At 35.4% G+C, this 72089-nt stretch overlaps 10 protein-coding genes across 10 annotated transcripts in view; 6 read left to right on the forward strand and 4 right to left on the reverse strand.

The window, feature by feature from the left end:
• Positions 1–237: 237 nt before the first annotated feature.
• Positions 238–6251, forward strand: GCK72_011494 (uncharacterized protein; the record flags this gene model as incomplete). The annotated part of the gene is made up of 6 exons (XM_003103883.2): positions 238–321; positions 509–838; positions 2904–3195; positions 3771–4111; positions 5139–5278; positions 5900–6251. The coding sequence occupies 6 exons, from the start codon at positions 238–240 to the stop codon at positions 6249–6251; spliced, it is 1539 nt and encodes a 512-aa protein (XP_003103931.2).
• A 4009-nt stretch (positions 6252–10260) lies between these two features.
• Positions 10261–11464, forward strand: GCK72_011495 (uncharacterized protein; the record flags this gene model as incomplete). Its single annotated transcript, XM_053728493.1, has 2 exons — positions 10261–10409; positions 11374–11464. 2 exons carry the CDS (start codon positions 10261–10263, stop codon positions 11462–11464), a joined length of 240 nt encoding a protein of 79 aa, XP_053588070.1.
• A 7784-nt stretch (positions 11465–19248) lies between these two features.
• Positions 19249–20938, reverse strand: GCK72_011496 (uncharacterized protein; the record flags this gene model as incomplete). The annotated part of the gene is made up of 6 exons (XM_053728494.1): positions 19249–19318; positions 19365–19448; positions 19492–19585; positions 19770–19855; positions 20185–20238; positions 20910–20938. 6 exons carry the CDS (start codon positions 20936–20938, stop codon positions 19249–19251), a joined length of 417 nt encoding a protein of 138 aa, XP_053588071.1.
• A 13449-nt stretch (positions 20939–34387) lies between these two features.
• On the forward strand, positions 34388–37235 carry GCK72_011497 (uncharacterized protein; the record flags this gene model as incomplete). The annotated part of the gene is made up of 4 exons (XM_053728495.1): positions 34388–34668; positions 34715–34839; positions 36115–36277; positions 36461–37235. The coding sequence occupies 4 exons, from the start codon at positions 34388–34390 to the stop codon at positions 37233–37235; spliced, it is 1344 nt and encodes a 447-aa protein (XP_053588072.1).
• Positions 37236–37474: 239 nt separating this feature from the next.
• GCK72_011498 (uncharacterized protein) lies at positions 37475–37959 on the reverse strand (the record flags this gene model as incomplete). The annotated part of the gene is made up of 3 exons (XM_003103972.2): positions 37475–37609; positions 37845–37898; positions 37948–37959. The coding sequence occupies 3 exons, from the start codon at positions 37957–37959 to the stop codon at positions 37475–37477; spliced, it is 201 nt and encodes a 66-aa protein (XP_003104020.2).
• A 6179-nt stretch (positions 37960–44138) lies between these two features.
• GCK72_011499 (uncharacterized protein) lies at positions 44139–45531 on the forward strand (the record flags this gene model as incomplete). Its single annotated transcript, XM_053728496.1, has 2 exons — positions 44139–44285; positions 45247–45531. The coding sequence occupies 2 exons, from the start codon at positions 44139–44141 to the stop codon at positions 45529–45531; spliced, it is 432 nt and encodes a 143-aa protein (XP_053588073.1).
• A 2789-nt stretch (positions 45532–48320) lies between these two features.
• GCK72_011500 (uncharacterized protein) lies at positions 48321–50611 on the forward strand (the record flags this gene model as incomplete). Its single annotated transcript, XM_053728497.1, has 3 exons — positions 48321–48353; positions 49070–49342; positions 50327–50611. The coding sequence occupies 3 exons, from the start codon at positions 48321–48323 to the stop codon at positions 50609–50611; spliced, it is 591 nt and encodes a 196-aa protein (XP_053588074.1).
• Positions 50612–56329: 5718 nt separating this feature from the next.
• Positions 56330–57587, forward strand: GCK72_011501 (uncharacterized protein; the record flags this gene model as incomplete). Its single annotated transcript, XM_053728498.1, has 5 exons — positions 56330–56401; positions 56788–56808; positions 56854–56977; positions 57322–57366; positions 57418–57587. 5 exons carry the CDS (start codon positions 56330–56332, stop codon positions 57585–57587), a joined length of 432 nt encoding a protein of 143 aa, XP_053588075.1.
• Positions 57588–68880: 11293 nt separating this feature from the next.
• GCK72_011502 (uncharacterized protein) lies at positions 68881–69284 on the reverse strand (the record flags this gene model as incomplete). Its single annotated transcript, XM_053728499.1, has 2 exons — positions 68881–69162; positions 69207–69284. 2 exons carry the CDS (start codon positions 69282–69284, stop codon positions 68881–68883), a joined length of 360 nt encoding a protein of 119 aa, XP_053588076.1.
• A 1989-nt stretch (positions 69285–71273) lies between these two features.
• Positions 71274–72089, reverse strand: part of GCK72_011503 (uncharacterized protein) — a gene marked incomplete at both ends in the record, with an annotated part of 1469 nt that continues 653 nt past the window's right edge. The window contains 2 exons of the mRNA XM_053728500.1: positions 71274–71859; positions 71907–72075. Coding sequence (XP_053588077.1) covers positions 71274–71859; positions 71907–72075 — 755 coding nt within the window. The remainder of the gene's footprint in view (positions 71860–71906; positions 72076–72089) is intronic.

Here is a 72089-nt window from a genome sequence, read left to right on the forward strand (position 1 = left end):
TCTTTAATTACTCTTTAATTACTCTTTTGATTCTTTAATTTTCCCGTATTCGTGATTTTCTTCTGTTTTCCCCCCGATGCTCTATATCTTTATTTGAAAAATTTGGCTGAAAATGCAAATTCACTATAGATTACTGTAGTTTTTTTGGGAATTTTCTGGAATTTTCCTGTTTTTATATATTTCTCCTCTCGATTTTCAGCATATTTTCAGATTTTTATGATCAATTTCAGCTCTTAAATGTGGCGACGGCGTTTCGCCACGTCGGCGGCAGCGACTACGGTAGCTACAGTATCCCGGTTTAAGCCGGTGATCGGATTGGAGGTACAGGAACCCAAAATCTAAAATTTGGATCCTAAATTTCAGTATCTTTTCGAATCTACAGTACCCCTGGATCCTAAATTAAGGAAAACTACAGTACCCCCGATCCTAAATTTAAGGATCAAAAAAAAAAATTTTTGAAATTTTTTTGGGATTTTTTTTCACCGATTTTTAAGGCTACCTGTTTCAGATCCACGTGCAACTCAACACGCGTACCAAACTATTCTCACGGTGTCCAACAAGCGACGCCTCGCCAAACCGTCGTGTCGCACCATTCGACATGGCAACACCGGGTACTCTCCCCGCCTTGAATCATCAATGTGTCCATCGTGCACTGAAGATGTCACGTCTTCTAAAGTGTCACGTGCCGAAATGGTCACGATTCGATCGAAAACATTATTTCTATGCGGACATGCCTGCGGGCTATCAGATTACACAAAACGAATACCCGATTGCTAGAGATGGACTGTTTGGGTATTGGGTATTTGGGGAAGAGAAGGATACACCCTACTGGAAAGAGGTACAGTAATCCTGGTAGACTTTTTTGGCCCGAAAAATTCTGGAAAATCCGCTGAAAATCGTTTTAAAAAAATGTAAAAAATAGCGTTTTTTCGACTCAAAAATCATGATGTTTCGCCAAATTTAGTATATTTCTGTTTTTCGAACGAAAATGTTTCAGTTTTTCTGAAAAAAACTTGGAAATTTTAAGAATTATGAGTTTTACACTAGTTTCCACCTAAAAATGCTGAAAATTGGAGATTTCTACTCAAAAATTGGGGATTTTTGTCATTTTCAGCTCAAATTTGACTGAAAATCCTTGAATTTCGAGCATATTGCGATTTTCAGACCATCGAGTTTTCGAAAACCAAATTTTCAGTCATTTTGTCCAATAAAATTCGAGAATTTCAGACAAATTTCAAGTTGAGTTTCGTTTTGTGGCAAATGTGCTCTACTGATGACTTGGTGTGAGTTCTGTCATTTTTCCGATCGAAAATAACAGAATGTACTCTAAATTACCGGTAGAGCACATTTAGTCACGCGTAGGCGGAAGCTATGCCCAAATTTTCATTTTTCTGGGTCTTTTTTTCGGTTTTTCGACTTTAAATGGTGTTTTTATGTGGCAAATGTGCTCCACTGATAATCTGATGCAATTTCGGCGTTTTTTTACTCAAAAATCATCGAAACTACACTAAATTTGCAATAGAGCGCGTTTAGTCACCCGGTTTCTCAGATTTTCGGTTCGGAAAAAAGAAAATTACCTATCTGAGATCATTTTTGAGACCGTTTTCCACTTGAAAATCATAACTTGTGGCAAATGCGCTCTACTGTTAATCTGATGCGTTTTTTCGCGTTTTTTATTTCAAAAATCGCCGAAATTTCGTCATTTTAACAGTAGAGCGCGTTTAGTCACACGTAGGCGGAAGCTATGCTCAAATTTTTCAGTTTTTCGACTCAAACGGTATTTTTATGTGGCAAATGCGCTCTACTGATAATCTGATGCATTTTCTGCGATTTTTGACTCAAAAATCGCTGAAATTGTACGAGATTATCAGTGGAGCGCATTTAGTCACGCGTAGACGGAAGCTATGCCCAAATTTTCATTTTTTCCCAGAAATTTTTGAATTTTATTATGATTTTTGAGAGATTTCACTTATCTGACCACCAGATTCGATAACAATCTTCTTTTCCTTTATCTCCTCCCGATCGGGTATCTTTTCGGGAGTTTAACCTTCAAATAATTCATTTAAAACCTTATTTACCAATTTAAACCGAAAACAAAGATAGAAATCTATTCGAACTGACCAAAAAAAAGTTTTTTTCGAAAATAATAAAACGATCAGAGGGAACAAACAAAAAAAAATCTAAAAATTTCTAGTTTTACACCATTTTCGATCTAAAAATGATGAAAATTGCAAATTTCTACATCAAAAAATGTAAAATTTTCGACATTTTCAGCCTAAATTTGACAAAAAGTTTGAATTTTTCTTGTTTTTTCAAGAAACTTCAATTTTTATCGACAAAAAATGGTTTTTGTCGATAAAATTTGTCAACAAACTGCTAATTCTGGTTTTATCGACAAAACCAGGAAAAATCTATTTTGTCGATATAATTCCCTTAAAAATCGACTTTTTGTCGACAAATTAAAAAAAATGTCGATAAATACTCGATTCTCCGAAAAAAAAATTTTATCGACAAATTTTCCAGTTATCGATAAAAAATTTTCGGCGCTTTTGTTTTTCCGAGATATTTCAATTTTTATCGATAAAAACCATGAAAAAATTCTAAAACCTTAGTTTTCCTGTTTTTATCGATACAGGAATGAATTATCGATAAATTTTGTTTTTTTGTCGATAAAAATTTTTGTCTTAAAATAATCGAATTTGCGAAAAACAGTTTTATCGACAAATCTTTGAGTTATCGCGATAAAAATAAATTTTGTCGACGATTATCGATAAATTTTGTTGAAAATCGACTTTTTGTCGATAAAAATGTTGAAACACTTAAAAAAACCGCTTTTATCGACAAATATTCGTATTATCGATAAAAATTTTGTCGATTTTTCAGTCTGAAAACCCAGTTTCCAGGTAGAAATCGTGCAACTCCAACTGGAACAAGATTCTGGAAAAACGATCAATATTCTGGATTCTTCTCCATCAGAATCCTCAGAATCCCGATCCCTTATCGACTACAATCGTGCCGGATGCGCCCTAATCGAGATTGTGACATCACCGTGTTTCGAAACGGCAATCGAAGCGATTCGATTCGTTCAGACACTTCGATTATTGATTATTCATCATAATCTATCCGATGGAGAACTCCATCGGGGACATCTTCGAGTCGATGCAAATGTATCGTTGACTGTCGATGGAAAACCCGGTTAGAAATGGCGGGAAAATAAGCGAAAAATCGGTTTTTTGTCGACAAAAATCGACTTTTCCATATTTTTTATCGATAAAAATTTGTCGACAAATTTTTTATCGATAAAGACTCTTTCAGAAAAAATAGCAAAAAATCGGGTTTTTCGAAGATTTTATCGATAAAAATACTGAAAAGTCGACAAAAATCGATAGTTCCAACTTTTTGTCGACAAAAATTCTGGATGAAAGTGTTTTATCACCTAATATTGACATTTCGACTCATTTTGCGAGAAATTAAAAAAAAAACTGTCGATAATCACATTTTCATCGATAAAATTTTATTTTTATCGATAATTTTTTGTCGATAATCAGATTTTTATCTTCAAAAATCAACATTGTCAGCCGCTCTCTTGCTCATTTTCCAATTTTGTCGACAAAATACGAAAATGAAATTTTTATCCATAAAATGTTCAAAAAGCCGATTTTTGTCGATAAAATTTCAAAAATTAACATTTTCAATCGATTTTTTGCTCATTTTCATTCGAAAAATTTTTTATCGATAAAAATTTTATCGACAAAAAAAACTGATTGCAGGCACGCGAACGGAGATCAAAAACATGAATAGTATCCGCACAATTCACACGGCGATCAATTTCGAAATCGCGCGGCAATTTGAAATTCTTTCGAATTCATCGGGAAAAGTGATTCGCGAGACACGTGGAGTGGATTCAGAAGGACGGACGGTCCCAATGAGAGAAAAAGACGCAGAGGACACGGATTATCGATTTATGGTCGAACCGAATCTTCCGATTCTGAAAATACGAAAAGAGTGGATGGAGGGGGCGGAGCGAGAGTTGGAGACGCAGGGAATCGCCGATTTCGAGTGGTTGAGAGATCGATGCGGTTTTGATCCGAGGAGCGCTATTCATATTGCTGTAAGCAATGGAATTGTGCTTAAAATTCTTGAAAAAATCATTTTTTAAAAAGTTTTTTGACCGAAAATCATGTTTTTCAGTCAAAAATCACGATTTAATGGTGAAACAAACTCAAAATTTTCAAATTTATAAGTTATTTGTCATGTAGAACCCGAAAAAAACAAGAAAAAAAAGTTTCAAAAAGTTTTGACCACTGTGGGGATTGAACCCCTGACCTTTTGAACGATACGGATTCTACCTTAACCACTCGGCTAGAATAGAAAATGTTCGAAAAATTACGATTTTCAGGTGAAAAAAAACTTGATAATTACGAATTTGGAGTTATTTGATATGCGGAAGTCGGAAAATTTGACTCTGGGAAGTTTTTAGTCACCTTGAGGAGTCGAACCTCTGGCTCAGAATCCAAGTTTTACAAAAAAATCGTGTTTTCTTAATGAAAAAACTCAAAAATTCCGGATTTATAGGTTATTTGACATGTAGAACCCGATAGAAACAAGCAAAAAGAGATTCAAAAAGTTTTGACCACTGTGGGGATCGAACCCCCGACCATTTGAACGATAAGGAGTTCTACCTCAACCACTCGGCCAGAACCGAAAATTTTCGAAAAATACCGATTTTCGGGGTGAAAAGATTCGGAAAGCATGAGTTTTGGGGTTATTTCACACATAGGAGTCGAAAAAAACGGGTTTGGTGAAGTTTAGACCGTTTTTATTCGGAGAAAACAGATAAAAACCGCAATTTTATACCCGAAAATTGGTATTTTGAGCTCATTAAGTGGTTTTAAACAGACTTTAAGTCAAAATTTCAGATTTTCACAATAAAAATACACTTTTACAGCGGAAAATTGAGTTGAAAATACTCAGAAAAACAGAAAATTTGAGTCATTTTCCCTCAGAAATCGCAATTTTCAACAAAAATTTCAGTTTTTGACCCATCTGAGTACTCGAAAAGTGAAAATTTCAGTCTTTTTGTCCCTAAAAATCTCAATTTTCCGTCAAAAAAAGAGAAATTTTCTGATCATTTTCAGGAAGAACCCGACCTATTGGCCTTCGTTAAACGATGTGTTCGATTCAAGGATTCTGAAGTGACAGCTGATGAGATATTGTATTGGATGAGGGAATTAAAGACGATTATGCAGAGATCAAAGGGAAATTACCCACCGAAAAGGTGATTTCAAGTCGACAAAAGTTGAAAAATGTCGATAAAAGCACTATTTTATCGACAAAACTGGATTATGTCGATAAAACTGAAAAATGTCGATAAAAATTGAAAATTGTCGATAAAAACTCAAAATTGTCGACAAAAGTTTTATCGACGAAAAATTTGATTTTTCTCATTTTTTCAAGAAATTTCAATTTCAATCGATAAAAATGGTTTTTTACGTTACAAATTGCTAATTTTTTTCTGGTTTTTTCGACAAAACCAAGAAAAAGGTCTATTTTGTCGACTATTGTCGATAAATTTTGTTGAAAATCGGCTTTTTGTCGACAAAAATCGACAAAATTTCGATTTTTTTACCGACAAATTATCAGGAAAAACAGTTTTATCGACAAATTATCAAGTTATCGATAAAAATTTTCGATGTGTTTTGTTTTCTCCAAGAATTTTCAATTTTTATCGACAAAAACCAATAAATTTTGTCGACAATTATCGATAAATTTTGTTGAAAATCGATGTTTTGTCGACAGTAATGTTGAAACACAGTAATCGATTAAATTTCGAACTTTTTGAAGTTTTTGTCGATAAAAAATTTTTATCGACAAAACCGAATTTTTCCCCAATTTTCAGCGATTTCTTCGCCAAACAATTCACCACTTTAATCCATCACTCCGGCCGTCTCACTCGTCTACGTCTTCTCGATTTACTCCGATTCTATGCGACGTCATCTGAATCTGAAGACGTCCTAGAAGAAGTCACGGAATTTATCGATAAAAACGACTTTTGGCGTATCAGTGACACTGAAAAAATCGATAAATTCGTGGAGGAATCGATGACGAAAAATGGGAAATTGGCGGAGAAAGTGAGAAGTGGACACGCGAAAAGTTTCAATAAAATGAGGAATTTGATGATTGAGACGAGTGAGAAACGAATCGAATTGGAAGATGCGGAAGACGCGATTCGACGGTTTTTGCAGAAATAATTAGTCGATAATTAGCTTTAATTAGTGATTTTTTGTTGTAGAAATAGACCATTGTAAATTGTTACTTGTGACAAATGCGCTCTACTGTTAATCTGATGCATTTTCTGCGATTTTTTCGCTCGAAATTTGTGGTTTTTCAGCATTTTTAAGCATTTTCAGACTATTTTGAGCTCAAAAGTGCAATTTTCAGCTCTTTTTTAAGCCAAAATCCACATTTTGCGACTGTCTGGTGCACCTTCGACGCGTTTTCAAAAATATGGTGCATCTGACCAATTGTCGACTGTTTTCAACCAGTTTTTAACGTGGAAATTGAGATTTTTTTAAATTTTCAACCGAACACTCAATTTTGACTCGTTTTACCTGATGATTTCCACCAAAAACAGAAATGTATACATTATCTGGCGCACCTTGGACGCGTTTTTAGGAAAATATTTGTTTTTGCTGCAAAAACTAAAACATTTCTGCTTTTTCACCCAGAGAAAGTTTTTTTTTTTTGCGTTTTTGACGCTTTTTTCAGCCAAAAACCACATTTCACGACTGTCTGGCGTACATTTGGACGCGTTTTCAAAAACATGGTGCATCTGACCGATTTTCAGATTGTTTTCAACTAGTTTTCAGGGTGGAAATTGAGATTTTTAAAATTTTCAACCCTCAGAAAATTTTTGACCCGTTTTACCAAATGATTTATATCCAAAAACGACAATATTTATTTTGTCTGGTGCACCTTTGGGCGGCATTTAATTTTTAGGGTACAACAATTTTAGGGTACAACTTTCGTCATTTTAGGGTACAACTTTCATAATTTTAGGGTACAAAACTGAAAGGGTACAAAAATTTTAGGGCTCAACTATTTTGGGGTACAAACTTCTGATAATTTTAGGGTACAACTGAATACAGTTTTAGGGTACAACCAATATCATTTTAGGGTACAACTTATTTTTGTTGCTAGTTATCGAAATTTTGAGATTTCCTGAAAATTTTGATCCTAGGGTACATAGAATCAGAGACTACAGTGAATCATAAGGTAAATCGAGGAGCTTGAAGTACATCCATGGGGTTATCATAGGGTACATCGACTCAGAATTTTCATAAAATTTTAGAAGTCTCAGAGTTTTCATTAATTTTTGAGAATAGTTTTACAGGGGGAGTTCAAGGAGCTGCTTTTTTCAGAGGGATGAAATAATAAGATTTTTAAAGATGATGTTAGAGTCAATTATAGAAACTCCAATATGAGTATCTAGCAAATGGTTGTTTGAATAGTTTTTATGTTATATCATCTTTCCCAAAAGATCAGTAACATGTTCATGGAACTCCGTCTGTAAACCTTTTCTCCAAATTTGATGAAAACTCTGTGACTTCTAAAATTTCGTGAAAATTCTGACTTGATGTACCCTATGATAACTCTATGGATGTACCTCATGATCATAGCTCCTCGATTTACCTTATGATTCACTGTAGTCTCTGATTCTATGTACCCTAGGATCAAAATTTTCAGGAAATCTCAAAATTTCGATAACTAGCAACAAAAATTAGTTGTACCCTAAAATTATATTGGTTGTACCCTAAAACTGTATTCAGTTGTACCCTAAAATTATCAGAAGTTTGTACCCCAAAATAGTTGAGCCCTAAAATTTTTGTACCCTTTCAGTTTTGTACCCTAAAATTATGAAAGTTGTACCCTAAAATTGTTGTACCCCAAAAATTAAATGCCCCGTTGGGCGCGTTTTCAAAAACATTGTGCATCTGACCAATTTTTGACCAGTTTTCGAATTAAAAAACCGATGTTTTTATAACTAAGAGAAAACATAAAAATGTGTCAAAAATGCGTCAGATATAAAAAATCTCAATTTTCACTTCTAAAACTACTTAAAACTGGTCAAAAATTGGACAGATGCACCATGTTTCTAAAAACGCGTCCAAGGTGCGCCAGACAGTCGTAAAACGTGGTTTTTGGCTGAAAAAAGCGGCAAAAACGCACAAAGGTAATGTCTCCTGGTAAAAATCTACGTTTCACGACTGTCTGGCGTACCTTTGGACGCGTTTTCAAAAATATGGTGCATCTGACCGATTTTCGGATTGTTTTCAACCCAATTTTTTGAGGGAAAACTGAAATTTTTGGAATTTTGCTGTCAGATAAACCAATTTAATTTCAATTTAGTTTCCATGCAGGTACCAAATAGCTACTGTCATCTCATTAACATATACGCAACACACCACGGGGGGTGCCACATGATGCTATCTGGTGCACAGGGGTGCGAGGCGTAAGGTCCGCAACGAAAAGTTTTGAAATTACCGGCCGAGTCGCGATGCGTGTGCGTCGCGTTTTTCATCGAAAGATGCGACAAACACACGCTTAACTTGAACTTGGCACTCAGCCAAGTTAGTTTTTGGCACCGTGCCAACCGCTGAGCGACGGAGCGCATTTAAGCGACCTTGCGTTTTGCACCCCTGTGCTGGTGTACAACCCCCCACCACCACCACTTGTGCAAGCACCAAGAAATAGTGTGTGAGATGGAGAGAGTGCTAGAGAATCAGAGACATAGTGGAGAGGTCACACCCCCGCCGACACCCTTCTCCTCCCGTCGATTCTTTTCCTCCTAACAAATAATTTTCTTTCTTTCTCAACACTTCCCTTCTTCTCTGTTTTCAGAAAAGTGTAAGATATTAAAAACCTCAATTTTCACTTCAAAAACTACTTAAAACAGTCTGAAATCGGTCAGATGCACCATGTTTCTAAAAACGCGTCCAAGGTGCGCCAGACAGTTGAAAAATGCGGATTTTGGCTGAAAAAGTGGCAAAAATACTCAAAAGTAATGTTTCTAGGTAAAACAAGTTTATTTACCGGTTTTTCACCTGGAATACAAGAATTTTTGACATTCTGACAACTGACACGTTTATTTTAAGCCAAAAACCATGTTTTACGACTGTCTGGCGCACCTTTGGACGCGTTTTCAAAAACATGGTGCATCTGACCGATTTCAGACGGTGTTCAACTAGTTTTCAGAGTGGAAATTGAGATTTTTTAAATTTTCAACCCCAAAACACATTTTGACCCGTTTTACCCGATGATTTACATCCAAAAATGAGAATATACACATTGGCTGGCGCACCTTTGACGCGTTTTCAGAAATATGGTGCATCTGACCGATTCAGGCTGTTTTCGAATTGGAAACCGATATTTTTATATCTAAGAGAAAATATATAAAATATCCCAATTTTTACTTCAAAAACTGGTTTAAAATCGGTCAGATGCACCATATTTTTGAAAACGCGTCAAAGGTGCGCCAGTAAGTCGAAAAATGCGGCAAAACGCATAAAAGCAATGTTTCTAGGTAAAAAAATTAGTAAAAATACATATTTTTCGGGTTTTGACTACAAAACAAATATTTTCCTAAAAACGCGTCCAGAGGTGCGCCAGCCAAAGTATGAATTGCCCTTCCTGAACAAAAATCATTGGGTGAAACGTGACAAAAAATGTGTTTGGGGTTGAAAATTTAAAAAAAATCTCAATTTTCACTTCAAAAACAGTTGAAAACTGTCTGAAATTGGTCAGATGCACCATATTTTTGAAAACGCGTCCAAAGGCGCGCCAGACAGTCGAAAAATGCAGATTTTGGCTGGAAAAAGCAGTGAAAACACAGTGAAAACGCAGTGAAAACGCATGAAAATACTGTCGCTTGGAGAAAAATCAGTAAAAATGCAAATTTTTTCATTTTGATCCTAAAAATTGCAAAAAAATTTTTTTTTCTTAAACTGCCTACAAGCCCCTTTTTTCCATTTTTTTGCGGTAAAAACCAAAAAAACCTGCATTTTTACTGATTTTTCACCCAAAGACAGCATTTTTCAGCCAAAAACCACGTCTTACGCCTGTCTTTTCAACCAATTTTTTGAGGAAACACTTAAATTTTTGGAATTTTCAACTCTAAAATCTTTTTTCTTCTTCGTTTTCAATCGTTTTATAGTGTTTGCGTGTTTTTTTCAGTTTAAACGGACAAAAGACTCAACAACAATGTGTGGTGGGAGAACCGTCAGACCGAGCCCTAAAAAACCAGCGACAAAGAAGAAAATCCCAAAGACAGCTACTTCCAAGATCACAAAAAAAGCAACTCCAAAGAAATCGGTCGCTGCTCAAAAGAAGACCCAACAGGATAAAAAAAAGTGAGTTTTTGGGGTTTTTTGGCAATTTTCAGAGTCAAAATCCACTTTTTGTGCATTTTTCTTCTTTTTTTAAGTCAAAAACTGAAAATTTATGCTTTTTCACATAATGACAATTTTTCGTGCGTTTTCGCCGCTTTTTTCCACTCAAAATCCGCATTTTACGACTGTCTGGTGCACCTTTGGACGCGTTTTTAGAAACATGGTGCATCTGACCAATTTCAGACAATTTTAAGTAGTTTTTGAAGTGAAAATTGAGTTTTTTTCTATCTTACGCATATTTGACACATTTTACCCTATGATTTCCGCTCGAAAACGACAAAATTCACATTTTCTGGCGCTCCTTTTGACGCGTTTTCTAAAATATGGTGCATCTGACCGATTTTTGACCAGTTTTTGAAGTAAGAATTGGGATATTTTAGATATTTCCTCTTAGATAGAAAAAATATTGATTTCCAATTCGAAAACTGGTCAAAAATTGGTCAGATTCACCATATTTTTGAAAACGCGTCCAAAGGTGCGCCAGCAAAGTATAAATTGCCGTTTTTGGTGGAAAACATATGGAAAAACGGGTCAGAAATGTGCTGAGAATTAAAAATTTAAAACATTCTCAATTTCCACTTTGAAAACTAGTTGAAAACAGTCGAAAATCGGCCAAAATTGCATTATTTTCCTAATAACGCGTCTAAGGCGCGCCAGCCAGTCAGAAATTCGATTTTTTCGTGGAAACCATGTGGAAAAACGGGTCAAAATGTGTTTAAGAATGAAAATTCTCAAAATCTCAATTTCCTATCGAAAAACTAGTTCCAAACGTTTTGAAATTGGTCAAATGCACCATGTTTTTGAAAACGCGTCCAAAGGTGCGCCAGATAATGGATTTTTGCTAAAAAAAAGCGGCGAAAAAGCACAAAAGTACTGCCTTTTTATTGATTTTTTTTAGATTTAATTGACAATTTTTTTCTTCCAGAAAAGGACAAGCATCGAAGAAAGTCGTCTCACCATTGAAACCAGCGGAAAAAAAGGTCCGTCAGACGTTCAATTCAAACAAAAATGCCTAAAAAGCCCTCAAATCGTACCGTATGACTGGTTCTGAACGTCCGTGAAACTACTTCGAAATGAACATTGTTTTTTGAAAATAAATGTTGTTATTGAAAATTGAAAAAAAAATAATTTAATTTCAGAAAATTTGCATTTTTTCACATTTTTTTGGGTAAAAACCAAAAAAATCTGCATTTTCACCGCATTTTCACATAGGGACAACATTTTTATGCCTTTTTTCCGCTTTTTTCCAGTCAAAATCCGCATTTTACGACTGTCTGGCGCACCTTGGCCGCGTTTTCAGAAACATGGTGCATCTGACCAATTCCAGACGGTTTTCAACTAGTTTTTGAAGTGAAAATTGAGATTTTTTATATCTTACGCATTTTTGACCCGTTTTACCCGATAACTTTCACCAAAAACGACAATATACACATTGTCTGGCGCACCTTCGGACGCGTTTTCAGAAACATGGTGCATCTGACTATTTTCAGACTGTTTTTAAAGTGGAAATTGAAAATTTTCAAAATTTTCAACACTAAGCGCGTTTTTGACACATTTTACCCAATGGTTTCCGCTCAAAAACGACAATTTCTACTTTGGCTGGCGCACCTTGGGCGTGTTTTTAGGAAATTAATCCATCTGACCGATATTTGACTGTTTTCAACCAGTTTATGAACTAAGAATTGAAAAATGCCAATTTCCACATTGAAAACTGGTTGAAATTGGTCAGATACACCATATTTTTGAAGACGCGTCCAAAGGTGCGCCAGACAGTCGTAAAATGCGGATTTTGAGTGGAAAAAGGCGGCAAAAACGGAAAATTTCAGTTTTTGACCCAAAAAACTAGTTTTGGGAGTGAAAATCATGATTTTTCATATCAAAAACAGGAATTTTAAGGATTGGGATCATTGTTGACTGATCTAGAAGACTTTTTCTATGAAAAATTGTTATTTTTAATATATTTTCTAGCTCAAAATGGAATGAACAATCCAAGAATCCTGATTTCAGTTGATGGCGGGGAATTTTTGATGGAAAAATGCTATTTTGTGTGTTCAAGTAAATTTGCAAGTAAAATTAAAAAAAAAAAAAAATCAATTTCCACTTCAAAAACTAGCTGAAAACAGTCTGAAACTGATCAGATGCACCATGTTTGTGAAAACGCTTCCAAAGGTGCGCCAGACAAAAAAAAAAACGGATTTTGGCTGAAAAAAACGGCGAAAAAACCACAAAAACGCTGTCAGATGTCAAAAATTTACAAAATTCAGGAAAATACAATTCAAATGGTACTAAAACGATCATTTTGAGCCTAGTTATGCGACTGGGACGGTCAAAAACACTGTCAAATGTCGAAAATTCAACAAAAATTCAGAAAAATACGATTTAAATGATAGTAAAATGAGCTTTTTACGATCATTTTGAGTGTTGTTATAAGTCTGAAAACAAAGAAGAAGAAGAAGAGGAATAGAAAGTGAGAAAATTATTTGTTAATTAGTTTATTTAATTTTTCCAAAAAAAAATAGATTCAAACTAAAAATTATTCAAAATGAGAACATTTGTTTCCAATATTCAGTTTTTCTCTGGTTTTGATATACTTCAATATTATATTCATGAATGAGATAGGGTTGTGATGGTAAATATTTCTTTCATAAACGGATCCTTCCGGTCGTTTGAAGAACTTTTGCTTGTTGTGCTCTAGATCTTTCTTGGCGACTGGAACTCGTGGTAGTGAGCTGATCCGACTGCATTTCTTTTGAAAATCTGGAAAAAAAAGAATTTCAGAATCCATAGCATGTTTTAAGATTCTTCATTATTATTTTTTTCAAGAAATCAATTTTCATTGTGAAAATGATAAAAATCGTAAAATTTTGCCATGGTGACTTTAAAAATGGATCATTTTTACTTATTACACAGTTTGTTACATGTTTTCCCTTAAATCTTTGTTTTTGTCGCTGAAAAATAGGTTTTAAGACTCTAAAAACATGAAATTTCAGTTTTCCTGTTTATTTTTGGTCTGATGGCTGAAAATATCAAGATTTTTAGGCAATTTTCAAATTTGTCTAAAAATCTTCAAATTTGCAGATGTCAGACCAAAAATAAGCAGGAAAACTCAAATTTCCTGTTTTTAGACTCTTAAATTCCTTTTTCAGGTATAAAAACTGGATTTTTTCATTGATTTCTTTGATTTTTACAAAAAATGAGTAAAAAATATGAAACAAACTCTGTAATTAGACCAGAGAAGCTATAATTTAGTGAAAATTATCAATTTTTTATGTATTAAGAGTGAAAGTTCACGATTTTTATCGTTTTTTCAAGGGAAATCAACAGGAAAGTATTGAAATTTGCCAAAACATAGAACTCCAGGTTCAGAACTGATTTTTGTCTTAAAAACATCGATACTACATGTTTTTTGCTACTTTTCATTCTTTCCCGGTATAAATTAGACAAAAAATGAGTGAATTAGGGTCAGTATTTTAAAATTTCAGGTTTGAAACCAATTTCTGATTAAAAAATAATGCAAACTTTCGATTTCTGGCTAGATTTGTAAGTTTTTGGCATAATTTTCGTGTTTCTCACTATTTTTTCCTTCTAAATTAGTCAAAAACTGGCATTTTCAATATGACTTCGGTTATATTACTGTTTTCTGTAGCGTTTCATACCTTTTTTGGTATTTTTTATCACTTTTTGACTTAAAATTGACAAAAATTGGTTATAGAGCTGAAAATCGCTATATTTATCTAAAATTTTTTCTATTTTTCTAAAAGTATATCCCACGACCCTTACTCACCTCAACACAAATCGACACCAAAAAATTAATTTAATTCCAAAAAATCAAAAAGAAACTATTGATCGAAATCCATTCCGGTAGGACTTCTTGACCAACTCCGATATATCTGGAAATATAATAATTTTAGATGAAAAAATATCAAAAAATAGTCCAAAAATCTCAAAATTTCAAGCTATCAGACCAAAAATAAGCAGGAAAACTCAATTTTAGACACCTTAAAGTCTAAAAAATGACCAATTTTTATTAAATTCCAAATACTGTCCAAAGGTGGTTTGGACCGCAACCGGTTTGGATCATAACTTGGTCAGTTTTGACCGGATCTTCTAGATTTTTATACCATAAAAAGCCCGCATTTTTCTCTATCTATACGACTTAATTACAAAAAATCCCGGTCAAAAATAAAGTTTTGCTGCCCGTTCTAGAGAAAACTCACTTCTTTTCAGAAAAACCCGTCATAATCCATAATCCATTAGCATTCAATAAAAATCAGAATAAAATAACTATAGTTTCGACATTTATACCAGTAGAACGTCTGTTGAGAGTGTGTGGGGGGACTAATTGTAAACTAAAATGATGACTATTTTCTTTCTCTTTTTCTTTTCTCTTCGGCGTCTCCACTATTCCCCATACTATTTCTTATCGGAAAAATGGGACGGGACGGGTGGTGGTGCCGGGAAGAGCGACAAACAGCTGTCTGGAGAGAAAATGCGGGGAAATGCCACTTTCAAACGACCTATAAATTCGGTCATAGGTATTTTCGACCACGAGGAGCCCATTTCTGCAGTCAAAACTTGATAAATATCTCTGCGAGCCGAGTTATGAGCTCTCAAACTTTCATCTGGAAGTCCAAAGTAGTATGCTCAAGATATTCCTATTTTCTTTTAGGGACCTACGAGCACAGGTAAACCGCTGGAGAACACATATGAAACCGTGCGGTGGCGTGTATAACAGAGTTGTCCGGAATCCGGATTCCGGAAATTCCGTATTCCGGAATTCCGGGTTTTTTTGACATTTCACATACTCAGGCCTGTTCACATGGAATCCCAAATCGACGGTATATGCGCCAGAGATGTTGGGAAGTGAACGTTTTCTTATCCGGAAGTCGGAAGTCGGAACCGGAATGAGATTTCACCATTTTCCGGAATCCCGAACCGGAATGACAAAAATCCAGAATTCCGGAATTTCGGAATCCGGAATTCGGAATGATTCGATAAATTTGCAAGGCCAAGTCATTTTTTCGTGTGTTTTCGATGATATATAAAGTTTTAAGCTATTTTTGAGGATCAAAACCGAAAAAGAATTGCTATAGCTGTTTTTTTTAAACTCAAAAAAAGTTCCAAATTTCAACTTCTGAATTCCGGAAAAGGAGACTCAAAAAACCGGAATCCGGAATCCGGAACCAGAATCATATTTTAAAAATCCGGAATTCCGGAATTCCGGAATGTCAAAAAAACCCGGAATTCCGGAATATGGAATTTCCGGAATCCGGATTCCGGACAACTTTGGTATATACCAGAGTTGCATGGAAGTGAAAATTTCTTATCCGGAAGTCGGAAGTCGGAAGTAAAATTTCTTATCCGGAAGTCGGAAGTCGGAAGTAAAATTTCTTATCCGGAAGTCGGAAGTTGGAAGTCGGAAGTCGGAATTAGATTTTTTCGCAAATATTCAAAAACTCTAGGATAAAAATCATAAAATTGCCGAAAATCAGTGAAAACTAGTTTTGACTGAAGAAAATCTCATTTTCTGTCCTTTTAGACCATTTTTCCATTTATTTCTGCGAAATTTACTTTTCCGAAATTTCACCGTTATGGAATGACGGAAGTCGGAAGTGAAATTTCTTATCCGGAAGTCGGAATCCGGATTCCGGACAACTCTGTTATACACGCCACCGCACGGTTCCATATGTGTTCTCCAGCGGTTTACCTGTGCTCGTAGGTCCCTAAAAAAAAATAAGAATATCTTGAGTATACTACTTTGGACTTCCATATGAAAGTTTGAGAGCTCATAACTCGGCTCACAGAGATATTTAGCAGGTTTTGATTGCAGAAATGGACTCCTCGTGGTCGAAAATACCTATGACCGAATTTATAGGTCGTTTGAAAGTGGCGTCTCCGAATACTTCCCTTGTTAGGGATGAAATAGAGTTTTTGATAAGAAGTTGTATAATTAATTTATTAATAAAATAATGTAATGTAAAAGAATAAACAATTATCATTCGACAGGGCAAACTTGATGCAGTGGTCACAGGAGAAAAGCAATTCTGAAATAATTTTAAATAATTTGAATTGAAAAAATAAAGATGAATGAGAAAACTCACACAATTAAACAATTTTTTTTCTTCACGCAGTGATGGGCAGTTACTGTATCTCTGAAAAAAAAACTATTTTTATGTAGACTGTGTGTTGGTTTGTCCGGATGTCTTCAAATGGATTACTCACTTTAATCTCAGAAATTCTGTGACCAGCGGTTTCGTTGTTAGTTCTCCTTCAAATTTTTACTGAAATTTTAATATTTTGAGGGTGAATTCGTCATTTCTTAACCTAGTAATAACGGAAATTTTTTTTTTAAAATTTTTTTTATTTTTGACCGGATTTTTTTGTAATTAAGTCGTATAGATAGAGAAAAATGCGGGCTTTTTTATGGTATAAAAATCTCGCCGATCCGACCAAAACTGATGAAGCTATGAGCAGAACCGTTTTGACAGAAAACTCGCTTTGGATTTTGACAGAAAACTCGCTTTCAAAGTTGTCTCAAACGGGCAGCAAAACTTTATTTTTGACCGGAATTTTTTGTAATTATGTCACATAAATAGAGTAGAATGCGGGCTTTCTGATGGTATAAGAATCTGGAAGATCCGGTCAAAACTGACCAAGTTATGATCCAAACAGGTTGCTGTCCAAACCTTGCTTTAATTTTGATTTTTTAGAGGGTTCTCACTGGAATTTAGTAAAAATTTGTCATTTTTGGACGTTGTATAGTAAAATTTTACAAGTTTCTTTATTTTCACAATAAAAGTTGATAGAAAATGATTATAAACAGCTTTTTAAGGCAAAAAACAACAAAATTGCATGTTTTTGCCACTTTTTTATATTCTTAACCTAGTAAAACAGGGTTTCAGATGATTTTCATGAATTTTTGCTACAAAACCAAAAACAACGGGTAAAAAACTGCAGAAATTTCGATTTTTCAGAAGTTTTCGAGAAAAAAGCGTGAAATCAATCACATGTTTTGAATTTCAGCCTTACATCGATTTTTAGCTATAAAAATGCTCACCTTTTACACAATTTCTGGGTTTTTACCCATTGATTGCCTTAAAATAGACGAAAAATCAACTTTTTCCGCTTTTTTAATACAATTTTTGGTATTGTCGAAATAAAAAAAGTGATACCCGGTGTTTGCGGACTTAGTGCTAATTTTAATAATTTTTCCACTAAGTCCGCAAACACCGGGTATCAATTTTTTTATTTCGACAATACTTTTCATCATTTTTTTACTTAAAATTGACGAAAAATTTAAAAAGTTTTTATCAACTCACCCTCCAGAAGTACAGTTGTGTTTGATTTGATAATTGAACTCGTATTTCTGAAATTTAGTTTTGTTTTCGTTTTTTTTTTGAATTTTTTGCATTTTTACCGGCGATCCATCTCGACTATTTCATACCGGAACTCTAGACCACCATCGCCCCAAAAATGTTCCTATTTCAGCATGAACTCACTAGTCTTCTTCATAGACTATCAAGTCACCACACCAGTGCCAATTTTGGGTGCCAACACAATTTTCTTCTATTTCTGCAAGAAAAACCGGGTTTTTTGAAGTCAAAGTGAAGTTTTTTAATTTAATTTTAATTGGCTTTTGTTTAAAATAAAAGTCCTTACTCACTCTAACAAGAATCGACCAAAAAATTTAATTTAATTCCAAAAAAAGCAGAAAAACCAATTGATCGAAATCCATTCCGGTAGGACTTCTTGACAACCTCCGATATATCTGAAAATAAAGAATTTTAGATAAAAAACGATTGAAAAAAGTCAAAAATTGTCTCAAAATCTCAAAATTTTCAGCTCTCAGGCCGAAAATAAGCAGGAAACCCCAATTTTTGGCTTCTTAACCCTTTTTTCAGCAGAAAACACTTTAATAACTCACCTCTTGTAAAAACCCGTCCAAAAATCCATTAGTATTCAATAAAATCAGAATAAATATAGTTTCGACATTCATCCAGTAGAACGTCTGTTGAGAAAAGGGGGACTAAATGATGTTTCTGAGAGAAGTGACCAGCGCCCCTTTTCTCTTTTTCTCTCTGCGTCTCCACTACTCCCACACTATTTCTTATAGGGAGGACGGGACGGGTGGTGGTGCCAGGAAGAGTCCCCTTTTCTTTAGCATTTGAGAAAAGAGCATCGAGCAAATTTTGTGTGGAGAGCAAGAGGGGTCCCATTACACGGAAATAAGGGAGAGAGGGGGTGAACACAAAACGCGTCCAAGGTACGCCAGACTCGAAATTCTTCAAAAATTTCAATTTCCACTCTGAAAACTCGTTGGAAACAATCAAAAATTGATTTCATTATTCAAAAACGTGAAAATGTTGCATTTTTAGTTAGAAAAACCATTTTTCAACTTTTAAACGCGTCAAAGGTACGTCAGACTCTAAATGATAGTTTCGGAAATTTCGGAAATTTCTACTTTCAATTAAAAATCTTAATGTTCACTTTAAAAACTGGACAAACTTGGTCAAATGCACTATATTTTGAAAACGCGTCAAATGTGCGCCAGTCAAAGTATATATTGTTGCTTTTGAGCTGAAACCATTGGTTAAAACGGGTCAAAAATGTGTTAGAGGTAGAAAATTTAATAAATCTCGATTTTCACTTTAAAAATAAGTTGAAAAACTGTCAGATGCACCAATTCTGTTATTCGAGGAAACTCACATGATTTATTTATTTCTGGAATGAATATGAAAGAGTTTTTAACAAAAAGTATATATTCAACAACCAATTTATTAACAAAAGAATCAAATGTAAATTATATTTCATAAAAATTGTTCGAATCCACTGTTAGAAGTATTTCAACCTCACGATCGCTGAGTGTTCGCCTGTAATAGATTTTTGGTTTAAAAAGATAAATGTTATTTAACTTACATTGACTTCAAAATAAATTCCATGTTGTAATGTTTAGTCTTACTTTCCCCCATCCAATGTGCAAATGAAAATACATCCGTATTGCTAAAATAATTCAATTCAAGTCAAATCCATAAGTTTTATTTACCGGTCCAAAACAGCAGCAACTTTGATTTCTCGGATCCAAACAAGAATTTTGTTGTTTTCGAAGTGTTGCATTGCAATTTCCAGCATACTGCATACTAAAATCCAATACATAATTTTTTCAAACGTTGACGCATAACTCCAGTTACACCAAAGGTTCTTATGACATCCCAGTAACTGAAGTTCTTACCATATATCGGTTTTGGTTCAGTTCTGTATTTCAGTCCAACGTGCACGCTGAAAAATTCTTCTTTGAATTAGTTTTTGAAGAAAAAAACTCACCTTTTAACATCACCTTCCAAATGTCCTTATAGTAAGTGTACTCGTTTTCTTTTTTACACAACATGTAGATCACCTTTGATCTGAATCTGAAAAAACCAGAACATTTAACAGCGAAATATTTTTGATGACGTACCGTCAAACCGTTTTCCAGTGTTTTTGTTGGTACCCAAGAAGAATGACAGAAACCAGTGGTAATTTTTCCTGAAAAGAAAATTCAGGGTTTTCACAGAATACTTCTTACCCTTACATGGTTTTTATTTCGATCCAATCACCAACTTCGTAAATGGGAGTTCCTTATTCGAGCTTCAAAAAATTTGAGAATCGCATTCCATCTCTCCTCTGTAAAAACTATTTTTAGACTACATATGTTTCGGTTAGTCCGGATGTCTTCATTTTCTATAAATTGAATACTCACCTTAATCTCAGACAGTCTGTGGCCAGCGGTTTCGTTGTTAGATCTCCTTTTTTACTGAAATTTTAATATTTAGAGAGTGAATTTTCCATTTTTTCCATTCTTGACCTAGTGAAACAGGATTTTCAGATGGTTTTTATAAGTTTTAACTATGGTTTTGATGTTTCAATGGTTCCAACTAGCATTTAATAAAATTGATTTATTTTTCGAGTGTTGTATGGTGAAATTTAGCTATTTTCGACATTTTCCGACTCGGAATCAACAAAAATTCAAACTACATTCCGTCCGAATTGAATAACCATAAAAAATGGTATGTTTTGGCTATATCTAAATTTCTGAAACAGGTTTTTTGATTTTTCCCTTTTTTCCGGCTTGAAACTAACCAAACATGCCTGAAATCGGCGCTAAATTTGAAATTTGAAATTTATTTGGGTCACCATACGTGATTCTAATTTCTATAAATACAATTCAAAGATTGTCTAAAAATTTCGAAATTTTCGCTCATTGTCCGAAAATAAGCAGGAAAACTTGAATTAGGTAAGTGTTTCTAGAGTCTCTTAAAATCTCTTTTTCAGCTACAAAAACTTTTCTTTTTCTGATTTTCATAAGTTGAAGCTAGAAGAACCACAAAAAACTGGTTGAAACCACACCTCAAAATTTTCAGCTCTCAGACCGAAAATAAGTTGGAAAAATCAATTTTACACTTCTAAAACCCTTAAATAACTCACCTCCTTTTAAAAAACCCGTCATAATCCATAATCCATTAGCATTCAATAAAAATCAGAATAAATATAGTTTCGACATTCATACCAGTAGAACGTCTGTTGAGAAAAGGGGGACTAATTGTAAACTAAAATGATGATTCTTTTCTTTCTCTCTCTCTTTCTCTCCGGCGTCTCCACTACTCCCATACTATTTCTTATCGGGAGGACGGGCGGTGGTGCCAGGAAGAGTGATGGGTCCCCTTTTCTTTAGCATTTGAGAAGAGAGCATCGGGGTCGTTTTGTGTGGAGAGCAAGAGGAGAGGGGCCCAGTACATGAATAATTAATTGCTGTCTAATAATTCATGACAAAAATTATCAAAAGTAAATAAAAAGATGTCAAAAATAATTTCACAATTTATCTAAAATTCTGTTATTCAAGGAAAGATTTATTTATTTTCTGGAATAAATATGAGTTCTTGATAAAATTTCTAGTAACATTGACCTGATCTGATGCAAAACGAATTTTGAACAGTTTCAGATTCCCTTTGGCTGAAAACGGCTGTTTTTAACTTGAAAATTACAGAAGTATCTCTAAAATATTAAAAAAACCTTGTTTTTCTAATCAGAAATTAAAAAAATTCATGAAAAATAAGCCAGATTCGAGATAAAATTCATTTTTAAGCGATTCAGCCCGATTTTAGTTGAAAATAGTTAATTTTTGTCATGAAAAGTGCGAAAATGCTGTCAAAAATACGAAAAAATAAATAAAACTGTGTTCCCACTTGCGTTTTATATCAAAAATCTCAAAAATTCAACGGAATATATTCAAAAACCGATTTATTCGAAAAGAATAAGATACAAAGTGAAATTATATTTAAAAATGAGTATTGTTAAGCAAAAGAATCAAAAATTGTTAGCCAACAGCAAGACTTGATGCTTCGATCCTGAAATTTCTTAATTTGAAAATTTTAATTGATCAAATAAAGCAGAAGGATAATGAGAAAACTCACATTAATCTGATGTCTTGCTCCTCGCTTCTTCAATTTTTTTCAAAAGTTGTTCATTTTCTTCCTTCAAATTCATTATTTGCAATGCGTAATGGTTCACTTCTTGGCCTTGGCGATTTTGGAATTCTTGTCGTTATTGAGAGTTACTTTGAGATCTTCAATGTTTTTTTGGGCCTGCTCCAACTCTTTGTAGCCGACAGTTCTTCGTTTTTCATTTTCAGCTCCTCAGATTCCAACATGCTTCTGTCCTCTTCTTTCATCTCAGCCTCTTCCACTTTACTCCACAAAACATTCAGTTTGATAAGCTTGTTCGCTTTTCATCACGAACTGTTTTGCAATTGGGGTTTCCTGAAAAGAGAAAACAAGTTTTCACATAATACTTCTATTTCTTACATGGTTTTTATTTCGATCCAATCACCAAGTAGGACTTCCTTCCATTTGTCGTCATCACTTTACCAAAGAGGCCATTATGAGAATCTCTGCAAAAAACTGACTAGAAATTGAATATTGACTAGAAATTGAATATTCACCTCAATCTCATCCAAGCGACGACCTCATGTCTCGTTGTTGAATCTCCTTTGCACTTTTACTGAAATTTTTATATACCGTAAAAACTGTATTAGAGCGACACCTTTAATAGAACGACACCTCTAATAGAACGACATCCATCTATACTCAGGATTCATGGATATGATTATCCCAGTGTATTTTCTTGGTTCTGATTAGAAGCAGCGTGAATAGTAACCTCTAGATCAACAAATAGAACTTTCAAAAAGTGTTTTTCCGTTTAACTTTAGTGAGTTTCTGGAACCACAAAAATTTTGTGAGAGGCGGTTGAAAAATAGAGCGACATGTCGCTCTAATACAGTTTTTACGGTATTTAGAAGATGAATTTGACATTTTTCATATTCGTAACCTAGTAAAACAGGACTTTTAGATGATTTTGAAAAGTTTTAGCTATAATTTTAATTTTCTGTATGGTTCTATTAGCTCGGCACAGTTCTTACAACTGCGCTCCACCGAAATGCCCTAAAAAATGTCTCTTTTTCTCTGTGTCTCTCAATTTTGCACAATTTTTTCTCCAGTTTCGGTAGAGCGCGGTTGTAAAAAGCGTGCTGTGCTAATAGCTGAAAATAAATGAAAATGGTCTATTTTTCAATGAGTGTAGGGCAAAATTTTTCTATTTTTATCATTTTTGCGATCAAAATAGACAGAAATATCTATTTTCAGCTTTATAAAACATGTAATTTCAGTTTTAAACATCACAATTGCATTTTTTGGCTCAAAATTGCTAGAACCATATAAATTTTTCCAATTTTTTAAATCAAAGTTTATCTCACGACCCTTACTCGCCTCAACAAAAATCGACGCACGCAAAATTAATTAAATTCCAAAAAACGCAATAGACTATTGGTCGAAATTGAACACCTCCGATATTTCTGAAAATAAAATAATTTTAGATGAAGAAAAACTCTAAGGGTAACAATATAACTCACCTCTATTAAAAAACCCGTTAATAAATCCATTAGTATTCAATAAAAATCAGAATAAATAAATCTTGACATTCATACCAGTAGAACGTCTGTTGAGAAAGGGGGGGGGGGGGACTAAACTAAAATGATGTTTCTGAGAGAAGGGTTTTCTCTTTTTCTCTCTGCGTCTCCATACTATTCCTTATCGGGAGAATACTATTCCTTATCGGGAGAACGTGGCGGTGCCAGGACCTCTTTTCCTTTTTCCCCTTTTTCGCATGCATTTGAAACGGGAGAAGAAGTGAGCATCGGAGTCATTTTGTGTGAGTAAGAGGAGAGGGGACACGATGAATTTCCCATTCACTAAAAGTTTCTCTTTTTTTGGCAAATGGAAGAGACATTCGGAAAAAGAGAAGAAATAAGATACTCCCTTTTTTTTCCTCTTTTCTTGTGCATTTGAGACCGAGAAAGGAGAGACTTTATTAGAATACCAAAAACTATACTTTGAATCATAATCTGAAAAAGCACCCAGGATGCGTCAGCCAAGCCATATATTGTCGTTTTTGAGCAAAAATCATTGCGTAAAACAGGTCAAAATTGTGTTTGGGATTGGAACCGTCGAAAATCTCAACTTACACTCTGAGAAATAGTTGAAAACAGTCAAAAATTGCTCAAATGCGCCATATTTGTGAAAACGCGTCTAAGGAGCGCCAACCATGTGGATTTTGGCTGAAAGAAAGCGGCGAAAAAGCACAAAAGTAATGTTTTTTTTAAAAATATATTTATTTTTGTAAAACGCGTCCTAGGTGCGCCAGACAGTCGTAAAATGGATTTCGACTAAAAATTCACGAAAGTTTTTGTGTTTGCCGCAAATTTCTCTAGACTTGTTGTGAAAAATTTTTTAAATCTGCACTTTTTCGAGTTTCTAACCGATTTTTTTTGGTTTATAGCTTAAATTGGCTGTAATCACTCTAAGAAGGAAGTGAAAAAAGGCAAAAACGTATACTTTCAACATAATCACACTATGAAAAGGGAATGTGTTAACTACTTTGATTTATTTGAAGAATCAACAGTTACAAAAGTCAAAACAGGTAGATTAAGGGGTAACAAATAATATGAGTTGAGAATAGAGATATTCATTCAAATTGTGAGTATCTGGGTAGGGGATTGAATCAATTTATTTTATTTCGAAGTGAAAAAATTCCAAGGTATCCGGATCATTTGCCTCTCCAATATTTCGGTCCGTAGTCCACTGAAAAAAACATTGATTATCATTAATTCTACAAACTCTTCCAAACCTACCCAATAATTCTTCGCCAATATAAAATATTTGTTGGTTGAATTGGACGGCGTAAAGATTCTGGTGCTCCTACCTCTGAAATAGGTATGGATTATTTACTTCAGAATCCAAAAACATTTTTTTAAATGAATCATACCCACCTTGATTACATGAAAAAATGTATTGACTCCGCTAAAGTCCATATGGAAGTCGTCGGTAAATGCTTCCGCCATTGTGGCTATGAAGTAATTTTGTGTTGGCGACCTTTGAGATTCACGCAACTGTTTTTGGCCATCACCCCAAATTTTCATCCACAATTGATGTTTGCCGAACGAATCCTACCGGCGACATGATTTCACGGAGACTGGAAAATATTTCGATTTCAAGTTTCTTAGCTTTGATTCGTGATTTACAAAGAATGGGCACAAATGGAAAATTAAAAAATAATCACCTTTCGTTCGGAGTAAAATCCATTGACAAAATGTTGAGAACAACTCCCTTTCTTTTTTCTTTGTCATCGTACTACTCCAGAAATTTTTTAAAGTAATTTCTTTAGAGTACCTGTAACTTGGAAAAAATTAATTACGTTCATTGACGGCCCAATTTATGACAAGTCTGCTGTAGACACTACTTTTGTGCGTTTTTGCCGCCTTTTTCTCAGCCAAAATCCATATTTTACGACTGTCTGGCGCACCTTGGACGCGTTTTACTTTGCGCCACAGTCGCCCCAGACTCGTAATCGCAATTCAGCTTTTTTTCCATTTTTTGTGATCAAAATCAAAAAAATTTGTGAATTTTTATTACGGACAGTACTTTTGTGCGTTTTCGCGGGTTTTTTCCAGCCAAAATCCACATTTTACGACTGTCTGGCGCACCTTGGACGCGTTTTCAAAAATATAGTGCATTTGGCCAATTTTAGACTGTTTTCAACTAGTTTTTTTGAGGGGAAATTAAGATTTTGTGGGTTTTCAACCGCAAACACATTTTCGACCCGTTTTACCCGATGATTTCCACCGAAAACAGCAAAAAAAATAATTTGTCTTTCACCAAAAAAATGTAAAATCACAATTTTTGGCTAAAAATCTCAAAAACTCCAAATTTCTATGTAATTTAACATGTGAAACCCGAAAAAAGCAAGCAAAAAAAGATTCAAAAAGTTTTGACCACTATGTGGGATTGAACCCCCGACCTGTTGAACGATAGGGATTCTACCTTAACCACTCGGCCAGAACCAAAAAGTTTAAAAAATCCCGATTTTTGGGGTAAAAAGACTCGGAAAACACAAATTTTGGGGTTGTTTTATATGTGGGAGCCGGAAAAAAGCAAGCAACTTACTGTTCATCCCAACCAATTCGATGCGTTTTCGTCGGACCGTCCTTGCTGTCCACTTCATAAGAATATCCTGGGTTTTTCAACTCTCCGCCCCTTCATATTGTCCAAACATGTATCCCTCAGGAAGGAAACTCCTTTTCCTGCGTTTTTGAGTGACGATTTTGCAAGCTCAAAAAAATAATTTTTTTTTAATTCTTACTTCTAAAACTGGTTAAAACTGGTCAAAAATTGGTCAGATGCACCATATTTTTGAAAACGCGTCTAAGGTGCGCCAGACAAAGTGTCTATTGTCGTTTTTAGTAGAAATCATTGGGTTTAACGGGTCAAAACTGCGTAAGATATAAAAAATCTCAATTTTCACTTTAAAAACCAGTTGAAAACAGTCTAAAATTGATCAGATGCACCATATTTTTAAAAACGCGTCCAAGGTGCGCCAGCCACAGTATCTATTGCCTTTTTTAGGGGAAATCATTAGGTAAAACGGGTCAAAAATGTGTATAGAGTTGAAAATTACAAAAATCTCAATTTTCACTTTAAAAACCAGCTGAAAACAGTCTAAAATTGATCAAATGCACCATATTTTTGTAAAAGCGTCGAAGGTGCGCCAGCCAGTAGTGAAATGTGGATTTTGGCTGAATGGAGTGAAGAAGTGTAATGTCTTTAGTTGAAAAATGGCGATAATCACCAGATTGTTTAGTTTTTGCTAATAGTTAGGCGGTTTTTATTCAGATTTCATTCGAAAAACTTATACAGAACCGAAAATCATGGAAAAATACCAAAAATATGACAATTTTAGACCAAAAACTGTACATTTCATACATTTCTCGAAAGTTACTCACCGTCACATGGTGTACAACAGAAGAATCAATCAAAAATGAATAAAAGTATATTAGAATTCAATAAAAATCAGAGAAATACAGACGCCTATTCCGTTAAGACATCTCGAAGACTGATTTGGTTGGGAGAAAAGAGAATCGACGGGGTGTCGAGAGGGGGCGGGGCCTAACTGACCTTTCTCTGATTCTCTAACACTCTCTCCATATCCCTTACTATCTCACTTTGTTTATATTCATCCAGTTGTTCTCAGCTACTCACAGGATTATGTTTCTCTCTCTCTCTCTCTCTCTCTCTCTCTCTCTCTCTCTCTCTCTCTTTTCTCAGAGCGAGATATCATGGAGATCAAGGAGTGCCCAGACATCATAACCATAGACATCCCTCTTCTCTATGCCATAAAACACCACAAGGTACATAGCCATCTTGTTAGCACACTCCACCCATAGATAGATTTTCGAAATGTTTCGAAATATCATTATCATAAAACCTACTGTATCTACGCTCCATTCGTGGCAAAACACATAAAACTTATATATTTAGAATTAGCGCGTTAAGACGGTTCAGAAAAGTATAATCATGCCTATATTCTGAAAATTTCGGTTTTGGCCTATTTTGGGACCCATTTTTCTCAAATTTTCAGAATATAGGCATACTTTTCTAAACCGTCTTGATGCGCTAATTCTAAATATATAAGTTTCATGGGTTTTGACACAAATTTGAGTGGGATACTGTAGTATTAGAGATTTTGTGAGTTTTCGAAATGTTTCGAAAGTCTGTAACTTCTTGAGTTTCTAACCGATTTTTTTGGTTTTTAGCTTAAAATAATTGTATTTATAAATTATTTATTGAAAAAATAAAAATTCATTCACAATTACATCTTCATCCGGACACACACCAAGTGGAACCATTTATTGCATTGTCACATTGGACCTGAAATTAATAAAGTTAGTAACATATCCCAATTTATGTAATTTCAAAAATTATATATTCCTTACCCAAATCACATTTTCGGGCAGGATTTCGTGCAGGATGCAGTTTAGATTTCTGGCTGAAAGTTCAAAAAATTAATTAATATAATTAAGGAGGTAATTAAACTCACATCGATTCTCTCTAGCTCTGCTTGGTACATCGACGTCGCGTCGTGGGAACACCAGACCTGTAAAATATGAGGTGAATAATTGTTTTCCTATTTTTTGTGGTCAAAAACAAAAAAAGTTTCTGAAGTTTTGGAAAAAAAGCGTTTTCCCCGTCTTTTGGCGGACAAAATTGAATAAAATTACAGCAAAAACAAAAAATTTCTGCTTTTTTACCTAAAGTCAATACTTTTGTGCGTTTTGCCGCTTTTTTTCACTCAAAAATCACATTTTACGACTGACTGGCGCACCTTGGACGCGTTTGCAAAGATATGGTGCATCTGACCAATTTTTGACCCGTTTTTGATGTGGAATTTGAGATTTTGTGGATTTTTACCCTTGGCACGTTTTTGACCTGTTTTACCTAATGATTTCCGCAAAAAATTACTAAATTTAGTATGCTTGGCGCACCTTGGACGCGTTTTTAAGAAAATGGTGCATTTGACCAGTTTCACCTAGTTTTTGTGGTGGAAACCGGCATTTTGTTATATGTATAAAGAAAAATGAATAAAATATTTTAATATTCACTTCGAAAACTGGTCAAAAATTGGTCAGATACACCTTATTCTTGAAAACGCGTCTAAGGTGCGCCAGTCAAAGTATATATTGTTGTTTTTAGAGGAAATCATCAGATTAAACGGGTCAAAAATGTGTTTGAAGGTTGAAAATTTAAAAAATCGCAATATTACTTCACCTTATTTTTGAAAACGCGTCTAAGGTGCGCCAGATAATAGACCATGTATTTTCTATTTTCTCTCCATGCTGCAGTCGGAGTACATTTCATAAAGCTTTTTTTAAAATGAATCATACCCACCTTGATTACATGAAAAAATGTATTGACTCCGCTAAAGTCTATATGGAAGTCGGTAAATGCTCCTGTGGCTATGAAGTAATTTTGTGTTGGCGACATTTGAGATTCACGCAACTGTTTTTGGCCATCACCCCAAATTTTCATCCACAATTGATGTTTGCCGAACGAATCCTGGCGGCGACATGATTTCACGGAGGCTGGAAAATATTTTGATTTTGTGCGTTTTTGCCGCCTTTTTCTCAGCCAAAATCCATTAGCTGGCGCACCTTGGACGCGTTTTCAAAAATATTGTGCATTTGGCCAATTTCAGACTGTTTTCAACTAGTTTTTGAGGGGAAATTAAGATTTTGTGGATTTTCAACCGCAAACACATTTTCGACCCGTTTTTTTTGATTTCCACCGAAAATAGCAAAAAAATAATTTGTCTGGCGCACCTTAGACGCGCTTTTTAGGAAAATGGTGCATCTGATCAATTTTAGACTGTTTTTGAAGTAGAAATTGAGGTTTTTTATATCTAAAATAGAAATATCTTGGAAATCAAAAATTTCCAGAAGTCACACGCACCATATTTTTGAAATTGCGTCCAAAGATGCGCCAGCCAAGTACATATTGTCGTTTTTTGAAAATTTCCGGATTTTTTCCCATTTTTTTGGTCAAAATGAAAAAATTTACCGCAAAAACTTAAAAAGTTTAATGTTTCACCTAGGGACAGTAGTTTTGTGCGTTTTTCCGTTTTTTTAAACCCAAAAATCCACATTTTACTACTGTCTGGCGCACCTTCGACGCGTTTTCAAAAATATGGTGCATCTGACCAGTTTCAGGCTGTTTTAAACAATTTTTTGGAGTAAAAATTGAGATTTTTCAAATTTTCATTTCTAAAACACATTTTTCCCCTTTGATTTTCACCAAAAACAACGATATACACTTTGTATGGCGCACCTTGGACGCGTTTTCAAAAATATAGTGCATCTGACTAATTTTAACTAGTTTTTGAAGTAGAAATTGAGGTTTTTAATATCTAAAATAGGAATTTCTTGGAAATCGAAAATTTCCAGAAGTCAGATGCACCAATCGCGTCAAAGATGCGCCAGCCAAAGTATATATTGTCCTTTTTTGAAAATTTCCGGATTTTTTCCCATTTTTTTGTCAAAATGAAAAAATTTACCGCAAAAACATAAAAAGTTTAATGTTTTACCTAGGGACAGTACTTTTGTGCGTTTTTTCCGTTTTTTTTACCCAAAAATCCAGATTTCATAACTGTTTGGCGCACCTTTGGACGCGTTTTCAAAAATATGGTGCATCTGACCAGTTTCAGGCTGTTTTAAACTACTTTTTGGAGTAAAAATTGAGATTTTTTAAATTTTCAACTCTTAGCACATTTTTGACCCATTTTACCCGATGATTTCCACCAAAACGACAATAAATACTTTGTCTGGCGCACCATGGACGTGCTTTTTAAGAAAATGGTGCATCTGATCGATTTCAGACTGTTTTTGAAGTAGAAATTGAGCTTTTTTACAATTAAAATAAAAATGTCTTGGAAATCGAAAATTTCCGGAGGTCACATGCACCATATTTTTGAAATCGCGTCAAAGATGCGCCAGCCAAGTATATATTGTCGTTTTTGAATGGAAATCATTGAGTAAAATGTGACAAAAGCGTGCTTAGGGTTGAAAATTACAAAAATCTTAATTTTCACTTTAAAACTAATTGAAAACAGTCTTAAATTGGTCAGATGCATCATATTTTTGAAACGCGTCCAAGGTGCGCCAGACAGTCGTAAAATGCGGGTTTGGGCTGAAAAAGGTGCAAAAAAGTACGATGTTTACGTAAAAAACCCAGTAAAAATTGCATTTTTGAAGGAAAATCTGGTTTGCGAGCGCTTTTTTGGAGGAAAAACGCTAAAAATCGCGATTTTCCACTATAGACCATCTAAAAATCGATATCTTGCCTTTGCTGAGAAGTAATACTCCAAAAATTTAGAGAAACTCTTAAAATCTCGATTTCAATCGATTTAAATTGAATTTTTCAAAAGTTACTCACCTTCACATGGTTCACACCAGGAAAACTAGATAAATAATAGAAAAAAATGGATTAGAATTTCAAAAAAAATCAGAAATAAAAGACGAGACACCTATTCCGTTAAGGTATCCATGAGACTTATGAAATGGTTAGGGGTTGAAAGAATTGGGGGACTCTCTCTCTGTTTCTCTAGCACCCTCTCGTTTACACAAACTATTTCAGTGGTCGAAAAACGAATGCATGTCTTGGTGAGAAGGGGACAGTCTCGATGTCTATTTTTTTATATTTCGAGAGAGTGTGCGAGATGGAGAGGGTGTTAGACAGTCGGAGAGGTCCCCCTGACCAAGTCATAATGACACCTTAACGGAATAGGTGTCTCGTCTATAATAATCTGATTTTTATTAAATTCTAATCTATTTTTCTATTATTTACCTTGTATTTCTGTTGTGGACCATGTTCCGGTGAGTGACTTTCAAAAAAAAGAAATTTCAATTTTTTTAATGATTTTAGTTTCTATGTATACCAAGTTTCTACACCCCCAAACTCTAGATTTTGAAGTATTTGCAATTTAGAGGGTTAGCGCTCTCAATTTTTACTCCAAAAAGTAGTTTAAAACAGTCTGAAACTAGTCAGATGCACCATATTTTTGAAAACGCGTAGAAGGTGCGCCAGGCATAGTGTATATCGTCGTTTTTTGTGGAAATCATTGGGTAAAATGGGTCAGAAATGCGTAAGATATAAAATTTCTCAATTTTTACTCCAAAAAGTAGTTTAAAACAGCCTGAAACTGGTCAAATGCACCATTTTTCAAAAAACGCGTCGAAGGTGCGCCAGACAGTTATGAAATGTGGATTTTGGAGGAAAAATCTGCAAAAACGCATAAAATATCAATAAAAATTCCCAAATTTTTGGTTTTGACCACAAAAAATGGAAAAAAGCTTGAGTTAAGAGTCTGGGGCGGCTGTGAGGCAAAGTTTCTGGTGGAATCAAAATATAATTTTTGTTATTTTCAGGATACGGTAGCATTCTGCTCCCTTCTGGCCAACTTTAGATGGTTCAAGACATCAAGACGATTGAATCAAGCAAGTGGAATTGGACAATCTGATGGCTGATCCCCACATGAGATCATTTCTCGCTCTGCAGACGGTCATTGTAAGTTTCCTCCATCATTTTGAAAGAGGGATTAAATTTTCAGACCTCCTTCCCGCAAATATGGGCTTGAATATCACAAATTCGAGTACCTCAAGGATGGTGTTCGTTTCAGCAGCGGTTGCCACATTCCCAGTGAGTGAAGCCATGTAAATGAAGGTGAGTTCTTAGTTTTTTACCTATGACGTCAGCTTTTGAATAAGGGTACAAGAGTTGCGCGGAATTCCGACTTCCGACCCCCCGGGACGGCTCGTAACTCGCGTCAAAATGAATATTATAAACTCAAAAATATACCAAAATGTAGATCTCGACGAGTTCTATGCCCGTGACCCACTACGTGCCGGATGGCTATTCGTTAATGTGCCGCGGACCGGGAAAAAGTGCCAAAAAACGCGAAAATGCCCAAAAAAGCCATTCTAGCACCGGCCGGCGGCACATTATCGAATAGTCATCCGGCCCGTAGTAGGTCACGGACATAGAACTCGCCGAGATCTACATTTTGGTATATTTTTGAGCTGATAATATTGAGTTTGACGCGAGTTCGCGGCGGCCCGTGTTGGCCCGGTTTGCAAGTATGATTTTTACTTCCGACTTCCGTCATGACATAACTGTGGAATTTCCGATATGTTTCAGAAATACTTGGAAAACTGGTCTAAAAGGACAGAAAATGGGCTTCTCTTCAGACAAAAACTAATTTTTCTATGATTTTCGCAAATTTTATGATCTTTTCTCTTGGAGTTTTTGAATATTTGCGAAAAAAATCTAATTCCGACTTCCGAGTTCCGGATAAGAATTTTCACTTCCATGTGCAACTCTGGTCTATGCTCCTCAGCCTTTGCAGCCTATGCGCCTTTAAAGTAGTCAAAATCCACTTGAGACCCGAAATTTTCAAATTTTTGCATTCGAATTAAAGTGCTGAATTTAAAATCTATGTTACATGAGTCTTACCACAAAATTCAGCGGGTTACAGTAGTTTTTGTAAATTAGAAAATTTCGAAAAGTTTCGAAAATCTGTAAATTTTCTAGTTTTCTGTCGATTTATTCTATTTTTAAGCGTGGAATGCAAAGAATCGATTAAATTTTTCTAGAAAAAAAGGATTTTGCACCGAAAATAATGATTTTAGGCGTCTTTTTTTTTGGGAAAATCTCAACAGAGTAAATATTTTCAGAAGCTTCGAGACGGACTATACGTCATCGAGCAAGTCACCTCGGAGAGCTGGGAGAACTGTCTTGGAATCAAGACGGCCATGAAGACTGTTGAAGTTCGGGGGACCAGGAAGAGGAGAAGTCGTCTTGAATCATCAACGGGTTGTCACACATTTAAAAAAACTTTTCCTAATTTATTTCATTTTATCTGCACCAATCCCATATTTTAATACAAACTTTCGTAATATAGTATCACTATTTCTATGTACCCACATCATTCCGATTGTTTTCATAAAACGTTAAACTTATAACCTCTGTATCAAAGTATGCTAAACTATAATTGACTGAAATTGCTTAACTTTGCCTGCAATGGGCTTCGAAACTGACATTTTCAGATTCAACACGCCGAGACGCTTCGAATGAGTATAATCATGCCACATTTCCAACGATTTTTCAATTTTTGACCTTCAAATTCCACTCGAGACCCAAAAAAATGTAAAGTTTAGCAAAGATAGGCGTATTTATACTTATTGAAAGCGTCTAGACGAGATGATCAGGAATATGACACTGAAAATCCGAAAAAAATTACATTTCGAGCTTAAAATAGCGTTTTTTTAGTCCTAAATCCATGAAATCGTAAATTTATTTCCAAGTTATACTTATTTTTCTCTCAAAATTCAGTCGATTCTTCGCATTCCAAGCTACAAACCATAAGAATTGACTAAAAACTAAAAAAGTTACAGATTTTCGAAACTTTTCGAAAATTTACAATTTGCAAAAACTACCGTAACCCGCCGAGTCTTGTGATGAGACCCATGTAATTAATATTTCTGAATTCATCATTTCAAGACGCTTCATATGAGTATACTCTCGACCTGTTTTGAAGAAAACCGAAATTTTCGGGTCTCGAGTGGAATTTGGCTACTTTAAAGGCGCAAAGACCTCGAAATTTTCAAATTTGAGCAAACCATGGCACGATTGCACTCATTCGAAGCGTCTCGACAAACTGAATCTGGAAATAGTGATGAAAATCTGAAAATCGAAAAATTCGACTAGAATAGTTACTGAAAATCTTTGAAATTCATCGATTTTTGATATGCTTGTTCATCACATTCACTTGACTAACACTACTGCCGCTCTGACTAGTGAGTGCAGGCGCTGTTGAAAAGACAGAGGAGGGTAATTAGGGTGTGATGACCTCCAATTATTGATTTGGACTATGGGAATCTGAGAATACAGTGTGCAAATACTCCGTTCGCTCATTTATTCTCATTCACTCTCTCTCTTCTCCTTGCATTTTCATTTTCTCTATCAAAAATGTGTGTACCACCGGTTTCCCCTGTTTCAAAAGTGTTCTCCAATCAACATCTACTTGAAAACATTCTCAGTTATCTCTCCAATGATTTCATGCAAAATTTGGATGTTAGATTAGTCAACAAGTCAATCAATAACACATTTCTACGATTGATTCGCCAAAATCATCGAAGAATGAAAATTGAGTATATTTGTGAGCAGAAAAAGATTGAAGAAGTACCCAAAGACTATATTTATATCAACTATCGGAAAATCAATAATCAGAATGTGCAGGGATATTTTATGTAAGGTTTTTAAAAAGTTTCCTTACTATTTAAAATATTTTTTTAGATTTCTGAGTACTGCAGTTGGTGTGAAAGTGGAGAAAATCATCACAAAAAGGCTTTGGATGTTGGAAAAGAAATTTATGCAAAGACTTCACAACTTCATTCATTCTCAACTGATTGGGACTAATGGTATGTTGTTATGTTCCGTGGAAAACAGGCGGAGTCTGTTTTGCAACAACGCCGCCACTGTTTTTCTCGAATTAACTTTAAAATTTAAAAATCAGTTGCCTTCTAATAGTCTCATTTATTTAACGTTTTAAAATGAACGAGTTGCAATACAGACTCCGCCCATTTTCTCTGGAATTCCCAAGGCCTGGTGACCTATACGGCTAGTGATCCAAAAACTTTCGAAAAATTGCGATTTTTGGGTGAAAAAACTCCAAATTTTTAGAATTAGAGGTTATTTGGCATGTAGAACCCAAAAAAACAAGCAAAAAAGATTAATAATGTTTTGACCACCACGTGGATCGAACCCCCGACCTTTTGAACGATAAGATTATTTACCTTAACTCATTTTCCACCTAGATGACGGAAAATTTGACTTTGGTAGCTTTAGTCACCATAAATAGTCGAACTCTCAACCGGCGGTACCGTATGTCTTCACCACTTGGTCAGAGCTCCCAAATTAAAGGAGGACTGAAGTCATATTTTTTTATTTCAGATTCTGATACTTCAGAAAATTCTGAGCAACTTTCATCATTGGAGCATGTGCTAAAAATCGCTCTAAACGCCCTAAATTCACGTTTTCCCGGCTCAAAAGGAGCCTAGGTGGAAGAGTTTTCCCACGTGAATTTTTGCCCCCGTGTAGTCCTCTCGGACAAAATTATTTATTTTTATTTCTCGATTTTTCGTTTTCTTGCTTTTTTCAACAAATTTTCGTGTTTTTTTCAATTTATATCATAAAAAAAGAAGAAAAAACACGAAAATTTGTTGAAAAAAGCAAGAAAAGGAGAAATCGAGAAATAAAAATAAATAATTTTGTCCGAGAGGACTACACGGGGGCAAAAATTCGCGTGGGAAAACTCTTCCACCTAGGCTCCTTTTGAGCCGGGAAAACGTGAATTTAGGGCGTTTAGAGCGATTTTTAGCATATGCTCCAATTATGAAAGTTGTTCAGAATTTTCTGAAGTATCAGAATCTGAAATAAAAAAATATGACTTCAGTCCTCCTTTAATGAAGTTGTAGAATTTTTCCAGATTTTAAGGTTCATTTGGCATTAAAAACTAAAAAAAAGGTCCCACTTCGCAAAAAATGCATTTTGCAAAAGTAAATAAACGATTTTTGAACATTTAAAAAAAAACTTTTTAAATTGTGTAAAAATTACAGGGTTTTGAGTTTTAGGGGTAATTTCATGTGTAAAACTCGGAAACTTGAATTTATACTAACATAAATGACACTCTTCAGGACAACACATCCAATCAGTGATAGGTTTGGAGGAAATATGCGATGGATGCTTGCAATGCTCAAAAATCGCCAAAAAGGGCCGTGATTATGGTCCCGTGAGATTTGATACATTAAAAACGATGGATTATTCTAAAAACTACGAAAAACTTCATGTTTCTGATAAGTGAGTTAATTTTTTTTACAAAAAGGAGTTATATAGAACTCAAACTTTCAGACTTTTTGAAGTGATCGCAGAGTTCTGTATCTCTAATTCTAAAAACAAGAAAGAATGCTTTGAAAAGTTGAATAATACTATCCCTTCAACAATTTCCTGTAATACGCTTGTTATATGGATTAATGAATCCAGGTATCTCCCGAACGGAACCGCAAATCTGAAATTTGACCATCGTCATATGCCACGAGAAGTTATAGATACCATTCTGAGAAAATGGAGTGTGAAATCAATTCAACTCAATATGATATATTTTACGAGTGAAGGATTATGCAGTGTCGACTGGTTACAGTATGACTATTTCACTCGAGTCAGACTAAATGATTCATATTCGGGAACTGAGAAGTCCTCAGATCTGAAATTCACTCGTGTCAATGTTAGGATGTCTGATTCCATATATTGTGTTAAGGAATTGGGAAACAGACAAACAGAACTACAAGAGCCCAAAGGATATGACAATTTCATTCCCAATATCAGAAGATTATTCCCAACTGACAACATATCGATTGATTTGTCACATTGGTATTGTATCGCTAGAAACGATATAGAGAAAAGGATATCAACTATATTAGAAGTGGTCACCATGGAAAAAGAGCAGAAGTTGAGTTTGAATATAAAGTTTTTCGTCGAATTGCCAAAAATGGAAGAGAAAAGAAAAGAAGAAATGCTGAAAATTGCTTCTCAATATATCCCTCGAGAGATCACTTTGCACTGCTTCAAAAAGTCGCTAGAGTTAAATGAGAAGAAAGGTTTTAATGAAGAAAAATGGATCGGAAAAAGATTTCAAGTGGAAGACTTTAATTTGGACGTTTACGTCAAGGAGAATGAATTGGAGGAGGATAAGAACTTATTGCATGAATACCCGAATTCATTTGTTAATCACTTCTTCTCTTATGAAAAAAGAAATTAATTTATGTGTTTCGGCTTGAAGCCTTTCCAGAACTTAGCTTTCTCTTAATAACGTTGCATATTCAAAATGAAACTTCACAATAAACATATCTTTAGACATAGTTTCTGGTCGGAAAAGAATTCTTGAAACAAAAAAAAGATCACATCAAACTGCAACACAAAAGAAAGTGAAATAATACAACTTTTTAAACTTCTTTATCTGTATTCTTTCATAATCAATATCTTTGTTTTGTTCTCTATTTAATCACTCTCGTCGTCGTCGCTTCGGTCGTTCTCATTTCCGGTTTCTTCTTCATCTCCAGCATCAGCTCCGCCTTCTCCACCTCCATCAACCATCTCTTCGAGAAGTTCTCCGATATTATCGTCGTCGATCGGCTGGAAAATAGGAAATTCATATGACTAAAGTTAGATGCCCGCCCTAATAGCTAGGATTTTTTGGGATTTAGATAGTTTTTTTTCAAAAACAAACCACTTCCAGATTTTCTCAAAAATTTCCTGCAATTTGAATAAAGAGAGCGCTTTTTTCCCAGCAAATTCTTGAGAATTGTGTTTTTGTTGGAACATAAAGAATCGTTGATCCAATTTCCATGACAACCCAAAATGTATATACCTCCAAATCGAGAATGAGGAGAGCCTCATCATCCAAAGCGAATTGGATGTCAGCCTGAAAAAATGCGCTTTTTATGGGAGACTGATATTTTGAACAAACTCACCGGAGGGTCCATTTGCAGGAGACCATCGTTCAACACTACTCTCTAAAGATGAGTTTTATAGTGTGGACGCATCAGGGCACATTGTATGGGAGTTAACGATGGTTTTTTTTTTCATTTTTGACTGAGTCGGATTTAATACAGTAAACCTCATTTCCTCAGTTCTCAACAGTTCCCAAAATGTCACTTCCCTCCCTTTACCATGTTTTTGACTGGCCGAGGGCGGATAGTTACATCGCTATTGGAACGTCTTTTGGTGAGTTTTGTATTGTTCTGTACTAATTTTTTCATTAAATTTCATAGTTTGAAGTTTGGGAATTTTTTTTAGTAAGGGACACAATTTCCATCACCAAAAGACGTTCAAATGATGATGAAACTACCCGCCCATTCAAACCAACAAAGAACACTAAGACGAGGTCGATCGGTCTTCTCAGCACCAACTCAACGCACATAGCCACGGCCACGGCCAGTCGAAAACGTGGCGAAGGGAGGAAATAATGTGTACTGTGTTAAATCTGTGCCAAAATTTTAGAGCCCACAACTAAGAAGTGTCGAGCGAGCTCCAATATTTTGTGAGAGCATCTAAATTTTGCCAACTCCCAAGCGTACAAGTACTAGGGGTTTCTTTGTAAATGTAAAATCCTGTTTTTTCATGTTTCTTTTATCACTTACTAAATCAACCTGGTTTTCAAAACCAGGGGTTCATTATGCCCAATCTCGACACGACGATCATCAAACGCAGCAGCTGCATCACGTCCATCTTCTTGATTGTCGACACGACGATTCAGTTCAAGAACCCGCGCTTCCTTTAAGAAAATAGTTTCAAATCCAGAAACGCATTTAGAATTACCAGTTTCTGATTTATTTTGATATTTCTCGAACCAAAATCAAAAACTTCTGTCATTCTTGTTATTTGCCGAGCATTTTTTTATTACAACTGCGCCCCAGCACAAACGAAAGAAAATCAGCGAGAGACGCAGAGTGCTTTCTCGTGCCGAGCAATTTTTATAAATTATTATTTTTAAAAACGAGAATAGGTCAAATATCGTAAAAATCTGTGCCAGCGCGCAAAAACACTCTCCGTCTCTCGTCGATACTGTCTCGTTTACGATGGGACGCAATTGTAAGAGGGGGGAGGCTGTAAAAATATATGTAAAAAATAAAATGAAAACATACAAGTTTCGCAACTCGTTTAAGCAGCTGCTGCAGAATCCCATCTTGGCCATTTCGCTAAAAAAAAAGAATTATGTGTTGAAACGAAAAGGCCTTCTTAATTTCATACTTGCAAACCGGGCCGACTCGTAACTTTTTTCAAACTTAATATTATTAGCTGAAAAAGATACCAAAATGTAGATCTTGGCGAGTTCTATCTTGTTATTGTGCCGCGGGCCGGGAAAAAGTGCCAAAAAACGCGAAAATGCCCAAAAAAGATATTCCAGCCCGGCCCGCGACACATTAACAAATAGCCATCCGGCCCGTAGTAGGACACGGACATAGAACTCGTCGAGATCTACATTTTGGTATACCGTAAAAACTGTATTAAAGCGACATGTCGCTCTATTTTTCGAACAGGTTTTTGTTGTCGTTATATTAGAGGCTGCCGTTCTACTAGAGGCTGTCGCTCTGTTTTTCGAACGAAGTTCTAAAAGTCAGTCAGGTTCGATTTATGCAAATAAAAATGAAATCAGAAGAAAAAAACATGAAAATTTAATGAAAAAATAACGAAAATACCCAAAAACAGGGTGTCGGTCTATTAGAGGCTGTCGTTCTACTAGAGGCTGTCGCTCTATTTTTCGAAGCTTAATTTTGCTGTCGTTCTATTAGAGGTGTCGTTCTATTAAAGGTGTCGCTCTAATACAGTTTTTACGGTATTTTTCAGCGCATAATATTGTTTGAACCGAGTTACGAGCCGGCCCGTGTCGGCCCAACTACTTACATTCGAAGACGAAGGGACTTTTTCTTGGTTGCCGTCGTTATCTTCCGGTTCCATTGTTTTTTTTGGAATTTCTCGAGTGCAACTCTTTTTCTTTCGAAATAACCAATTTTATGTGGCATTGGCCTCTCTGACCTTTCACAAACTTGGCCAGTTCACAAAAAAGTTCACGTGGAGGCTGAAACTCGGCTGAGATTGTTTTCGATTTTAATTAATTTATTTTTTCTTCTCCAGTTCATAATCACGTGACCCACAACACTCTAAAAATTGAAATTATTGTCTTACAGGAACGTGTATAGGTCATCAAAATGAAAAATAGGTCAAAAACTCCAAAAAGAAAAATTCAGGTGCTCAGAAATGTTTTTTGGAAGATCGACTTGAAACTTTAAAAAATACAAATTTTCGAAACTTTTCGAAAATTTATAATTTACTAAAACTACCGTAACCCGCTATATTTTGTGATGACACCCATGAAATTAATATTTCTGAATTCAGCACTCTAAGACGCTTCAAATGAGGTTAATCACAACCTGTTTTGAAGAAATTTGAAATTTTTCGGGTCTCGAATGGAATTTGACTACTTTAAAGGCGCATAGACCTAGAAAGTTTCAATTTGAGCAAACTTATAGTCATTCGAAGCGTTTTGAAAATCTGAATTTGGGTATAGCAATAAAAATCAAAAAATCTGAAATTTTGTGTCGAAAACCCACCGAAAATCATTGATTTTCTCTGAACAAAAAAAAACATTAAATCCGTTTATAATACAATTTATTAAATAATATTAGAAATTAAGCTCGAGTAAAAATAATTTCACTAGTTGCGCGGTCCAGAAGGTGTTGTTTGGAAATCCCTCAAATATTTCTTGCCTTGTTGCCCCTCTCAGACCTGAAAATAAATAAGGAAGTTACTTTTTCTTTAAATATAAAATAAACTCGCCGTCTTGGTTATTTGTGTAGATCACGGTTGCCTCCAAAATTATGTGTTCCAATTTTGGATCCAAAAAGCTGCCCTGGTAGAGCTCAATCAGGCTTTTCTTCTTTCCATGGAATAACTGCTTCAACAGGATCCGCGGCATGGAACATCAAAGGAGACACACTGCACTCACTTATTCAATTATCTGTAAGTTTAAAACTTTAATTTAAAACAATCTCTAAAGTATAAAATGTAGTAAATGATAAACTATCAGTAGAGTTCTTCAATTTTTTTAAAAAAGTTTTAAACGATTTCAGATCGAAAACAAAGACGCTTTTCGAGTGTTAGATGGACCTACTCTTAAAGGAGGACTGAAGTCATATTTTTTTATTTCAGATTCTGATACTTCAGAAAATTCTGAACAACTTTCATCATTGGAGCGTATGCTAAAAATCGCTCTAAACGCCCTAAATTCACGTTTTCCCGGCGCAAAAGGAGCCTAGATGGAAGAGTTTTCCCACGCGTATTTTTGCCCATGTGTAGTCCTCTCGGACAAACTATTTCTTTTTATTTCTCGATGTTTCGTTTTCTTGCTTTTTTCAACAAATTTTCGTGTTTTTTTCAATTTATATCGTAAAAAAAGAAGGAAAACACGAAAATTTGTTAAAAAAAGCAAGAAAACGAGAAATAAAAAAAAATAATTTTGTCCGAGAGGACTCCGAGAGGACGGGGGCAAAAATTCGGGTGTGAAAACTCTTCCACCTAGGCTCCTTTTGAGCCGGGAAAACGTGGATTTAGGGCGTTTAGAGCGATTTTTAGCATATGCTCCAATGATGAAAGTTGCTCAGAATTTTCTGAAATATCAGAATCTGAAATAAAAAAATATGACTTCAGTCCTCCTTTAATGCTCTGAGAAAGGAGCTAACCGGAATTCCAGTTCATCGACGAAGTGAGCATGTTAAGCGCAAAGGCTCTCTCGGAGACGTCGTCCATCCTCCAAAGAGTGTTCTTGTCGCCTCTTCCTTTTGGAGGATCGTCTCTGTTTTCCTTTTCGGGGATTTACTGCAACTGGAACCAGTAAATGGTAAAGGAATAAAAAATATAAGGTATGACTTTTCATACCTTTCTCTTTTCAATTAAAAAAAAACTTACTTTCAGATCTTCCAATGCGCTATTGGCCAGAAGTCACCCCCACAGTTCTCTTAGCAGACTGTGTTGCCAATGCCTGATCCCAAGCCTTGAGGGTCCATGCTCAATTTTTGACAAATTTTTGACAAAATTGAGCAAGTTGGACGGGCATCACCTCGCCGTAGGTCTGAAATCAAACAGTTATCATATTAAAGGGTATTGTAAAGTGAACCGTCCAATCTACAGTACCCCTAACCTAAATTTCGGGATTTCAATAAGCCAAAAAATTGGGGTTAAAACCCAGCAATCTACAGTACCCCTCCCTGTTAAAATCTAAACACCATTTTGAAACTTTTGAGCCTACAGTACTCCAGTATCATCAAAATCTGGTGAAAAAAAGACAGATTAGGACCCGTCAACTCGGCCATCACCGATTACAGTGACAAACTACACTGACCAAAATTCCGATATTCTTGAAATTGATAGCGGCTCGATAAATATTTAAACGACCATTTTTTTAGAGATTTCAAATTTAAAATAGGTATTTTGTCTAAAAATGACAAATTTCGATGATTTCAGCCGATTTTCAACAATTTTTACTCTGAAAACTTAAATTTTTGAGCTAAAATCACCTGAAAAAAGCGATTTTTGAGCTAAAAATAGTGAAAAACTATTTTTCAGAATTTTTTTAAATTTAAAAACAATTTTTCTACTTAGATATCAAATTTTCAACCGAAATCTCAAAAATGGAGTTTTCAGTTAGAATTTGATGAAAAATTGATTTTTCAGAGTGAAAATTGTCGTAAATCGGATAAAATGATTAAACTTGGTTATTTCTAGCTGAAAAATTGTGATTTTGGTGTCAAAATTAGACCCGATTTCCGAAAATTCCTATTTTCAAGCCCGAAAAAAAGTTTTTTAATACTTACTTCATGTTTTTTCTTGTTAGCCAAAATAGTAGCATCACGAATCGTCAGCTTGTACACCAAGTTCATTATGGCCTCAATAATCGTGGGACATTCCACTTCAACTTATTCTGGAGACCACTTTTATTCCTAAAAATCAATAATTAGCCAATTAGATTAATTAAGTCATAAAATCAACTTACTCCTTGATGTGGTGGAGGAAAACCTGGAGAAAGTGTTAATCTTTCTCAGCATATTTCACGATTGAGCAATGACATTGACTTGGTTAGTTCTGAAATCGAAACAAATTTAATTTTAAAAAAAACGAAAAAATTGAGTTTTTATGTCAAAAATCAATAATTTTCCGTGATTTTTGACTCAAAATTTCAGATTTTTTGTATTTTCCTGGCTAAATTATGATTAATCTTGATTTCCCCTCAAAAACTGGTTAAAAATATTCAAAAGTCGGTAAAATGCACCATTTTCCAAAAAACGCGTCAAAGGTGCGCCAGACTAGTCGATGCAAAAAAGTACGGGATTTGAGTGAAAAACCAGTAAAAATTGGATTTTTTAAAAGAAAATCCGATTTGTGAGCGTTTTTTCGGGAGAAAAACGCTGGAAATCTCTTTAAAAATCTAAAAATCGAAATCTTACCTCAGCCGAGAAGTCCATTGGTCGTTCGGCGTGTCCCATCCATAATAGAAGAATAATAGAAAAAATAACTTAGAATTTAATAAAAATCAAAAAACGCCTATTCAGTAAGGCATTTGGGAAGACTGATTTGGTTGGGATGGAGAAGAGAATCGACGGGTTGAGGGGGCGGGGCCACTGACCACTTCTCTGCTTCTCTAACACCCACTCCCTGACACACACTCTCTCTCTGTTTACTCATGGTAACACTTGTGACACTCTCTCGGTAATAGTTGTATAAGGTCAGTCAGTCGACGACCATCTGGTCTAATTCCCATGGTGTGTTAGTTGACCAATAAAATAGAGGTTCGAATATGACATCCCCTGGGAAGGTTGGTCCAATCCCCCATGAATTACGGTACTAATTCACCAATAAAATGGGCGATTAGGATTACAGACTGTATTACTGTTTGAATATGAGATGTTCTGGGAAGATCTGGTGTGGGAAATGGAGTACAGTCATTCAAAAGAAATTCAAAAATTGGCGCAGGTAAAATGAAGAATAGGGGGATTTTTGGCTTAAAAACATCAAAAAACGGACAATTTTCAACATTTTAAGACAAAAATTCCAAATGTTTTGAATTTCCCGCCAAAATTCTACCTCTTTCGCGTGTCTGAACGTCTCCATGGAAGTATGCGGCTACTCGGCTATCGCTGGAATTCCATCTTCCGACTTCCGGATGAGAAATTTTCACTGCCATGCAATTCTAGTTGGTTACCAATCTGCAAGTCTGTGTTCATCTTATAGAAAATCTCGCAGTGATCACAAATCTGTAATTAGTTTTCGCAACGGAAGCCATTGAGAAGAGTTATACACGTTTTTATGAATTTGTCCAGTTCAAAAGAGAGCACCTCTACGCCTCTCTTGAAACACATTTAACCTGAAATGAAAACACCTGTCTTTCTCGAGAAACTAATTATTTGCATATATTTTTAATTTGAAATATATATGTTATATTCTATCGTTTTTCTTATATTGATTACCAAGTATGAATCTAAGACTACTCTTTCAAAATCTGTCCGAACCCTTTGTTTATATGGACGGATTTGATGATTTCGAGAAAAATTTCGTAGATACATTGATTCATCTTCCAGTTCCTTTGTTTCTCATTGGTTTGTACATTTTAAAAATTTATCGGAAACAGGTCAGTTGCAGAACTTTTCAGCTGAATTACAGCGCTCATCTTAAAAATCCGTCTCCGTTTTCCAGATCTCCCATCTCTCGCCATTTCTCTCATTCCACATTTCAATGTATGCTTCTGTAATTATTATTATATATACCATATTCAGGAAACCAGACTTAAATGGCTTTAATTTATTGATATGTCTGATTTTCTTTCATTTAAACTATATTATACTATCTCATATATTCTTTGATTTATTTGTAGTCGTGTTCCCACCAGCCAACTTGTATTCCGAAACCTTTGATATTCATTTGACCCGCATGAATATTAAATGTGTTCTGATAGGGGTACTGATAGTTTTCAGACTCCTTTTTTTTGCTCACGTATTTGTATTATCCATTTCGGACTGTGAGATCAACTTGGACTTTTTGAATTTCTTTATTCATTTAATTAACATAATTTTGTTAATTTCATTAATTATCCAATGGAAAATATCAGGAATTCATCAAAAAGACTCTTACATTTTAATAAATTCCCTAGTTATGATGTTTCTGATAACGGTGTAAATATTATATCAAATTAAATCAATTAACTGATTAAATTTTTTCAGATTTTTGAAGTGATCACAATCTTCAAATATTTCTTGAAATATAATTCTGATCTACCACTATCATTCGACAAATTCATCTACAATGTCTATTATTTCCCATATTTATGGATTATATCTGTTTATATCTGTAACTTCACAAAAATTCAAACATGGATTCAGAATCAGAAGAAGAGGACGTCGGTTACTGTAGTCGTTCCAGAATATCGGGTTGTCGTTCGACCACAACGAATTGATGAGACTATGATATCCGAATTGTCGGTGTCAGAACTCGAAACAGTTATGTGATTCTGAATGTTTTTAGTTTCCGTATTACCCATTCGCCGGTGGCTGACCGCTCGTCCAAAGTTTGGCCTGGAGACGAGGGATGGGACTCGTTGTGGAATTCCGATCTACGCTGGCTCTCTACGGTACTTTTACCATAAAAAAGTTTTAATACTACGGTAGTCGCAACGAAACCCACACCTCGTCCCTGGCCCAAACTTTGAGTGAGCGATGAACCACCGGCGAATGGGTAATATGATGTAACGTCATCTGTCAAGCAGTTGAAAAGGATAATAAGTTTATATTTGAAATAAAATTACGCCCCTTTCGAGAAACATTTTTCCTAAATTAAAAGCACCTGTCTCTCTCGAGAAAATAATTATTTTAAGAAACAGACTTAGGCTTCAACATAAAATCACCTGTCCCACATCGCAATCCTTCTCTCTCAACATATAAATATTTTATATTCTGTCGTTTTCCTTCTATTGATTTACAAGTATGAATCTAAGATATCGCTACCGAAATGTATCCGAACCCAATGTTGTTTCGGAGGGATTCAAAGAATTTCAAATGAATTTCGTGAATACATTGACTCATCTTCCGGTTTCTTTGTTTCTCATTGGTTTGTATATTTTGAAAATTTATCGGAAACAGGTCAGTTGCACTGTCGAACAGTTTTCTGCTAAATTGCAGCTCTCCTCTTGAGAATCCGCTTTTTTTTCCAGACCGCCCATTTTTCGCCATTCCTCTCATTCCATATTTTAATGTATGCTTTTGTAATTATCAATATAATCACCATATCTATAAAACCAGGCATTTCTGTTTTTCTAAATGTATTGCTTTTCTGGATTTTAGCACTCTTCTATTTTTTCAACTATATTATTCTATCTCATATATTTATTGATTTATTTGTGATTGTGTTCCATGTGACCAACTTTTATTCCAACACCTGTGACATTCATATAACCCGCAGGAATATTAAATGCGTTCTGATTGTGGTACTGATAGTTTTCCGATTGGTTTTTCTTTCTGACTATCTTGTGTTATCCATTTCGGACTGTGAGATCAATTTGGATTTTTCGAATGGTTCTATTCATTTAATTAACATACTTTTATTAATTATACTAATTATCCAATGGAAAATATCAGGAATTCATCAAAAGGACACTTACGTTATGGTAAATTCTATAGTTATGATGTTGTTGGAAACGGTATAATTTTTATATCAAATTAAACCAACTAATTAATTACAAAATGTTTCAGATTTTTCAAACTATCACAATCTTCAAATATTTCTTGGAATATAATTCTGATCTACCAATCTCATTCGACAAATTCATCTACAATGTCTATTATTTCCCATATTTATGGATTATATCTGTTTATATCTGTAACTTCAAAACAGTTCAAATCTGGATTCAGAATCAGAAGAAGAGGACGTCGGTTACTGTAGTTGTTCCTGAATGTCGGGTTGTTGAAACTGTTATATGAGAATAAGTTTGTTAGCAAGCATGGATGCAGACTTTTATGTGTAACTCTGCTGGATAATTTTCGTTTTGAATAAACTTCAATTTGACATGCAGCTGAATTTTTTTTGATAATCTCAAAAACTGCATAGAAAAAGTTTTTCTGCATACAATTTCAAAGTGTTTGACATTATTTGTACGGATCGATGAGACTGTGGTATCCGAATTGTCGGTGTCGGAAATCGAAACAGTTATTTGATTTTGAATGTTTTCCAATGATGTAACCTTTTTTGTGAAAGAAATTAACCGGTTTATTTTTGAAATAAAGTTTTCATTATGGTGAAGGAAGATCAGTTGAGTGCACTTCGGATGAATTCGACGACACGTTTGGCGTACTTCGATCTCTCTGTCTTTATTCACCTTCTTCGCCCCGCCCACTTATTTATGCGCTATTATCTGTCTTCATTAAGCTACACTAGACTCCGCCTCCCCCCCCCCACTGCTACAGTACTCCCCCTGCTTGTATTACTGTAAAATACTACTATTTTTTTTTCCGTTCCCCCACCGCCGCCGCCTATGTAATGCTCTTTTGAAAAATGGCAATTTATATTTTATGTGAGAGATAAAAATGCATTTTTAGAGATTTTCGATTGTTTATTTTCAGTAGTGGTCGCCCGTGCCTGGAGTCTATTTTGGGCTAGAAAATATCGAAATCCTATGAAAATACTCAAAAAACCCTCTAAAAATGAAATTTCAGCTCCGAAAAATAAATTAGTGGTGGCCGAACTTTTTGGGTTTCTAGGCCACGGAAAGTTCTTCCACCTGTCTGTAAGTCTCGTGATCATAGAATTTGGTATCAGAAAATGACAAGGAACCAAATTCGAACATTACTTCGTGAAAAGAATTTTAAGACAATTTTGGAGCATATTCCCTTGAGATCATGTTGGTATCGAAAGTTATGGAAGAACTTGCATTCCTCATGACTCATGACCACGCCCACTCCCATTTTAACGCGGCGTTACATTTTGAACTCTGCCACAAGAAATGGGCGTGGCTGCCGCATGTGTGCGGCGCGAACTTCTCTTGCACAGAAAAAAAAAGAATTCATAACACGCCTCTTTCGAGAAACACGCTCGTTGAAATAAAAGCACCTGTCTCTCCCGAGAAAATAATTATTTTAAGAAACAGGCGTATTGCCTTAATCAGAAAGTCACCTGTCACACTTTACAGCCATTTTCGCTCTCTTTCAACATATACATATTTTATATTCTGTCGTTTTTCTTATATTGATTTACAAGTATGAATTTAAGATACCACCACCGAAATGTATCCGAACCCATTATTTTTATGGACGGAATTGAAGAATTTCTACTGAATTTCGTGAGTACATTGACACATCTTCCGATTTCTTTGTTTCTTATTGGTTTGTACATTTCGAAAATTTATCGGAAACAGGTCAGTTGCACTGCACAACATTTTTTTGCTGAAGTGCAGCGCTCTTCTTGAAAATCCACTCCCCGCTTCAAGTTATCTAGTTACTAAACACTTATACTGCACTTCCAGACCGCCCATCTGTCGCCATTCCTCTCCTTCCATATTGTAATGTGTGTTTCTGTCTTTTCCAATATACTTACCATATCCATGTGTCTTATCAATCCAGGTACGTCTGGTTTTCCTTCTAACATGGTCTCCGGGCTTCTCTGTCTTTTCAACTACGTTATTCTATCTCTTATATTTTTTGATTTATTTGTGGTCGTGTTCCAAGTGACCAATTTGTATTCCAACACCTGTGACATTCATATAAGCCACAGGAACATTAAATGTGTACTGATTGGGGTACTGATACCTTTCAGATGGTTTGTCTTTGACTATCTTGTATTATCCATTTCGGACTATGAGATCAATTTGGACTTTTCGAATGCCTCTATTCATTTAATTAACATAATTTTATTGATTATACTAATAATCCAATGGAAAATATCAGGAATTCATCAAAAAGACACTTACATTTTCATAAATTCTATAGTTAATATGTTGCTGATAACGGTTTAATTATTATATTAAATGAAATCCATTAATTGATTATATTTTTTCAGATTTTCGAAGTGATCACAATCTTCAGACATGTTTCAAAATATAATTCTGATCTACCACTCACATTCGACAAATTCATCTACAATGTCTATTATTTCCCATATTTATGGATTATATCTGTTTATATTTGTAACTTCACAAAAATTCAAAACTGGATTCAGAATCAGAAGAAGAGGACGCCGGTTACAGTAGTTGTTCCAGAATATCGGGTTGTTCGACCACAACGGATCGATGAGACTGTGATATCGGAATTGTCGGTGTCTGAACTTGAAACAGTTATCTGATTTTAACTGATTGAGTTTTCTAATGATGTAACGTCCTCTGTCAAACTGTTGAATAAATGAAAACTTTTATTTTTGAAATGAAGTGTTCATTATTTCAATGAGGGATGGGACTCGTTGAGGAATTCCGATTTACGGTGGCTCTATTTTAACAATAAAAAAGTTTTAATACTACGGTAGTCGCAACGAGACCCACACCTCGTCCCTGACCCGAACTTTGAGTGAGCGATCAGCCGAATGGGTAATATGATGTAACGTCCTCTGTCAAGATGTTGAAACGGTTAATAAGTTTATTTTTGAAATAAAGTATTGCATTGACACTATCCAGAGAAAAATAAGAAACAGTTCATGAAATTGTGATCTCAGTAGTCTCAAAAGCGATTTAATACACTTATAGTATTGAGCTCCTGTTGAAAAAAAAAAAAAAAAAAAAAAACCAGACCGCCCATCTCTCGCCATTCCTCTCATTCCATATTTTAATGTATGCTTTTGTAATTATCAATATAATTACCATATCTATAAAACCAGGCATTTCTGTTTTTCTAAATGTATTGCTTTTCTGGATTTTAACACTCTTCTATTTGTTCAACTATATTATTCTATCTCATATATTTATTGATGTATTTGTTGTCGTGTTCCAAGTGACTGACTTGTATTTCAGAATCTGTGACATTTATATAAGTCGCAGAAATATTAAATGTGTTCTGATTGTGGTACTGATCGTTTTCCGATTAGTGTTTCTTTCTGACTATCTTGTATTATCCATTTCGGACTGGGAAATCAACTTGGATTTTTCGAATGGTTCTATTCATTTCATTAACATAATTTTATTAATTATACTAATTATCCAATGGAAAATATCAGGAATTCATCAAAAGGACACTTACATTTTTATAAATTCCATAGTTATAATGTTGCTGATAACGGTATAATTATTATATCAAATTAAACCAACTAATTAATTACATAATTTTTCAGATTTTTCAAACTATCACAATTTTAAAAACTTTCTTGAAATATAATTCTGATCTACCACTATCATTCGACAAATTCATCTACAATGTCTATTATTTCCCATATTTATGGATTATATCTGTTTATATCTGTAACTTCACAAAAATCCAAATCTGGATTCAGAATCAGAAGAATAGGACGTCGGTTACTGTAGTTGTTCCAGAATGTCGGGTCGTCGTTCGACCACAACGGATCGATGAGACTGTGATATCCGAATTGTCGGTGTCTGAAGTTGAAACAGTTATGTGATTTTAACTGATTTAGTTTTCTACTAATGTAACGTTCTCTGTCAAACTATTAAAGAAATAAACCAGTCGGTTCACGTCGCCTAACGGCGACTAAACCTCCTTTTCTACACCACCCGTCTGGTTTTTACAGCGCCTGCGGCGCTTCCCGAACGGTTGAGACTGTCGAGGTCTCACAGTTCTCTCCAACTTCTGGATCGTAATACTTTTCTTAGCTTGTTAGTAGTCTTTTAGCTGTGAGCAGGCCGTTCCGGAAAAGCACAATTGTTAGATCTCTACTTTTCTGATACGATTTCGTTCCCTTACTCCTCTATTTTCTTTAAATCAGGCGATAAGAAAAAATCTTCCACGTCTCTACATGGGAAAAATCCAAAGGACTACAGTCAACGCTGCCTAACTTGCCAGATCGGATTCCTAAACGCATTCACCTTCACCATTTGAACGTCGAATTTAGCCTTGAAATATAGCGCCTAGCAGTATGGATTAATTTGATCCATCCTTCTCATGTAGTGAGGATCTGGTTGTGCATCAGTAACACCTACTCGAAAAACATTTCGTTGACGTGGCGACATCCGAACTCGATGTGGTCTGACCGTCTCTTTCACTTGAGTTACAGATGTTCTAGTAGTATTGGCTCTCGTTCTTCCCGCCGTCACATCATCGGGATCTTCTTATCGTCTGATAGCAGCCTGGGAAATCTTTGAAGCCCGTCTAGATCTCGTTTGATCACCGGACTCGTTTTTCCTGTTGAGTTAAAATTTCTCTGTGTCGTGTTCTCTACCCCATCAATTTCTCCGAGCTCCACTCTCCCATCTGATTTTGATCGATGGAACGCACCTTTATCTATTTCTTATTCTGTACTCATCAGATTTAGACCATTCGATCCAAAAATGGGACGATCACGAAGCCGTGGAATAGCGTGCAAGGTGGAGCTGGTATCACCGGGAACAGGAGAAGCAGCACCATGAGTATCTAGCGAATTGTCGGCGGGAATAGTAGCATTTAGAGAAAGTGACGCCATAAAGGGAAAAGGAAAATGATAGTAATCAGGGGTCGGAAAAAACGGGTTTTACGTGGCCCATGTCAGGATTTCACGCAACTTCCGCTCGTTATATTTAAAAAAATGGGCGGAGCGAAAACAGTGATGAGAAGAAGGGAAATGCTGGCCAAAATAGCTATCAATAATTATTTTAATGTGGACCCATATGGATCCATCACCTGTGTCCTGAAAACTGCCCATATCTATTTGTGATACCGATCAACCTGAAAGCAAACGAAACGTTTTTGGAACTCAATTTTTTCTGAATTCGATGGAAAGGTTCCCACGGAAAATGCAAGCCGTAGAATGGAAAGAAATGACGACGTATTGGCCGACAGTCTCACGTCACTTTTCCGTTTTCATTTCCCTATGCTTTATCAGTGTTTTTGGCTCAGAAGACGTCATTTTGAGAATTTTGAAAAAAGAAAAAGACGGGCATCATTAAGAGAAAATTTCTGATCTTTTGGTCCAAATTTGAAGAAAATCGGTTCAGTAGGAAGGGCGGTAGGATCGGCGACAGACAAACAAACATACAGAATCTGGTGTTTGTTAATAGTAAAGATTCAACAGATCCGTCTGTGTATTTATTTGTCGCCAGCCATAACTCCCTTCGTAGTGGGCCGATTTTTATGAGACCCGGATAGATAGATTGGAAATCGCGCTTAGTTGATGCCCGAACTTTTCTTTTTTCAAAAATATCAAATTTGACGTCTTCTGGAGACGATGAGGTTTTTAGTGTTAAATTTCGTTGATGAGGGTGTGTCCCGACAGGGTGGTAGAAAGCTCAAAATATCAAGCTAATACCACTGACTCGGTGTTTCTTGACTGCACTCTCGACAGGCGCCGGCCGCGCGTGTGTGGTGTAGTGGTCTACACAGATGACTCATACGCATGGGGTGGCGAGTTCGTTCCCGTCAAATTGGACTTTTTTTGTTGCTTTTTTTGCTATGGGAAAGTAATTTATTGAGGAGCTTTTGGATTTAAATGGAGGGAAAGACAGCGACTATGATAAAAAATTTGTCAATAAGTCTGCTCCGCATCTTGCATTTGAGAGAAAATTGAATGAAAATTTGGTCAAGAGCCCGGAAACTCCCGTTAGCTACGGGTCAAAAGACTACCGTAATCTTAAAATTCATATTTCATCATGAACGACCCAGACCGATAGCATTCGGTATTTTCGGATTCGAAAGTTCGATTTGAGATTTGAATACCGCTCATCAGAGCTGTAAAATTTTCGAAAAAGGAAGTCGGAAGAAGGAAGAGGGAAGTAAAGTTTTGAAAAAGGAAGAGGGAAGTAAATTTTTGAAAAAGAAAGACGGAAGAAGGAAGTCAGTCGGAAGTGGCAAAAAAATTTTCAACGGAATACTGAAGCGGGAAGTCGGAAGTAAATTTTTTAAAAATGGAAGTCGAAAGTAAATTTTTTAAAAATGGAAGTCAGAAGAAGGAGGAAGAAAGTGAAATTTTCAAAAGGGAAGTCGGAAGAGAGAAGAAGGAAGTGAGAAAAACCCGGAAGAAGAAAGAAGGTAGTCGGAGAAAGGAATTCCGCGCAGCTCTGCCGCTCACATACATACATAATGGGAATTAAAAGAACCGGGATAGCATGTTTTCTGATAGCGAAACCTAAAATAAATGGAAGACCACTACTCAAGAAGCTGATATGTGAATAAGGACCCGTCGTAGCTCGGTTGCCTACAGAAAAATTATGAATTCTTGGATGAGAATTTATTAAAACACCGTCTTAGTCTGCCATATTCCGAGAAGGAAGGCGGCGTTGCCGCCGATCAGTCAAAAAATAAAAAATATATCGGCGTGCTCACTCGCCTTTTGGGAAGGGGAGAAAGAAGAGTTATCAAGTTCACGTTCTTCTGTGAGATTGTTTTGAAATAAGGAAAACATAGGAAGAAAGTTCAAATTGGTAAATTCAAAAACAGCTCTTTCTAAATTCCATATTCTATTAGGATAGGAAAAGTCATTGAGAAGCTTTGTGGAACTTGAGTCTGGAAAGGAGAGATTTCATAATTGTGCTTTGTTGGAACGGACTGCTCAGCTAAGAAGTGCCGCAGGCGCTGTAAAACTGAGAAGGGTGGTGTAGGGAAGGAGGTTTAGTCGCCGTTAGGCGACTTAAACCGACTGGTTTCCCATATTTATGGATTCTATCTGTTTATATTAGTAACTTCAAAACAGTTCATACATGGATTCAGAATCAGAAGAAGAGGACGTCGGTTACTGTAGTTGTTCCAGAATGTCTGGTTGTCGTTCGACCACAACGAATTGATGAGACTGTGATATCCGAATTGTCGGTGTCTGAACTCGAAACAGTTATGTGATTTTGTATGTTATAGCTTATAATTTTTGGATTTAAGCAAGCTACGCCCCTTTCGAGAAACGTTTTCCGCTAAAATAAAAGCACCTGTCTTTCTCGAGAAAATAATTATTTCAAGAAACCGATTTAGTCTTTAACATAAAGTCACCTGACACTTTACACGTCGTTTTCCTTATATTGATTAACAAGCATGAACCTAAGATTACGCCTTCAAAATGTATCCGAACCCATTGTTTATACGGACGGATTCCATGATTTTGAGAAGAATTTCGTGAATACATTGACGCGTCTTCCGGTTCCTTTATTTCTTATTGGTTTGTATATTCTGAAAATTTATCGGAAACAGGTCAGTTACACTGTCGAACAGTTCATGCTAAATTACTACACTCCTCTGAAAATCAGTTCCCGTTTTCCAGACTGCCCATTTTTCCCCATTCCTCTCATTCCATATTTCAATGTATGCTTCTGTAATTATCAATGTATAAACCATATTCATAAATCCTGACTTGTCTGGTATTCAGTCCTTGATTTCAGAAGCCTTCTTCTATTTCAACTATATTATTCTATCTCTTATATTCTTTGATTTATTTGTGGTCGTGTTCCAAGTGACCAACGTGTATTCCAAAACCTGTGATATTCATATGAGCCGCAGGAATATTAAATGTGTTCTGATTGTGGTACTGATAGTTTTAAGAATGCTTATTTTTGGTGAAGTACTTGTATTATCTATATCGGACTGTATGATCCGTTTCGACTTTATGAATGTCTCTATTCATTTAATTAATATAATTTTGTTAATTTCATTAATTATCCAGTGGAAAACATCAGGAATTCATCAAAAAGACTCTTACATTTTCATAAATTCCATAGTTATAATGTTGCTGATAACGGTGTGATTGTTATATTCAATTAAATCAATTATTTAATTACATTTTTCAGATTTTTGAAGCTCATTCGACAAATTCATCTACAATGTCTGTTATTTCCCATATTTATGGATTATATCTGTTTATATCTGTAACTCGAGAAAAGTTCAAACATGGATTCAGAATCAGAAGAAGAGGACGTCGGTTACTGTAGTTGTTCCAGAATGTCGTGTTGTTCGACCACAACGGATCGATGAAACTATAATATCTTATTTATCGGTTTCTGAACTTGAAACAGTTATGTGATTTTAGATGTTTTCATTTTATAATGATGTAATGTCCTCTGAGAAACTATTGAAGAAATTACTGTAGATGTTGGTGAATTGAGATTTACGAAAAGTTTCGAAAATCTGTAACTTTTTGATTTTCTGGCCACATTTGATGATTTTTAGTTATTATTGCTTAGAAGCGATTGAATTTTCGAAGAAAAATAAATTCTACAAGTATACCCTGAAATTTTTATGATGGGACCCTTTCTTTCGGAAAACTTTCGAATTTTTGAACTTTTTCACTACAATCATTTGAGAACGTAAAATCATGAGAGATGTGTACACCCTGAACTTTTCGTGACCCAGAAAAATTTTAAATTTTGTCAAAAAAGTAAAAACTACCGTAACCCTGTCTACAATCCATGTCGTCCCGCATTTACTTACATGCTTCGATATCTCTGCCTTTTTTTCAAAAAAAAAATCCCAAAAATTAATTTATTCTTCTTCTCCTGTTTTGCCCCGCCCACTTATTTAAAAATGGCGAATTTATATTACATGTGAGAGATAAAAACGCATTTTTACAGAGTTTCAGGGAAATACAAAATTCAAAAAAAGTTATATTATATTCCTAAAAATCTGAAACTCTAAAAAATATTCAAATAGGATTCGTAGGAAACGTCAATAAGTTAACTAATTTTTTCTCACATAACAGTTTTATGCGTCTTTAAGATTTTTTTCGAAAAAAAAAGTGAATTTTTTTCCAGTTCACAACTTCCTGGCCGCTGACCGGGCTGGGCCGGAGGAAATCTGATTTTGGTCGGGCCCGTTGCAAGTAGAGTTTCAACAATTTGACATTCTGAAACAATTACAATAATTGACATCCTCTAAAAATGCGTTTTTATCTCTCACATGTAATATATATTCGCCATTTTTAAATAGGTGTAGCAGGGGGGCGGAGTCTAGTGTAGCTTAATGAAGATAGATAATAGCGCATAAATATAAGTGGGCGGGGCGAAAAAGGAGAAGTAGAATAAATTAATTTTTGGGATTTTTTTTTTGAAAATAAAGACAGAGAGATCGAAGTGTAAAATTAAAAGCGGGACGACATGGATTGTTGACAGGGTTACGGTAGTTTTTACTATTTTGACAAAATTTAAAATTTTCCGGAAAAATGGGTCACGGAAAGTTCAAGTTGTACACATCTCTCATGATTTTACGTTTTCAAATGATTGTGATGAAAAAGTTCAAAAATTCGAAAGTCTTCCGAAAGAAAGGGTCCCATCACAAAAATTTCAGGGTATACTTGTAGAATTTGTTTTTCTTCGAAAATTCAATCGATTCTAAGCAATAATAACCAAAAATCATCAAAATCGTCCAGAAAATCGAAAAGTTCAAGATTTTCGAAAGTCTTCGTAAATCTCAATTCACCAACATCTACAGTAACCCGCTGAACTCTTGATCTCAAACAATGTTTAGCCTTTGATTCTATTGTACTCGTTCATTCTATTGTGTTCTTATACGCATAAATTTAAAGCTTTTGTTGAATTTGGTCTCTTGGTGAACTTTGCGCTGACAATAGCTGGGAAAACTGATAAAAGGAGGCGAAGAGAGCAAGGATGCGTCCGAAAAATGTTTTTATTCAAAAACATTTTAATTATCCTGATTATTTTTTCGATATTCCAGACCAGTAAAGCTGGCTTCAAAGTAAGTATATATTAGATTTTTGTACATCTATATTGTAGTTTTCAGGATGCTGGGCAATGTGTTGTTTCTGATGTTCTTGTGTTCCTCGAAAAAACATTGGATTCTCTGTTGTCCCTCCCGAAGAACCTGTGGGTTGAAGTTCTTCAATTCATTAAGTATTCAGTCCAAGGTAAGTTATATAGAGAAACCGTAAATACTGTATATGAAGCACAAAACCCACGTCACCCCTATTTTGTGAAGTTTCAGTTTTTTTTCGATGTTTGCTCGTTACTCAGCTAGATTATTAGACCAAACTTGAAAAAAAGAAGCACATTTGCTTCAATTACAGTGTTTACGATATCAAAAGGCCCATGGCGGTATTCACGTCCAGAAACAACGTTATTTCCCTCGATTCATTTACTACCGGAAAAACGGCGAAAAACTGAAAAATGAATTTTCCGGACGTGAATAGTCGCTTTAGTAAAAAACCATGATATTTACGTACGTATGTATGTACATGAGTTTGTTTTTCAGCACTTCAGAATATATTAATGGCGAAAAACGAATCAAATGTTTTGGGTGAGATTAATTTGACCCCTTATATAGATCTCTAATTGAACTTTTTTTCAGCCTTGTCAGGCATTGCCAAAAAACTTGCTGACTTTGTACCAGAATTTCTCCGAAAACTCGGAAATCTGTTGTCGGCCTCCCAAGATATGATTTCAGCAATTGGTCAGGATGAAAACAATTCGTTCAAAAAACTCCTTAATAACTCAGCAAAGTGTTTGGAACTACTCTGAAAAATGTGATATTATTTTTTCTTCCCAATAAATTCATTAACAGTTTGACAAAGGATGTTACATCAACTAGACAACTGAAAACGAGGTAGAATTGTGGGGGGAAAATTCAAAAATTGGATTTTTTTGGTCTAAAAAGTTGAAAATTTCACGATTTTTGAAGATTTTCGGCCAAATTTTCCCATTTTCAAAAGAGCCGGGAATCAGCAAAAAATGTCAAAAAATAAGAAAATTACAGATTTTCGAAAAAGTCAATCCGCCAAAACTACCGTTCTGAAGGAAAATCTTCAATAACTTATTTCCAACAAAATGCTTCGGTTAAATAAGTAAGTTTACGTAAATGAAGTATTCAACTCATTTTCTATAACTTTTCAGAAGGAGATATTCAAGTTCGATGGAATTCGAAAGGTATTGTCGGATTCTGGAGATTATGAAAGCGTTCAAAATGTGACTGAAGATGCTGTGATCATAGAATTTGGTATCAGGAAATGACAGAAAATTCGAACATTACTTCGTGAAAAGAATATCAAGATAGATGAACTTGCATTTCTCATGACTCACTCCGATAACGCTGACAAGTCTGATTTTTTGATAGACGAAATTGAGATGTCTATCAAGCGCCTGTTGGGAGAGAGTGCCCGACCAAGAAATCGAGTATTTACATGCTTTTCTTAATAAATAGCCGTTTTGCTTCAGTGCGTGATCCCCAAGACTTGTATGATTTTTCACCAAAAATCTGAATTTTCTACTTTTCCCCCCCCCCCCCCCACGAATCCCGGGAAATCTCTCGGCTCGTTGAAAATCTACGTATTGGTATGTCTTTATAGCTTTTAATATTGAGTTTTAAGCAAGCTACGCCCCTTCCGAGAAACGTTTTCCACTAAAAGAAAAGCACCTGTCTTTCTCGAGAAAATAATTATTTTAAGAAACCGATTTAGTCTTTAACATAAACTCACCTGACACTTTACACTTCACGTCGTTTCCCTTCTATTGATTAACAAATATGAATCTAAGATTCCACTACAAAAATTCATCCGAACCATATATATTTTTGGATGGATTGGATGATTTTGAAACTAAATTCGTCAAAACATTGACACATCTTCCGGTTTTTTTATCTCTCATTGGTTTGTATATTTTGAAAATTTATCGGAAACAGGTCAGTTGTACTGTAAAACAGTTTTCTGCTGAAAAGAGCTTCTCTTGAAAATCCATTCCCGTTTTCCAGACCGCCCATCTCTCGCCATTCCTCTCATTCCATATTTCAATGTATGCTGCTGTAATTATCAATATAATTACCTTATCGAACTACCCTATATCTATCTTGACTTTAATGTTCTTCATTCATTTCAGCTATATTGTTCTATCTCATATATTCTTTGATTTATTTATGGTCGTGTTCCGAGTGACCAACCTGTATTTCAAAACCTGTGATATTCATATGAGCCGCAGGAATATTAAATGTGTTCTGATTGTGGTACTGATAGTTTTCCGATTGGTTTTTCTTGGTGATAGACTTGTATTATCTACTTCAGACTGTGAGATCAATTTGGACTTTTTGAATGTTTCTATTCATTTCATTAACATAATTTTATTAATTATACTAATTATTCAATGGAAAACATCAGGAATTCATCAAAAAGACACTTACATTTTGATAAATTCTATAGTTTATCTGTTGCTGATAACGGTGTAACTATTTTATCAAATTAAATCAATTATTTAATCACACTTTTGCAGATCTTTGAACTGATCACAATCTTCAAATATTTCTTGAAATATAGTTCTGATCTACCACTTTCATTCGACAAATTCATCTACATTGTCTATTATTTCCCATATTTATGGATTATATCTGTTTATATTTGTAACTTCACAAAAATTCAGACATGGATTCAGAATCAGTCGAAGAGGACGTCGGTTACTGTAGTTGTTCCAGAATGTCGGGTTGTCGTTCGACCAGAACGGATCGATGAGACAATAATATCCGAATTGTCGGTGTCTGAAGTCGAAACAGTAATGTGATTTTGAATGTTTTCTACTTATGTACCAGCATTCTATTTTAAAATTAATTTTCATTCATGTATTTCTGTTTCTGAAATATATTTCATTGTTTTCCAGGTGTTTCTAAAATTTTGAGCCATAAAATGGAAAGTTACGTCAAACTTTTTGAGTCGAAAAAATGGAGGAAATGTCTGTAACTCACTGAAACATGGTCAGAATAGTCTGCAAATATGCGTGACTGCGATTTTAGTTTTAAATAACTCGAATCTGAAATATTTTTGATTTTCGTCACCCAGCCATTTTTTACCATGGAGGGGGGTATGTTGAAATGCATCAAATTTCGTCACTTTTTGGATCATAACTCGGCTAGCCACTAAAATCTAGGGAAGCTGTTTATATTTTCGAATAGCCAACACAAATACGTATCTAATCATCATAAATTTGCTTCGGACCACAGTACTTCGACCTGCCGAAAAATCCAAAAAACATGAAAAAATTGACATTTTTTTCAATTTTGATGCAGGGGAGCTAGAAAAAATAGTTTCCCATATAAAATGCACAAAATAAGACTGGCAATTCATTTCTGAAGCGATTCTGGTCCTATCTTTTGAAAGAAAATGTTTCATTTTTCAACTTCAATCGATAGTTTCGGTAGGTCAAAGGGGGCGGAGCCTAATCTGGTATGGTATAAAAATTTTAGAATTCCTAGGGTACCAACATATCAAAAAATCAGCCGGAACGGATCAACTTGGTACATGTGTAACATGGCCTGTAGGCCTATGCTCGAGCCAGTCAGAGATTGTCTCTTAAGACGCACTCTTTGACTCGTTCGAACACCCATGTTCACCCGAAAAAAGTCAACCATCTCCGATTTGCCAATCCTTTTGATCAAAGATAGTACCAAGTGTTCTCAGCAAATTGAAGTACTTTTTGGCCGGGTCCATCACAGTGTTGTTGGGAATTCCGACTTCCGACTTCCGGGTTTTTTTTCACTTCCAACTTCCGACTTCCGACTTCCGGATAAGGAATTTTACTTCCGACTTCTGTCATTACATAACGGTGAAATTTCGGAAAAGTAAATTTCGCAGAAATACATGGAAAAATGGTCTAAAAAGACAGAAAATGAGCTTTTCTTCAGCCAAAAACTAATTTTTCACTGATTTTCGCGAATTTTATGAACTTTTTCTAGGAGTTTTTGAATCTTTGCGAAAAATCTAATACCTACTTTCGACTTTCGACTTCCGACTTCCGGGTGTTTTTTTACTTCCGACTTCCGACTTCCGAATTCCGGATAAGAAATTTTACTTCCGACTTCCGACTTCCGGCTTCCTGATAATAAAAATCACTTCCAACTTCCGACTTCCGGATAAGAAAATTTTCACTTCCCAACATCTCTGGTCCATCACCTAGGTACCTAGGAAAATCAAAAAATCGATATTTTTCGAAAATTTTTCCTGAAGTAGATAGAGATGAAATCTCAACGGGAAGACATTGTAGGAAGACATATTTTAAGCATTTTTTGTGTTCAAATTTCCAGCTCAACACCTTCATTGTGAAATTTAAAAATTCATGATTTTTTCGGGTTTTTTTCATGAAATCGTTTTTATCTCGGCAGCGACACGAGAAGACAGCGTTTTTTACTCAAAATTCGAAATTTACATAAAATTTAATGTTGGAACCATGTTGTCCCTACTCGTAACTCGGGGACCAAAGAACGTTTTTTGGGGGAAGTATGAGAAAAACTTGGATTTTAATTTTCGAGGCCTTCTGGTAAATCAGTTTTGATGTTTCTCAACAATGGTTTTTAAAGTTTTTTTAAATTTAGTCACGTTATTTTTTTTCACTTTCAACACAGTTTTTGATTACACCACAAAAAAATCTTCGTAAAAAATGAATTTTTTGAATTTTTGAAATTTTTTCCTGAATTGAATCATTCGAACTGAAATATGAAGGATAGCGTTCTTAAATCAATAGAATATGATTGAAACATAATTCAGGTTTATGATACACTTGATTTCCATTATCAGGTAATCTACAATTTACGCGTTCATGGTGAAATTTAGCGAAATGTTCAACTAGGAAAGTTGATGCAAAGGTACCTCATACTTGCCACGTTATTTGATAGTCGGCTGTGTTGAATATAACAGGAAAAGTAAGAAAACTACAAGCGCTGATTGATTTAGAAAGATTTTCAGAAAAAAAATTCCAAAAAATGAGACTCAATGATCTGACCTTTTTGTAGAAGTCAGGAAAAAAGTTTTTTTTTCACCTCACCGATTGAATTTTCACCTCAATCGATTCTATGCGATTTCAGGAAAAAATTGTCAAAATTGGCAGGAAAATCGAGAAGTTAAAGACTTTCGAAACTTTTCGTAATTCCGAGTTTCAACAAATTTTTTTTTTAATTTGATCAAAAAATTAAAAAAAATTGACTTGAAACTAAAAAAATTACAGATTTTCGAAACTTTTCGAAAACTTCTAATATACAAAAAGTACCGTAACCAGCTCACTTTCATTGCGAGAGTCACAAAATTTACATTTCTGGATTCAGCTCGTCGAGACGCTTCGAATGAGTATAATCTCAACTAATTTTGACGGGACTTGAAGAAATTCGAAAATTTTCGGGTCTCAGAACGACATTAAAGGCGTATATATCCAAAAATTTCAAACTGTCTCAAAATCTGTCATAATTATACTTATTCAAACCGTCTCGACGCGTTGAATTTGAAAATAAAAGTTTCAGCTTTCAGAAATTGGATTTTAGAGCATAAAACTCCAGAAAAAGTGAATTTTAGACATCCTTTTGGATTTTTTTTCGAAGTCTGAAAACCAGTTTTGAGCTCAAGTTTGAAAAATTTTGAAAAATGGGAAAATTTGGCTTAAAATCTTCAAAAATCGTGAAATTTTCAATTTTTCAGACCAAAAAACTCCTATTTTCGAATTTCCCTACAAAATTCTACCTCGTTTTTAGTTGTCTAGTTGATGTTACATCCTCTGTCAAACTGTTGATGAGTTTATTGTGAAGAAAATACAATAATACTATTTTCGGAGTAGTTCCAAACACTTTGCTGAGTTATTAAGGAGTTTTTTGAACAAATTGTTTTCATCCTGACCAATTGCTGAAATCATATCTTGGGAGGCCGACAACAGATTTCCGAGTTTTCGGAGAAATTCTGATACAAAGGCATCAATTGTTTTGATATGGCCTAACAAGTCTGAAAAAAAGTTCAATTAGAGATCTATATAAGGGGTCAAATTGATCTCACCCAAAATACGTAATTTACTTATCGCCAATACCATATCCTGAAGTGCTGAAAAACAAACTCATGTACATACATACGTACGTAAATATCATGGTTTTTTACTAAAGCGACTATTCACATCCGGAAAATTCATTTTTTCGTTTTTCGCCGTTTTTCCGGTAGTAAATGAATCGAGGGAAATAACGTTGTTTCTGGACGTAAATACCGCCATGGGCCTTTTGATATCGTAAACACTGTAATTGAAGCAAATGTGTTTCTTTTTTTCAAGTTTGGATTAATAATCTAGCTGAGTAACGAGCAAACATCGAAAAAAAAACTGAAACTTCACAAAACAGGGGTGACGTGGGGTTTGTGCTTCATGTACAGTATTTACGGTTTCTCTATATAACTTACCTTTGACTGAATTCTCAATGAATTGAAGAACTTCAACCCACAGGTTCTTCGGGAGGGACAACAGAGAATCCAATGTTTTTTCGAGGAACACAAGAACATCAGAAGCAACACATAGCCCAGCATCCTGAAAACTACAATACAGGGTGGCTAATAAGTATACAACGCCACTAATTCTTGGATATTCGGCGGGAAAACGCTTGAATCAACAAAAAAGCGTTATTAATAGTTGGAATGTTCAAAATAGATTTAGTATACAAAAATAATTCGAAGTTGGATACTTTGCCTTTGATACAGGCCATCAGACGTAATACGCCAAAATCGCCTGTGCGCCGCAGGTAGTCGACGTCGACTTCGTCCCATATCTTCTGAAGGACGGTCTTGAGAACAACGGCCATGTTGTAGGAGATTCCTGAGAACTTGCTCTTCAAATATTCCCATACGATGAAATCCATCGGACTCAGATCCGCCGACGAGGAAGGCCTGAAGTCGTTATTCCAGAAGCCAGGAAAATGAGAGAGATGATGAATTTTGTTGATTTGGAACTGTGGGAGGTAGCCCAATCTTGTTGAAAAATGAAAAAGCGTCCAGTAGATGTTTGAGCTGTACAGAGGAACAAAACATCCTTCAAAACCAAGTTTTGGAAGACCCCGAGTTGATTTTCGCATTTTTTAAAATGAAAACCAACGAAGTTCTACCGTAAGATGTCACCGCGGCCCACGCCATCACAGTTTTAGAAAAAAGGTGGTCATGGGCCTGGTGACGTCAAGGGGACCTACTATCACCTTTTGATAACAAAAGTTTCTGCTTTTGACAGTTGGAAAAAGGTTCAATAATAAAATGTTTATCATAAGTCCAGATCACGCCCGATACGCGGCGCACAGGCGATTTTTGCGTCTCACGTCTGATGGCCTGTATCAAAGCCAAAGTATCCAACTTCGAATTCTTTTTGTATACTAAATCTATTTTGAACATTCCAACTATTCATAACGCTTTTTTGTTGATTCAAGCGTTTTCCCGCCGAATATCCAAGAATTAGTGGCGTTGTATACTTATTAGCCACCCTGTATAGATGTACAAAAATCTAATATATACTTACTACGGGGCCAGCTTTACCGGTCTGGAATATCGAAAAAATAATCAGGATAATAAACATGTTTTTGACGAAAAACATTTTTCGGACGCATCCTTGCTCTCTTCGCCTCCTTTTATCAGTTTTCCCAGCTATTGTCAGCGCAAAGTTCACCAAGAGACCAAATTCAACAAAAGCTTTAAATTTATGCGAACAAGAATACAATAGAATCAAAGAGTACAATAGAATCGAAGGCTAAACATTGTTTGGGATCAAGAGTTCAGCGGGTTACTGTAGATGTTGGTGAATTGAGATTTACGAAAAGTTTCGAAAATCTGTAACTTTTTGATGTTATGGACGATTTTGATGATTTTTGGTTATTATTGCTTAGAATCGATTGAATTTTCGAAGAAAAACAAATTCTACAAGTATACCCTGAAATTTTTGTGATGGGACCCTTTCTTTCGGAAGACTTTCGAATTTTTGAACTTTTTCACTACAATCATTTGAAAACGTAAAATCATGAGAGATGTGTACAACCTGAACTTTCCGTGACCCATTTTTCCGGAAAATTTTAAATTTTGTCAAAATAGTAAAAACTACCGTAACCCTGTCTACAATCCATGCCGGTCCGCTTTTACTTACATGCTTCGATATCTCTGTCTTTTTTTCAAAAAGAAAATCCCAAAAATTAATTCATTCTTTTTCTGATTCTTCGCCCCGCCCACTAATTTATGCGCTATTATCTGTCTTCATTAAGCTACACTAGACTCCGCCCCCCCCCACTGTTACAGTACCCCTGCTTGTATTACTGTAATTACTACTATTTATTGTCACGGGGCAAAGATCTAACCACACGTTCCCCATGATGCACTCACCAACTGTCATTAACTCAGACACAAAACACCCCACATCCTCATCTCCCCTCTATCTCAGTTAGCTTCCACCAAGCGGTCGTGGTCGGTCGGCTCCGGCCGACCCTCCATTATACCGCCACAACAATAAAGATTGTGCAATCTATTCATGGATTCTCACACTACAGAACACAGTTCACTCGTTAACGAAGGTTAAGAGAACGCCTTAACCTTATTTCGTTACATGGAAGTCCCACTTCGAGTAGAAATTTCAAGTTCTGCGTTCAAACGAACTTGACTTTTCGAGAACCGTGAGTCAAAGGATACAGAAGATCCTGAGTGCTATATTTCCTACACCCCACTACACCATGGAAACCATCACCCGCTACCACCTATATTTCTTCTATTCCTACCATCTATACTATTCGAACATTTTTTGGAAGCTGATTCAACTACGATTGACTGGACACGACTGAGCAGCACCATCCGAGTGTAGCCGGATTCTACGACAAATTGCGCGGTACTTCGTTTTTGAGCCCAAATACTGAAAGTTTTCCCCATTGAAAGTGAAAGTTGTTTGTAAGTATTTGATGTCTCTTGAAAAAAAAAACTACCAATATTGAATTGAAAGCTCAAAAGAAGCTATAAATTGGAGTTATAGAAAGCCAAAAGTGCTATTGAGGGAATGGAAAAATCATTCCGTTGAGACAATTGTATTTGAAGTTCAAAAAAAAAAAAAATTTTGAACTCATAATTTCAAAACAACTAGAGAAAGAATTTTGGAAAAAAATTGTTGAAAAAGAATAGGCTCCTGTAATTTTTTTTGTTAAGTCATGAATCCCGTCCTCATTTATTGTCTGATTGTAAAAAGATTACCGCGGAAGTTGACCCCTAGACCTTAACCGGAGAGAGGGCAATAGTATAAGTCAATACGTTTCTTTCAGGTATAAATATCAATTTGTATGTTATGATGCTTTGTTTTTTTGTTTGAATTTCTGTTTTTTATCTATGACACCAAATTGTTAAGAGACTCGACAGTTGTTCCGTTTCTGAGCTATCTCTCAATTTCATCAACACCATTATTTAAAGAGAAGCTCCGGGACGAAGCAGCTGCCGAGGAGAGGGAGAGCCCAGTTGTTTTGTTCATCTTTTTACCTGATGGAGAATGTTTCAACCCCAGGCGTCTGAAACATCTCATGGCGCTTCGGGGACGAAGCATCTTTCCAAAAGGGGAAGGATGTCACGGGGCAAAGATCTAACCACACGTTCCCCATGATGCACTCACCAACTGTCATTAACTCAGACACAAAACACCCCACATCCTCATCTCCCCTCTATCTCAGTTAGCTTCCACCAAGCGGTCGTGGTCGGTCGGCTCCGGCCGACCCTCCATTATACCGCCACAACAATAAAGATTGTGCAATCTATTCATGGATTCTCACACTACAGAACACAGTTCACTCGTTAACACGGTTTAAGAGAACGCACTTAAACCCGCGTTACATTATTTTTTTCCGTTCCCCCCCCCCCCTCCGCCACCTATGTAATGCTCTTTTGAAAAAATGGCGAATTTATATTTTATGTGAGAGATAAAAATGCATTTTTAGAGATTTTCTTTAGTTTTTTAATTTTTTATTTTCAACAGTGGTCGCCCGTGCCTGAAGTTTATTTCGGGCTAGAAAATATGGAAATTCCTATGATAATGGTCAAAAATACCTTCAAAAGCGAATTTTCAGTGCCGAAAATGCTCTAAATTAGTGCTGGCTGAACTTTTTTGGGTTTCTAGGCCACGGAAAAGCTCAAAAATATGGTTTTGGTGACCTAGAAATCGAAAGTTCGGCCACACACTCAAATATCCAGATTCAGCGCGCGGAGACGCTGTAAGTGAGTATAATAATGAATCACTTCGAAACTTTAAGGGTTCCGCCACAATGAGTTAACTAATTTTTTCTCACATAACAGTCTTAACCAGATTTGCAAAATTCCAGGCAGGAAAAGTTGCGGCATTTGAATTTTTGAATTTTTTTCAAAATTTTTCTATACTTTTTCTCAAGCATATTTGTCAAAAACCTTCAAAATATGCAAAAAAGCGTCTTACACAGTTTCCTGGCCGTGGACAGGGCTGGGCCGGAGGAAATCTGATTTTGGTCAAGCCCTTTGTAAGTAGAGTTTCAACAACTTGACATTCTGAAACAATTACAATAACTGACATCCTGACAAATAAACTGGTTCATTTCTTCATTAGTTTGACAGAAGATGTTACTTCATTAGAAAACTAAATCAGTTAAAATTAGAAAACTGTTTCAACTTCAGACACCGACAATTCGGATATCACAGTCTCATCGATCCGTTGTGGTCGAACGACAACCAGACTCTCTGGAACAACTACAGTAACCGACGTCCTCTTTTTCTGATTCTGAATCCATGTATGAACTGTTTTGAAGTTACTAATATAAACAGATAGAATCTATAAATATGGGAAATAATAAACATTGTAGATGAATTTGTCGAATGATAGTGGTAGATCAGAATTATATTTCAAGATCGTTTTTAAGATTGTGATGACTTCAAAAATCTGCAAAAGTATAATTTCATAATTTAATTTGATATAATCATTACACCGTTATCAGCAACATATTGACTATGGAATTTATAAAAGTGTAAGTGTCCTTTTGATGAATTCCTGATATTTTCCATTGGATAGTTATTATAATTATTAAAATTATGTTAATTAAATGAATAGAAACATTCAAAAAGTCCAAATTGATCTCACAGTCCGAAGTAGATAATACAAGTCTATCACCAATAAAAACCAATCGGAAAACTATCAGTACCACAATCAGAACACATTTAATATTCCTGCGGCTCATATGAATATCACAGGTTTTGAAATACAAATCGGTCACTCGGAATACGACCACAAATAGATCAATAATTATATGAAATAGAATAATATAGCTGAAATGAATGAAGAACAGGAGAGTCAAGATAGATATAGGGTAGTTGGATAAGGTAATTATAGTGATAATTACAAAAGCATACATTGAAATATGGAATGAGAGGAATGGTGAGAAATGGGCGGTCTGGAAAGCGGGGACGGATTTTCAAAGGAGGTGTTGCAATTAACATGAACTGTTTTACAGTGTAACTCACCTGTTTCCGATAAATTTTCAAAATATACAAACCAATGAGAGATAAAGAAACCGGAAGATGTGTCAATGTTTTGACGAAATTCGTTTCAAAATCATCCAATCCATCCAAAAATATATATGGTTCGGATGCATTTTTGTAGTGGAATCTTAGATTCATAATTGTTGATCAATATAAGGAAAACGACATGAAGTGTAAAGTGTCAGGTGACTTTATGTTAAAGACTAAATCGGTTTCTTGAAATAATTATTTTCTCGAGATAGACAGCTGCATTAATTTTAGAGGAAATGTTTCTCAAAGGGGGCAAAGCTTGCTTAAAACTCAAAACGGAAAAATATGCATAAATTTAGATTTATACTAACTTAAACATGAAAATTTCTGAAAATTATGTGTAATACAACTTTTAAGACTCCTGAGATGAAACACAATTACAATTTCGTGAATTGTTCTTAATTGTTGTCTGCATTGAACTATTGCACACTTTATTTCGAAAGAAAACTTGTTTATTTCTTTAATAGTTTGACTGAGAACGTTACATTAGTAGAAAACTAAATCAGTTAAAATCACATAACTGTTTCGAGTTCAGACATCGACGATTCGGATATTATAGTCTCATCAATTCGTTGTGGTCGAACAACACGACATTCTGGAACAACTACAGTAACCGACGTCCTCTTCTTCTGATTCTGAATCCATGTTTGAATTTTTGTGAAGTTACAGATATAGACAGATATAATCCATAAATATGGGAAATAATAGACAATGTAGATGAATTTGTCGAATGATAGTGGTAGATCAGAATTATATTTCAATAAAGTTTTGAATATTGTGATCACTTCCAAAATCTGCAAAAGTATAATTTAATAATTTAATTTGATAAAATAGTTACACCGTTATCAGAAACAGATAAACTATAGAATTTATCGAAATGTAAGTGTCCTTTTGATGAATTCCTGATGTTTTCCATTGGATAATTAGTATAATTAATAAAATTATGTTAATGAAATGAATAGAAACATTCAAAAAGTCCAAATTGATCTCACAGTCCGAAATGGATAATACAAGTCTATCACCAAGAAAAACCAATCTGAAAACTATCAGTACCACAATCAGAACACATTTAATATTCCTGCGGCTCATATAATGGGCCTATTCTTGGGCAGCGAAAAACTTTTTTCGCTGGTTTTTTTCCGATTCACGGAACCAGAAAATCAGCGAAAAACTCTTCGCGCGCAGGCATTTTTTGCTGGAGTTTTCTCTTCCATATTTGGTATGTTAGGCCATTCACTTCGGGACCATTTTGTTTAAATCAGTGATCCTTTAATTGTCGATTTACGGGGAATTATTTTCAGAGAAGCACTTTCACCATTTATTGGGATTGGGAATATGATTTTTAGGGGTTTTTTTGCAGTTTTTCGTAAATTTTCAGATTCTCAAGTATGATAACATGTTTTGGAGTTGTTTTCCGTTTGTTTAGCCCTTTCGCGTCTAATAATTTTACAGCTGGAAGATTGTGTTTAAAAAAGAAACAATTCATAATTGAAGTTAACAAATCGTTAAGATGTGAAAGAAGAACAAGTTTCAACGAGAGAGCATGAATGTCTTGAGAGCAGTTCTTTGAGCTTCTGCTGTCGGATATGGGTCGGCAACGACAGGTTCGTCTTCGAAGTTAGCCGGTGGTGCCTGAAGCCGTCCAATCGAGATGTTGTGGATGACACACATTGCAATGATCAAAGCTCTAGAATTTTTCGGATCCAAACGCAAATTTCTAGCGAATACTTGGAATTTCGAGCACAGAATTCCGAAGACGTTTTCGATTTTCACACGAGTGGCCGAAATAAGTTCATTGAATCGAATGTCATCGGAATTACGAAGCTGATTCGCTCGATACGGTGTCATGATGTGCTTAGAGAGACCGAAGCCGTTGTCAGCTAAACAGAAAGAAGGCATGATGACATTAGAATCGGGAAGAATTCGGAGACCAAGGGTGTTTGCAGCACGCTGGAGATATCGACTCAAGACTCCATCATTGAAAATTTGTGCGTCAGAGTTCACACCGAGCGTCGAAAGTTGGACAAAGATAATTCGACCGTCCGCATCACAGAGGAAGAGCGAATTAAACGAGAAATACGCTTTGTAGTTGTAGTTAAGGCTTCCAGTATGCGGCGGACAATCGATTCTCCAGTGTTTTCCATCCAAAACTCCAATGCATGGAACTCCACACTCAACTCCAGCACTGTTCTTTCTTCTCAGAAACTTTTCTTGCATTTCTCGCAACTCGTTCTTCTCTTTCGGGAATTTAATGTATTCCTTAGCAACATCCTTCAGATCTTTAATGCATTGAACAACAATACGAGAAACCGTTGGTTGACTGAGACCAACGTCTCTTGATAATGCTTTTTGTGATTGACCCTCGCGACAGAATTTGAGGAAAATCGCGACTCGGATTTTGTTGTCGATCGAGCTGGAGCGTGGCTTGCAAAGACTGAGAACTTTGTGAAAAGTTTCAGATACAAACTTCCTGAAACCCAAGAATGAAACATTTTTTAGATTTTAAATGAGTATTACAGAGATTTCTCCACGACGAAACAAAAAATCGACTTTTGCACTGAAAAAGCGGAAGGTTGCTGTTTTAGATTTTCTCAATGTTTTCTTCTTTTTCATTTCATCTGAGAACAACTGCAACATATCATTCTTCACTTTCATCCGTTGTCTCAGCAGTTCCGAAAGAGTTTCGATCGAACTATTCTTGTTTTGTCCAGCTAACTTGCTCAAAGTTGGAGCCATTTCACTGAAACCGATGCTGTGAATGTCTTGTTTGCATGAGAATTTGCTTGAAATATTTTCCGAAACTGCAAGCGACCTAACCAATTCATAACATTTTCACTAACTATTTATCTGAACAACAAATCAAATAAAAAACAAAAAAGAACAAACAAGGAAAATGAACAGACAACTATCGAAAATTCATATCGAAGATATCATCTCCAAATGGATCGTAGTGCTGATGACAATTGTAGTTCTGTGGATTTGACGAGGAGGCCTGATCGAGTGACGTATTCGGGAAATAATTATGATGCTGAACTTGCAGTTGGTGCCGAAAATTATTTTGTTCTTGCATTTGCATCTGTGGTCGCATTCGTTGTTGCTGGTGAGGCTGATGGATATAATTCGACGGCAAAGCTTCTGGTCCAGATAGTTTCAAATTTTTGATATGCTGCAACACACTGGATTCGGCTAAATACCTATCCACTTCCGGCCAATTTTCCACGTGTTTTTGGAATGTTTTACAGATTCTTTCCGAGTCACAACCATTCCCTTCTCTCACATCTTCCAAAGCTTTTACGATAGCTTCATCTGATTTCTCCAGCTTTTTCATTAGCAAGTCATATTGTGTTTCCCTTCTTCTTTTCGGCGTGGGCTTTTCAGAAAAATTCAATTTTCGTTTTGGCGTCTCTACCATCTCATTATCATCAACACATCTAACGTCTTCATCATCACTTTCAATGATTACATCTTCCTCATCTCCGAAAACATAAGCACTGAAAAATAACTATCCATTTTTCGAAAATTTTATTCCCTTCCTTACTTTTTAACAGATCTTTTTTCCAATGCTAAATCCAAAAATTTTAAATTTTTTTCAAAGATGAAGTCATCCAAATCGCAGACGCCGGCTCCACTTTTTGCCTTTTGTACTTTTTTTTTATTGTCAACATAATCCTTCCTCAGATCGTCCCACAGCTTTTGCGCTGTTCCTCCTGGAAAAAGTATG

Source organism: Caenorhabditis remanei, chromosome III, assembly GCF_010183535.1.
Source record: "Caenorhabditis remanei strain PX506 chromosome III, whole genome shotgun sequence".
Taxonomy (NCBI): Eukaryota; Metazoa; Nematoda; class Chromadorea; order Rhabditida; family Rhabditidae; genus Caenorhabditis; species Caenorhabditis remanei.